This window comes from Chanos chanos, chromosome 10 (assembly GCF_902362185.1).
Source record: "Chanos chanos chromosome 10, fChaCha1.1, whole genome shotgun sequence".
Lineage (NCBI taxonomy): Eukaryota > Metazoa > Chordata > Actinopteri > Gonorynchiformes > Chanidae > Chanos > Chanos chanos.
In genome coordinates, this window is record NC_044504.1 from 18,757,847 (window position 1) to 18,827,836 (window position 69,990).

The 69,990-nt window shown below is 39.0% G+C and overlaps 8 protein-coding genes across 10 annotated transcripts in view; 3 read left to right on the forward strand and 5 right to left on the reverse strand.

Moving 5' to 3' along the window:
- Positions 1-4,014: 4,014 nt before the first annotated feature.
- egr2a (early growth response 2a) lies at positions 4,015-5,600 on the forward strand. Its single transcript, XM_030787436.1, has 2 exons — positions 4,015-4,183; positions 4,570-5,600. The coding sequence occupies exons 1-2, from the start codon at positions 4,015-4,017 to the stop codon at positions 5,598-5,600; spliced, it is 1,200 nt and encodes a 399-aa protein (XP_030643296.1).
- A 2,090-nt stretch (positions 5,601-7,690) lies between these two features.
- adob (2-aminoethanethiol (cysteamine) dioxygenase b) lies at positions 7,691-9,174 on the reverse strand. The gene has a single exon (XM_030786397.1). It carries the CDS (start codon positions 8,964-8,966, stop codon positions 8,202-8,204), a length of 765 nt encoding a protein of 254 aa, XP_030642257.1. The 5' UTR covers positions 8,967-9,174; the 3' UTR covers positions 7,691-8,201.
- Positions 9,175-22,818: 13,644 nt separating this feature from the next.
- znf365 (zinc finger protein 365) lies at positions 22,819-24,219 on the reverse strand. The gene is made up of 3 exons (XM_030787437.1): positions 23,459-24,219; positions 23,073-23,244; positions 22,819-22,869 (listed from the first exon to the last, which is right to left on the reverse strand). The coding sequence occupies exons 1-3, from the start codon at positions 24,217-24,219 to the stop codon at positions 22,819-22,821; spliced, it is 984 nt and encodes a 327-aa protein (XP_030643297.1).
- Positions 24,220-25,813: 1,594 nt separating this feature from the next.
- rtkn2 (rhotekin 2) lies at positions 25,814-31,683 on the forward strand. The gene is made up of 12 exons (XM_030786751.1): positions 25,814-25,948; positions 27,599-27,805; positions 27,999-28,047; positions 28,223-28,276; positions 28,461-28,578; positions 28,767-28,967; positions 29,238-29,332; positions 29,641-29,747; positions 29,998-30,129; positions 30,437-30,602; positions 30,721-30,828; positions 31,088-31,683. Exons 1-12 carry the CDS (start codon positions 25,814-25,816, stop codon positions 31,681-31,683), a joined length of 1,968 nt encoding a protein of 655 aa, XP_030642611.1.
- Positions 31,684-33,111: 1,428 nt separating this feature from the next.
- On the reverse strand, positions 33,112-39,255 carry cfap99 (cilia and flagella associated protein 99). The gene is made up of 15 exons (XM_030787438.1): positions 39,145-39,255; positions 38,875-39,019; positions 38,492-38,586; positions 38,085-38,197; positions 37,543-37,720; positions 37,155-37,235; positions 36,979-37,047; positions 36,700-36,786; positions 36,232-36,320; positions 35,935-36,139; positions 35,504-35,645; positions 35,104-35,255; positions 34,632-34,837; positions 34,229-34,412; positions 33,112-33,228 (listed from the first exon to the last, which is right to left on the reverse strand). Exons 1-15 carry the CDS (start codon positions 39,253-39,255, stop codon positions 33,112-33,114), a joined length of 1,974 nt encoding a protein of 657 aa, XP_030643298.1.
- Positions 39,256-39,833: 578 nt separating this feature from the next.
- zfyve28 (zinc finger, FYVE domain containing 28) lies at positions 39,834-50,748 on the forward strand. 3 transcript variants are annotated; one of them, XM_030786748.1, is made up of 14 exons: positions 39,834-40,352; positions 43,673-43,813; positions 44,384-44,521; positions 44,989-45,191; positions 45,351-45,440; positions 45,803-45,892; positions 46,080-46,181; positions 46,349-47,818; positions 48,091-48,183; positions 48,465-48,628; positions 48,757-48,876; positions 49,094-49,195; positions 49,398-49,501; positions 49,694-50,748. In XM_030786748.1, the coding sequence occupies exons 1-14, from the start codon at positions 40,314-40,316 to the stop codon at positions 49,823-49,825; spliced, it is 2,988 nt and encodes a 995-aa protein (XP_030642608.1). In that variant the 5' UTR covers positions 39,834-40,313; the 3' UTR covers positions 49,826-50,748. The 3 variants fall into 3 exon arrangements, with proteins under 3 accessions (XP_030642608.1, XP_030642607.1, XP_030642610.1); XM_030786747.1 differs by having other exon boundaries at positions 48,757-48,873; XM_030786750.1 differs by having other exon boundaries at positions 48,474-48,628; positions 48,757-48,873.
- A 5,276-nt stretch (positions 50,749-56,024) lies between these two features.
- Positions 56,025-59,774, reverse strand: LOC115822060 (pancreatic alpha-amylase-like). The gene is made up of 10 exons (XM_030785706.1): positions 59,607-59,774; positions 59,035-59,181; positions 58,488-58,685; positions 57,706-57,936; positions 57,454-57,587; positions 57,252-57,374; positions 56,967-57,066; positions 56,630-56,751; positions 56,388-56,513; positions 56,025-56,222 (listed from the first exon to the last, which is right to left on the reverse strand). Exons 1-10 carry the CDS (start codon positions 59,772-59,774, stop codon positions 56,033-56,035), a joined length of 1,539 nt encoding a protein of 512 aa, XP_030641566.1. The 3' UTR covers positions 56,025-56,032.
- A 6,695-nt stretch (positions 59,775-66,469) lies between these two features.
- Positions 66,470-69,990, reverse strand: part of LOC115822059 (pancreatic alpha-amylase-like) — a 4,834-nt gene continuing 1,313 nt past the window's right edge. The window contains exons 2-10 of the mRNA XM_030785705.1: positions 69,382-69,528; positions 68,959-69,156; positions 68,124-68,354; positions 67,899-68,032; positions 67,657-67,779; positions 67,363-67,462; positions 67,063-67,184; positions 66,828-66,953; positions 66,470-66,678 (exon numbers count right to left, since the gene is read on the reverse strand). Of these exons, the coding sequence (XP_030641565.1) occupies positions 66,489-66,678; positions 66,828-66,953; positions 67,063-67,184; positions 67,363-67,462; positions 67,657-67,779; positions 67,899-68,032; positions 68,124-68,354; positions 68,959-69,156; positions 69,382-69,528 (1,371 nt within the window). The 3' untranslated portion in view covers positions 66,470-66,488. The remainder of the gene's footprint in view (positions 66,679-66,827; positions 66,954-67,062; positions 67,185-67,362; positions 67,463-67,656; positions 67,780-67,898; positions 68,033-68,123; positions 68,355-68,958; positions 69,157-69,381; positions 69,529-69,990) is intronic.

Genomic DNA, 69,990 nt, shown 5'->3' on the forward strand with positions numbered 1-69,990 from the left:
TTGCTACATATGCAGCAACAACACTATGTCATAAAAACTATTAAACATGTATTCTAAAGACCAGATTAGATTAGAGATTAGAGTTAACATGCACAGAAATGTTAGACAATTATTACATGTTTTCATTGCCTCATACTGTACACTCTACACATACTGTCCACCCAATAACTGGTAAAACCATTTGATCTTTAGAGACACCCTCGGATTAGTACCTTACCAGCATCTACTATAAATGCATATTGTATGCATTACATGCATTAAAAGTACAAATAATGTGTAACGTTAAATATATTTTATATTCAAAATTGTGAAAAATTTTCATGAAAAGTAAAGAGAAGAAATGCAAAGGGTGCAGATGGTGCGATATCTGCACTGAATAATGAGATGCATTCAGATAGGCATAAGACTGTGCTTAACACCAGACTGCTACATTATGAAAGGGAATAATCTATTTTAGAAAAATCGTTTCGTGGCATTTGATTAATCGTCATGTGCAGGGGTCATCGGGCTCCCGCGCGACACCAAAGCGCATGCAAACAAAACGGGCTGTGAACCCAACCCAACATGGCGCTGTGTGGGCGTGTAGGGCAAAGGGGGCATGGGAGGGGCGCAGGGGAGGAGGGACTGTTGAGAGACGAGGGGGGGTGCCAAGTACCCTTCTGAAATGAAGTGCCATCTGCTACGACATAACTTGCAGAAAAAAAAATGTTTTATTACCGTATTCCGTCTTTTTCTGTTACTCTTTCACATTTGTACAGATTCATGATGATTCTGCATCACTTTCCCATGAAGAGATATAGTTGATGTTAAACTTTTTTATAAACTATGTCATTCCTCATATCTAATGTTTCAAAAAACACAATTTTTTTTTTTTGCTTAAGTGAAAAATCAAAGGTTTTTGAATTTGGAGAGACAGAGACAAAAAGATAGACATGCCGTTATAACGAGCAAACATTTTTGAGGCTGTAGGCGTTAGACAAAGGACGGGCACATTTAGAGCAGGCTAGAAACAATGTCCTTCAACTATTTAAAGACAGAGTGGCTGTTTTGCTCGGTGTTCACAATGTAATAGGAATAGTGAGGCACCCGGAAATCATCATATGAGGGGGAAATTAAGGTAAATAATTCATGCCCATTTATTATAAAACTCGTAATTGCTGATTTAAAAAAAAAATCTGAATGGCAGAGCTACGATTTCCAAACAAGCTCCCTCGAGTTCTCATGTGTGATTGGTTAGATGTCATAAGGTATGTTTAAATCACTCACAGAGGACTCTTATTAGCATATGAACTCATTAAAACCAAAGGCTTGAAGATATTACTGAGCTGATCTCTGATGACTTTTTAAGATCACACACATTATCAGAGCTGCAGTATCTCTTGTGACTGAAAGGGAATTAATACAGTGTGTGCATAAAGGGGAGGAGATTCTAACCTTCATTAGAGAAATGTCATTACTGCCGCTCAGTCTCACACACAGTGTATACAGGACTTCTTTTTTTTATCAGTGAGTGACACAGTCTTATAATTACCAGTGCTGCAAACTTGTCTTGCCCCACCTCCACCCCCATCACCAGCACAACACACACGTCATCATTCTGAATTTTCTTAGCCTCAGGTGAGGATACCTGAATAAGGTTTTTTTTCTGAAAAACATCCAAGATGCACACATCCAAGTGTGAAAAGAAATATCCTAAACTATGTATCAAAATTCTAGCCGTTGGAAGTGATAAGAGGCTTAATTTAATATGCGTGAGAGTGAGACAAAGGGAGACAGAGGTAAAGAGTTGAATAGAGGTAGTGTGATTGTAGATAAAGTGTATGATTAATCAGTCACTGCTTTGGCAGAGAGTCTGGTGAATCTGGGCTTCTCTCTGGTGTGGGTGGAATCACAGGCACAGCAAATGCTCCATGGCTCATACTGCCACTGATGAAAATAGATCACAGTGTTAGAAAAACACAGCATGACGTATGGTTTCATGCAATGCTGGAGATGGTCATATACTTTATCAAAATTGTCATCGACCATGGAGGAAATGTGCGACAGCATAGTGAACTATCTGGGATTGAATGGTTGTATAAGTATAAATTCAGCCGTTGGGGTGTAGACAGAGCGGACTCAGAAGTTTTCCATACACTTGCTATAGCAACCACTGAGGTATAACAACAAAACTGTAATGAGTTCTAGCAAATTCTAGCAAATATCACCAAATTAAGTAACATTTCACATCACAATATAGTCAGTTCTACTCTACTTAAATGAACAAGTCACAACGCGACATATATTGAAATGCTGAATCAAAATGTATGGTTAAAAGGGGTGTTCAAAGATTTTCATGACATGATGGCTATAAGTAGTATTGTTGAGCGTATGTTTATCTCTACACATTACATCATAAAACACAAAAGCGTTGACAAATGAACTGAAAGATACCCTGCAAAACCAAACAGCAAAAGAACAGATGGCCTATATATTCATAATAATTTAACAGCATCAGAGGGAGGAACTTGTGTCATTAATGTTACCATTTTGATAAAATCATTTTCTGCTTATGAGATACGAAGTTAGGTATTTATTTCAGAGACACAATCAATTTTAAAATATTGTATGACATACTTAGGACGAATTAGTCTTCAGAATATATGATGGACATGTCCAGTCGAGGCTTATCTTCAGTGATCCCTCCCTTGTGACCTCACTCTGTTGACCAGAAATCTCAAACTAGCAGGATTAAGTAAAACTAGAACCATAAAGTTTCTGTATGGCATGGATACTTGGAATCACTTTTTTTTTTTTTTACATATTCAGTCTGATTACAACTTCAGCAACAAAAGAGGGCACAAGAGAGGGAGCCTTGAAAAAATATTAAGACTTAACCAGTTATTCAGGTATTTCAAAATACATATTTGACCTGGATGTCATTTTGGACCTTTCTCATTGATCCAGTGTATGGATATCAAAGATTTCTCTCGGTCGGTTTGTTTTGTCTTATCTATTCTACAATCGGTCTGGAACCGCCAAAACAAACATTTTATTAAAAAAAAAAAATTCTTGACTCAGTATTAAAGCTTGACTCAATCTTTGACTCAGACTATTAAACTGACAAAATATTCATGTGGAGGTTCTGGTATTGTAGATCCATCTGAAAAATGTTATCAGAATTCCCACTCTCCAAAATCTCTCCAAAATATTCTGAATAATTAAAGACTTACAGCAGACACACGGGGGTAAGTGTGATGAGAGGAACGTTATTTTCCGTTTTAGCTCCTCAACTATAATGCATTTTCCGATCCTATTCAAATAACACTTTCCGACTTACTCAGGGAAGTTGCGATCGCTATGTATTGTGGTTTCTTCACAGCCCATACCCACTCGGAACGACACGATTTTTTCCGAATAGAGTTTCCCGGATGCCTTCCATATAAGCATAAAGAGGCGTGACTTAGGGTACCGGATAATATCCATTTAAGGAGGGTGACCCGACCGGAATTCGTGACATCGTAGACTTTCCGATACAGAAGTGTGCAGTATATCGATCACTACTGACAAAGTCATCAAAAACTTTATATTGCAAAGTTGTACTATACGCTTTCATAAAAAGTAGCTTACACTGACACGGTGGCCCATATTGTGATTTTTCTGTCTTTACACGTGTTAGAGAGAAGAGAGGGACTCTTTGACGTCATCGAAGGCCTGCAACCCATTCTTCAGCCCAACCTCTTTTTCGTACCAATACAGTCCTTCTATGGTCAGTGACGTAACGGGGCATTCAAAGACTCTCATTAAATGCCTACTACCACATGTCAAGCCTCAACTGTCATTCGTTGATAGAGCAGCGGTCGGAGTTACAGGTGCATTCATCGTCAAATACCGCGCAACAGTCAAAAGTAATGATGGCAAATGTTGGCCATTAATGCGAAACAAATTGGTGAGTGAAGTTCACCAGGAGCACCTGAAGAATAGACCTGAAAATATTATTCCAAGAGTGTTAAGAGAAGATCATCATTGCCGAAAATGACAGCCAAAATTGCGGATAAACTGCCAGGGTCGCTGAGTGATTTCGTGCGCTCCATTCCTGAGAATATTTACTCTATAGATGAAATCTCTACATCAATACCATCCGTGTTTCCGAATGTAGAAGCTGGAAGACTTTCCGATCAGTTCAGTGCTGGTGTTACAGGAGGTAAGTTAAGTTCGTATCATCATCGCGACATTAATCAATCAGCGACACTTCCTGCTTTAAATTCGTTACGAGGACTTTTCTCTGGACAATATTCAAGGTCTCCGTACAAAATCTGGTGGAATTAAAGGTGTCTGTTGGACTGTTGTAAAAGTTCAGTTCTGAAGTTTTGAGGGATGTACATTAAGTTGTTGAACGAAAACGGTATCTAGAGATAATGAAGATGATTTCGGATGGAATATAAAGCTACTTCTGATGAGATTTATTCAAGAATCCTTGGAGAATACTGCAGCTTGAATGTTACTGCAACAGAATGTGCAATCTTTTAAACCACATTTAAAAGTGTAATACAATGCGTAAATTACTGACTTGTCACTTTTTCTTCACAGATGGATTCATTAGCGGCACATTAAACGTGGAAAAACGGGATCTCGACTTGTCATACCCAAGCAGCTTCACGCAACGCAATCCACCTTTCGCCTACACTGGAAAATTTTCAATCGACTCGCAGTGCGCAGGGGGGACCTGGAACCCAGAGGGCGTCATAAACGTGGTTAGTGCTGGCGTACTGGGCACAAAGCCTCCATCCCCGGGATCAGTATCCCCGGACTCCCCAGGTCCAGCAAACCTCTCTGGAGTTCCAATCTGTCCCACACCGCAAGTTCAAGGCGAAATGGAGCACATGTACAACGCACCTCCACCATACACCTGCAGCGCAGAGGTTTACCAGGACCCGTCTGCTTTCCTGTCAACTACTACCTGCCCAATAACGTATCCTCCACCATCCTATTCATCTCCAAAGCCTACCATAGATAGTGCGCTTTTCTCTATTATACCAGAATACGGAGGTTTTTACCAGACCAATAGCCAGAGGGACATGCAGGGTTTCCCTGACAGAAAGCCGTTCCCGTGCTCATTAGAATCAATACGAGTCCCGCCACCTTTGACTCCTTTGAACACTATACGAAATTTTACACTAGCAGCTCCAGTTACAGAAGGGCCGCGACCACCTACAGATTTCAGCCCCCAAAATTTGCCACTAAGACCGATACTTCGACCAAGAAAGTACCCAAACCGACCGACCAAGACGCCTGTCCATGAAAGGCCATATCCTTGCCCCGCAGAAGGATGTGATCGCAGATTCTCCCGATCGGACGAGCTTACGCGACACATTCGCATCCACACAGGGCACAAACCGTTTCAGTGTCGTATCTGCATGCGTAATTTCAGCCGAAGTGACCATCTAACCACACACATCCGTACGCACACAGGAGAAAAGCCTTTTTCGTGCGATTACTGCGGCAGAAAGTTTGCAAGGAGCGACGAGCGAAGGAGGCACACTAAAATTCACCTTAGACAAAAGGAGAAAAAGGCTTCTGTCATGGACGCGAGTGCGGCTGCAGCAGCATCGGCAATGTAAGCCTTAGTGTGACCACTGTCCATTTCTCTGGAACTTGAGACACGGGCAGGGGCTGGACTTTAAAATCGGTCTGAAACATTTGATGAAACGATACATGTAGGGGTGGACTGAATGTGAGAACATGAGAACGGTTCAAATAAGCGCTGTCTAGTAAACTGTTCATGTTTACACTTGCCACTGATGGGAAACTCTCTTTCAAACAGACATCCAATTTGTTTCAGATGGTTTGCCTCAACACAAAAACTGTTACTTCAACTGTCGTTTTTAAAACACGTTTTATTGTGGGAAATAGTTATTAATTAGCAAGATTTTGGATTAAAATGTTACTTAGAACCACAGGGTTGTCAGGAGAGCGCTACGTATCTTGTCTGTATTTTACAAAAATGTTCCATCTACATTTTCAGCTCTTGGACTTACTTTGTGTAGTAGCTACTGTATGTGTTTAATGGCTTTGTTTTTAAAAGATTGATGGTGATTTTATTACGCGCCTTGTTTACAATTTATTTTATTTTGTTCCGACATGGTTCAAAAGTGTTCAACGCTTACGCTGCCCCGACTTCTGTGAATGTCTTAAAAGACGGGAGCAAATGTACAATTGAAATAAATACACCGGAATTACAACTATCATGTGTTCATTATGCGCCTCGCCTCATTCATAACACATTTTAAACTCAAGCTGGTGCGCTTTTCAAAGGCAAAGATAAAACACACTCTCAAGCACAACGAGTTTGCGTCAGACATTACCGGGCCGTGCCACTAGAGGCTACAGTTTGTCAAGTAATTTCAGTATTGTATGACTAGAGGTGCTTTCAAGACGTTGTAATGTGTTAAGATGGATCAGACGTCACGCAGTTGAGGGCGAATAGAGCTAAATAGCCAAATGAATTTCAGTGGAATTTCTTACGATATTAGCTTAGTAATATCGTGTGACGCCATTAGGTGTAGACTGAGAACCGTCAGGAAAGGTAGGCCTACAGAAAATGCAATGCAACACTGAGGCACGTGGCCTCTGTTAACGTGCTATATAACATGGACAGTGTTAGGAAGCAAAACAAAACTGGTCATTTTGGAAAAATACCTGACAAATGCTTAAAATGGCACAGGCCAGAACCAAACTCTGCAGCTGTGATTAGACAAGGACCAGTATGTACATGCGTTCTGGTAGCTATGTAGAAAACATTTTTATTAAACAGGTCTATGCTGACCACAGCACCTCTGAGACCCTGTCAAGCTACAAAAAGAGTGACACCTCAGCTTAAACTTCCATAAAAATCCACAAAAAAGCATGGAGTCCTATTCTTAGAAGAATGATGAGCCTGTATGTTCTTAACTGTAAACAGTGTTGCCCAGTTTCTGCTCTGAAGACCCATGACACTTCATATTTGCACTCCAGCCCAGTATTAACAAATCTGGATCAATTAATTAAGGGCTTTATAAGTCAGTGAACTCATTTTGGTCAATTACAACTACTTCCTTAGGACTGGACTTTGAAAAGATTGAGTTAATCTTTCAGAGGGGTACCTACCTGAGCCAGTGAATTTGTCAATCAAAGCATGCATATGCCTTCTGGTCATTCACAAACCACATTCCTGGCTGATTAAGTTTCACTCAGTTTTCGTGCTAACAATGAGTTACCACTACTGTTTCCATATATTTTTAGAAGCCTTGAATTACACATGTCTGAGTTGGTCTGGCAAAGTCTTTCAGTTGCTCCATTTCTCCTGTTTTTATTTCACATTAATTTGAAAGATGAACAAGTCATAGTGTAACCCTCCCAAACTCATTCAAGGTAGACCACTGTACTCAAACCTCTTCCTCAACAGTGTTTAACATATTCCCTTTCAGCTCACATCTAAAGGTTGCTGTAAATGCAGTAACTCATTGTTTGAATACATGAACTATTAACTGAGGTAAAAAAAATGAAAAACTGATTGACTTTAGATTATTTTCATCTGATTTTCCAAACCTTGACTGTTACATTACCATCCTGAAAACATGGACACAGGCTTAGAAGACCTAGCATTTCATACACCTATAATGTGGTTCAGCACTTCATATTATATTTAAAAACTGAACTGACAATACAGATGTTTATGACATGTCTTTTTGTTTATTGTCAAATGAACAGATTAATGTAACCCTCTCAAACTTGAATCCCTCATTTGAACCAATTTCTAGATTCATATTTTGCTGAGTCGAACAAAATCATAAAAGCACTGAGATACTTTACTTCAAAAGAAGATACAATCCTGCAGATTATGAATCAGTCAAGCTATTTCAAAGGATCTGTTAGCGGTAAGTGCTTGTGGAGATTATCAACATTTGTATAACTCTTCAAATCAAGCAAAATGCATCGTCACACTGACACAATCAACATTTGGGGAGTCACATTTTGATGGACAAAGTGCATGAAGCCTTCCGTAAGATGCTACGGTCTTAGAAACCACCGTCCCATGCGGTATCATTTTAACATATTCATCTCACTGCCTACAACACATAAGGCAGTCTTTTCAAAGAATGTCCTGAGGGTGGTTCTTTCAGTCCAAGGTGCGTGCTCCAGGTTTATATGCGTCAAATAAGTTGCTCTTGGAAAATAAATCTTTAGATGGATACCTCTGGTCCAGGGTAAGCTTCGCCGCCACACCAAAAATCAGTCGGCTGCGGTATTTCCATTAGCCATACCTCTGTCGGACCCTGGGCCTCAGTTTTTTTATCCGCGGCCTCCAAATCAGACTGCACAACTTTATAATAATGGCAGTCCCTACCATCATCTGGGTCGTATGGCGGGGCCAAAATGTCGAGGAAAGCGGTGGGTCCGTCAACAGCGTCGATTTGGTGGATGTTGTCCCTCTGAGGTGTTAACACACATGGACTACTTTCCTCTGTGTATTCACCCACCGACCTCAACACCGAGCGCCTAATCGAACTCCTCTGGAAAGGTAGCAGTGGAGGGTTGAACTGCACACCACTGGCAACGTCAGGTGGCTTCTCCAGTCTATCAAAACAACTAATTCTGACCTTACCATATAATACTTTCAGCATGCCGTGCATTCCCGGGTGGTCATGAAGAGGGATGCAAGTCCCAGTCTTTAACAAAAATACTCCCATACTGAAGGCGTCAGTTTCGCATATTGGCATGTATGTAACAGGGGGACTATGAGGTACATGGAGAGTAGGGCTGTCAACTTTTCGGGGTACAATCTTCAAATCCGCTGCTTTGATTTCGGCGAGGAGGCTTTTCAATTTAGCTTGGTTTTCCACAAAAACTTTGTTGTTCTCACCAACCAAAGACGAATTTTTGAACGTTGTGAGGGCTTGTCTGGCGATTTTCTGAATGAGGGAGGTCATATTGTCTCGAGGCATCATAGCTTTAAGGTATATAGCCACAAGCCCACTTGTCGCTGACGGTCGTTAACCCGCTTAACTGTTAGCTCTCGGCACGTCCAAATTACGCCGATAAGTAACTTTACAAGACAACGAAACACCAGCTGACTTTAGACACTGTCATTTAACACCAAGAAACCAAAACAACGTGCCTTTGAGCAGTATCGAAAACTATGAACACCACATCGTCTTCCACCAACACCCCATACAGATACAAGTGATTTACACGTCCGCAGCGAAAACGCTGCCACACAAACCGTGTTGCATTTGGGAATTGTAGTTTTTTCGAGGGCGGTGCTCTGTGAAACGGTTTTCAGTCACAGTGCACGAGATTTAATACTATGTAATATTTTCACAGCCAATGTATCGCAAAGGTTTTAAAGAGAGAGATACAGACATTTAAAACAATAAACTTGAACAATACAACTAAACGCCGTTGTGATCACAGTTATACTACAATACCCATATTGCCCACGATTCTCCACCTCCTCCAGAGCAAAGACATCCAGGCTTCTGACCTTCCGTTAGTTGTATATGGTTCATAGGCAAACGAGTGGTGTTGGAGTTTCAATTACACATTGTCATTTCACTATTGCCATTACCATTCATTTTCCCTAAAAAGGGATTTTTTTTAACCTAAAGGAAATATCCAGTTAGATATAACGAAAGGTCACTCTGTCCACACATCTAACTGTGAGAATAAGGTATTTTCACATAGTAGTATTACAAGAAAAGGAATACGGAGTCATGTCCTGTTATATAATAAGCTGACCAACTGGCAACCAATAACCAGGCCAGACTTCAATACATGTATAACCCCTCAGAAATTGTTCTAGTAATTCCAAGGCGAACCTTTGAGCCTGTTTCCCCTAGTAGTATACGTAAACTACGTAAACCACGCCAGCTCTAACGAATCATATTAATATTAAACCGTCCAAAGAAAGCAAGTGTAATCCATTATTCATGAGTAATTAACATCGATTTGAACCCTTCAGGATTATTGAAAAGAAAACAGAGAATTCGATTTATAGTCTGACCGAGCAACAAAAACGCCTGACTGACACCAGGATTATTTCAGACACTTACCTAGGAGTAATCTCTTGCGTGTTTTGTTTCAATGTAATCCCGGAGAGGGTTTTTTCCCCCGTTATTTAACAGCTGTTCATGTTTTAAAAGCCCACATACAGAACTTTATTTTCTGATGATTCACAATTGTAAAGTAATTTATGTGGAGTACACACTAGAAGGTGACAGTGGTATGCAGGAATTTTACGTTTCTGGCACAAATTTTCTTTGGGATTTAAGTCAGGATGTAGACTGGGTCACTAAAGGAGTTTCACCTTATTCCAAGTCATTCAAGAATAGCTAATGTTTATGGCCCATGGTCGTGTTGAGATACAAGGCGCTGTCCTGGTCGCAGATCATTTGCAAACTGTACAAAGTTTTGAAGTTCTGCTCAATCCATTTTATACTCTATTTTGACAAGCCTCCCAATGCTGCCTGCTTATGAAACACAACCCCAAAACATACTGCTGCCACTAACATATTCATTGTGGGGATGGTGTTTTCTGAGCGATGAGCTATGCTCTTTTTATTCACCACACATAGTGCTTGGCATTAATGACAAATAACTCAGTTTTGGTCTCATCAGAACTCAGGACTCTTTTCCACATTTGCTTATAGGCTGCTTCCTTTTTTTTCAATTTCAAGACAGATTTAAATGACAGCTTTTTTCAGTTGCTCAGGAGTACCTGAGCAACTGTTGACTGACTCACAATTTCTCCCATCTAAGTTGTGTCACACTGAAAATTAAGACTTATTTTTGGCCTCTCGACTGCTGCTCTGACCAATCTTCTTGTGCTGAGTTTTGGGGGGGGGGGGGGGGGGGGGTACCTGGTCTTTGAAGAGTATTGGTAGGTATGTGGATCCTCCATTTCCTCATAACTGATTTAACGGTGCTCCTTGGGATCTCTTTATATCCCTCTCCTCAATTCAAATGGTTAAGCACACATTGGTGGATTCTCATCAACAGATTGTTCAAATTCTAATAAGACTTGATAACTGTTGCAAAAGATACGGCAATCAAATATTAAACGCCTGAGAACTGAAGGAGAAAATACTTTTCAATGATGTAGTTTTAAATTTATTTTTCCTTTAAAATAAAAGTGGTTACAGCACATCAAAATATTAAGTATATTATGTTATGGTATGTTATTATGTTATTATTATATTGAGAACATTATAGTGACCGTAATTTAAAGTCAATACAAATGTCTTTTAATTTAAATTAAGTTGTTGGGCTGTAACACATCATATTGGAGCTGGGGCGTTAAATACTTTCTACACCCACTGTAGATGTAGATGTGGATGTGGAGGTACTGCGTTGTGCAGGACATTCTCTTGTTTCCTCCCTCCTTGTTGTGTTAAGTAACTCAAGCTCACAGACCATAAGCTGTTCCCTGAAGAGTAATTGCATCATTATCAAATGCATTTTCACTCCCACTTCATACTGAGATGCATATTCATATCACCTAAAATTCAAATTCTCAATCAATATTCATATTATTCATCCCTGTGAAGAGCATGAACTTTGTCACATGACAAGCACTGAAATAGCTCCTATCAAAATTACCCTGTGGTCATAACAGAGACATAACTATAAATAGTGTGTTTTGGATATTAATTCACTCATCTCATGATTACAGGAACAGAAAAATAGTGTCATTTGCTAATGTAGGATGATTCACGGGCATGTTTTCCTGGGTTTTGGCTTTATTTCACATGTTTATGGCAAGGGAGACATGTGGGCAGTTTAGTCATATCAGCTCATGAGGATAGTCCTGCGTCTTTAGTTCTAAACAGCCGTCATCTGTTTACACATGCACACACACACACGCACACACACACACACAAACACAGAGAGAGAGAGAGAGAGAGAGAGAGAGAGAGAGAGAGAGAGAGAGAGAGAGAGAGAAAGAGAGGAATCTTTATCTATAAAAAGGCAAAGCCATGCAACAGGAAACAACACCAACACCCCCATCCAGCCCCCTCTTCCTCTGTGCTTGTGAGACTTCACACACAAACAATGAGACACAACTGTGAAAATACACACAATTGAGAAAATGAATGTGCTTTAATGTGGTTATGAAACATAAACTGTGTTAAGTCTAATAGAACAGAAATGCACTGGTCTAAATTACAACATGTATGAGTAAAAGTCTTAGAGCAAGATAAGAATATCCAGACTTATGAAATGCATTGCTTATGATTCAATTGCTTATTTGGTGCTGCAATTGATAAATGAGTTTGAAGCAGAACTTTATTTCATATCTCTCAACCAAACATCTGAGATCTCTTCCCTACAGTTCTTTTTGTTTTGAGGAGAAGAGTACTTTGATAATCACTGAACAATGTATTAGGCTCCGATGAAAGGCCTTGTTCAAAATCTTTCTCCATCTCTTGCACTCTATCTCTTTTTTCCTTTCCATGAAAATTTTCCATAGTATTGTGTTCATGTTCAGTTTAAACAAAGAGAGGCCTTTAAGTGAGAGTCTGTTTTTTTGGGGGCTTGATCACACTTCCCTGATTCTGAAATTCTTCGAGAGCAACTGCTGTACAGGCTCCTCAAAAACAATGTTGCTTTGTTGCAATGTGATGAAAATTTTGTTACCTGAAATTTTGTTACGTGAATTTGATTGCACTGGTTTTGGACCTGTTTCTCACATATAATTATTGCACAGGGCCTTTCAAAATTGGGACCTTAAGAGCATAAGTTGTAGAAACACACAACAGACTTTATATATGGAGCATTACTGACATTGAGTCAATCTAAATGTAAGAGACTCACCACATTATTACAGCATGTGGAGTGGATTACAATGAAATTATGTAAGCTTCTCTTCTCAGAGTACCATCATGAATAAAACAGTTTACAAAGTGATGGTAATCTTAAGAATGGGAATGTGAAATGTGATGGTTAGAGGTTATGGACTGTGAATCCCTGATGCATTGTATGATGTTGGCCAAAGCATTAAAGTATGCTTCCAGCACATGTTAACAGAAATAACAACAAAAACTCTAAAATCATGTAGAAGAATGTGAATCTTTCCAAATCCCACACATTGCTTTTTTGATTATAGGATTGTAACAACTTACTGCTAGTTAGCAAAGCTAAAAAGTTAGTTAATTAGTTGGCCATTTGAAACAGGTGAAGTGATGGAGCTAGCTAGCATGCCAATCTATTAATATGCTCAATGTACCAGAACATGTTAAATGACAACTGACACACATAAAATTGTAAACAACATCTCATCTTTATCCTTTTATGATGAAAAGGGGAAAAGCAATGAGCAAAACACCATACAGTGGATGAACTAACTCATCTATAAGATGACTTTGCTGCTCACCACATTGTATCCATCAATCATCTTGAGTGAAAATTTTCAAGAAAATTTGCTGTTACATTGTATTGTGACATTTTTGTGTGAGGATACAAATATGTTCCTTAAAATTTAAAATTTCATCTTCAAAAAATCTGAGTCAACCCTCATGTTGTGGACACATTTGATCACTCAGATTGCTGCCTATGTAGACAGCTTACCAGGTACAAATACATACCCATTAGTGCTTCTTGTATCAGCTTCTTCATCCTCTTCCACATCATAGCCCCTTTCTCTCTTCCTCTCAGTTTCTCTCTTCCTCTGTCTACACTTCAGTACTTGTTTACTGTGATGAAAGGGCTATGCTCTCTGACCAAAGCTCTGCTCTTTACTCAGTGCGTGTTTCTCCCTCTGGAAGTTTGTTATCTCTGGCATGGTGCCTCATCTCTGAACAGCCGCCTGGCTTGCGATCCTCCGGCAGCCTTGGGGCTGGCCCAATATTCTCTCTCCCTTTGCTTCTTCCTCCCCTGTTCATGTCCTAACACAGATAGCAGTCCTATGAATATGACATTTCTTAGCCCACTTTGCTTGGTCAGGTCTATTCTGTTATGTTGATTTCTCAGGTTGCCAGACTACAAAGACACCATTTTGTGTATGTGCTCACTCAGAATTTTGATAGGTACATCATGTACGAAGATTTCATATTTATACTTGAAGCAGTGCAAAAAATTAGGATGGTCCAATTGGAGACCAAATATCCAAATTGTCCGGTTGAACAATGTTGATTTTTGAATAAATATTGATTTAAATCTGGTTCACTGAGAGAGTTTCCCTTATGAATCACTTTCCTAGTGAAAAAATGTCACTGATTTCCTGAAAATATAACAGATTTTCATTCTGTTTGTGCGTTATTAAAACAGCAGTAAATACTGTATGAATTATGGTTGCAATAAAAGACACACACACACACAGACACACACAGACACACTCACACACACACACAAAAAGACATCATCTGCCTTGCAAAGTTGGTAGCAACACATGTTTACTCCATCTAAGAAATTATGAACAACACCATATCATATCATCACACACTTTGTTTAATAACTAGAGCCTACTGAGCTGAAGTCAAAATCAAATGTGGATGTTGTAAATTGAGGCTCATAGCTTCCAGATGCAATGCATTAAGATTCCCGGTGGAGGAAGTCAGATATACAACAGTAATGCCCAATGGATTTCAGCATAGAGAGAGAGAGACAGAGAGAGAGAGACAGAGAGAGATGTGCATACATGATTTACTGCTTGAACAAGGATCTAGAAGAGTCCACAAATGGACAATTGACAATTTACTTTCATTCTGTGCCGTGAGTCACAATAGTATATAGTTGTTATTTAATTTTTAAGTGCACAAGACGATAGTATAGTCATTCTTTAAATGAAACATAAAATGGGGACAAAGGATTTCATCACTCCTTATCTTTCTTTGCCTCTCTCTCTGTCTCCAATGTAGCATGTTTTTAAATACCATGCTATGCAAGTGCAAAAAAACAATTTCAAATTTCAGCCAGTTCTCACCCCAATAATGTCCGTAACCCGCTTGTAGACAGCATTCATTGTATAAAAAAGCTTTAAAACCAAATCTCTCTGTTCTCCTAAATCACTTGAGATATATAATGGCCCCTTTGGCTTTTATTGTACAAAATCCACATGGACCAGTCGCCCACTACATTTGGTCCACTTCTAACTCACCAAAGCCTGCTCTACATTTTTTCTCAAATTTATGGGAACAAATACATTTATATGATTTTGCTCATTGTGGGTCAGCATAAAAGGTGTCCTGAAAGATCTCCTATAAAGATGAAATTCAGATCATAATTGGTCTTTACTGGGGACATTCAGTGGCAATAACCCAGAATAGCAGTCATTCTAAAACATCTCCATCATAAATGCAGAATCTTAGTACTCAGTGCCTGAGCTCCTGCTTCTTCTCTCCTCAGCCTAATTGCTTTGCCTCATTAATGAAGCCACTTAAAATGCTGGGCCCGTGCTTCTTTTGTTTATACACTGAATGAACACAAACAACTGCACTGCAGCAGTTTCCATCACTGGAAACTGATCAAAGAATGAGGTCAGTACATGGAAATCCTTATGAAAAGGGACATTTTACTGAAGTGGTGACAGCGAGATTAGGCATTGGAGTTTCTAGTCCATCTGCTTATCCTTGTTGATGGTCCTCTCCACCCAATACAATATTAGAACAGAGCCCAACAGTGAATTGAAATTCTTGTGTCACTGCTGGAGCAGCATTTAGTGCATAAAGATGTTTTTCGTCTTGAGTTTTAAACTCTTCACTCTTCACTCAGCACCAGCACTTTCTTGTTGTCGATAATAAAATGTCAAAATAGGATACATATTCTGTCCTGAGTAGTAATTGTCAAGTATAGTCACCGATCTACAAAACTGTTTTTAGTCAGTAAAACACTTACCTATGAAAGAAAGTTCAGTCTCAGTCAGTACCACACCTCTCATAAATGGTTACACTCACTACGACAGGAATGGGATGTAAAATAATCCACCATTTAACCAGCTGAAGCGATACGATTTCACTCAGCAGTCAGCATGGCCAATGTGGATTTTTCTTTGTTCATCTAGCAGCTGAACTCTAAATCGAGAGAGGAGATAACTTCACCAAGGGCAAGCAAAGGGACAGCTATGGTCCCCTGGGGCGAGATTTTCAAACTTTAAAACAGACTTTAAAAACAGTGTTTCAATGCTATTTCAAAAAAGAATCTAAACTTTTTGATCCCAATTTTCACCCAATTTTTTAATTGCCATTCTGCAGCTATGCATCTTTCCAATGAAAGATGCATGAAAGATCTCCTATGATTTCCTATGGAAGATGCACGAGACAATGGAGAAGGGGCAGGCTGCATTGCAGGGGTGAGAGCAAAGGTTTTTCCCTGTCAAACATGAGTCCTGGACGTTGCTGAACAGGTGTGAGGAGGAGAACGAGTCGTGCATTGTTGACTGTGGTTTGGTTCTCTGAACGTTGGTTGCAGTTCTGGAGATGACTGTCAAGTTGCCCATCCTCCAGTTCAGCGGTAGCTTCCTAGACTGCTGCTTCTGTGGATGCAGGCACTCTCTGTAGCTTCACAGACTGGCTGACAGGTCTGCTTTGTGTCAAGCTGTTTCAGCTTGATATTCTCGGTTACTGTTCCCCAATCTCAGATTTGTCCCATAGCAGCTTCTCTCTCTGAGACGCTTACCTTGAGTGTCTCTATTTAAACCCTGACCAATTTGCAGCATCAGTAGCTGATGGTCTGCTTGACTTCACCGTGGCCTTAACTGAAACAGTCTCGAGAGTTTGCTGCCTTTGCTCTTCATTTGTTTGAGGTTCCATGATGTATGTTGCTGTAAGACTTAAGAGCTTAACATGCCATGTGCTGGTACAGTATCTTTTCACTTATCTTCACCTGCTGTATAAATGCCCTTTTGCTGTTCTGCGCTTGCAATTCCATTCTAAGCATGGGTAGACAGATAAGATGAACAAAATCAGGTGAGGGGCGGAGACAGAGACAGAGACACAAGGAACAGGAGCACAAGACATGTCAAAACAAGAGTCCAAAGCAAGGTGCAGACTGTGACATGTATACTGCTCTTTTTCCAGGTTCAAACAGTATGTATATAGCTATTCACAGGTTAGTGAGAAATAACATAGGTTTTAGATAAACGTAAATATCATGAATAGACAAATTAGCTTGGATAGGTGAACTCAGTCTAGCTAGTAACATTGATAGCACATGAATTTCTCCATATAACATATAACTTAATAACTTCTTTACAACAGGTTTCCTTTCAGTGTTAATCACATTACGTTACATATTCACATTCATATCTACTCCAAGGTTGAAAATAACAGAAAAAGATTGTCCAAAGCACACAATTTACTGTTTCAAGATAAATATCAATAAATAACAAAACAAAACAACCAAACATAAACAAAATGGTGGCTAAAGAAAAAACAAACAAACAAAAAAAAACTAACTGCAAACATAGTACCAATGCCAACCAATAGGTGTCAGTAATGTGATACTCAACAGATCAGGACAATACACTATCATCCAATAACTTGTTATCAAATCCATTTCTAATGTTCTAGTCTCTCTGGTTGAAACTGGTTATAAATCAAAAAGTGAGCATTTAAATTCAATTCAGGAGAAAACACTGCACTTTTCAAATATTCAACTTTACCCGTGGAAAATGACTTGACTGGACAATTGCTTACTGTTTCTTACATCTTTGGGTCCATTTACTAAAGATTAATTCATCCCAGCATAGTGAACCTCTCAACCTTTCACTGGGGAACAGATGAGAATGGAGGGCTTAGGGAGGGAATGATTCACAAGATGCTCTACACGAAGGCTTGGTAACTTTTCTCTAGAACTGTAATCTCATTCATGGTGGATAAATGACAGTATTTGTTCCGTGGGGTGGTGAGGTGGTGTCAGTTGGTTTCAGTAGATGTTCCCTGCCAAAAAAGACTCTCTGAGGGGACTCAACACGAGGGTCCTTGATTGTCCTCAGACACTGTTCACAGAATAGCTTTAAAGTTTGACTTACGATAATTAAGGGAGAGAGTAAGAATTAAAAAGCTGATCCCAGGTCAGCCTGCATTCACCACTTTAATTAATTACAAGCAAAACTATTCCCAATTTATCCAATCTCCCTAATAAATCTCTTACTGTAAATCTCTCTTGTGAAGAAACAGAGCAATCCATAATGTTATGTGTTTGGCCACAATGCGAGTAGCTAATATTAGCAACCAAGAAAACAATGATGTCATAAAGGAATTCCTGGAACTTTATGTGAGGGCCAGAGAAATGTTCATTTCCACTGAAATAAAGTTCATGCTTTGCACTGCAGTTCAGTGGATGTGAAAAATTTCCAAGGGAACGATGTAATATCCTCTTCTTTGGTGATTTTGGCATTAGCACTGCACCATCACAATGAATATGCAGTCAAGTAATTGTGCAGTCTAATAATTAATCACTTTATGTATTTTCCTAATACCATCACAAACATCACTTGTTGTTAGGTTACATTTGGTCACTCCTGAGCAAAGCAACGGCAACTCCCCTGAATAGGACATAACGGTAAATATTAGCTGTATCTAATAATATATCTACAAATCTAAAAATATAACCAGAATAAAACTTGTTTAAAATGCTGTCTGATATCCAATAAAGTAAAAAAAAAAAAAAAAAATCAAGTTCTGGTAATAACAATCATTTTTCCATCTGGTATTACATACCAATGAATTTTATTGCAACGCGTAACACTAACTCCACCGTGTGGACAGAGTGAGAATGCAAACACATTTACGCAGGGAAGAGCCTGTGGAGGTTACAAAGCGGTTAAAGAGCAAAGGGTCTTCTATATGAACTGGTGTGAAGGCCTCATCCAGAATAATGGAAGATCCACAAGGAGGTGAATAAAACAGAAAACACATTTGGCGTGGATCATGAATCACTCTCATGCCAGAAAATCATGAATCAGAAGTGTCTATAGATAAATAATAGACCATATACCAACAAAGAATGTTATGTTGGAACAGGCAGGGCACCAGTTCCACTAATGATAATACATTATTTGTTATGTGCACACGAGGTTTTAACAGGACAATTGTATTCTACTGTTTTTACCCATAATGAAGTTTGAAAATACCAAATAGATTTAGAAACCCAGTCAGGTCAAACATTAAGTTGTTTGAGGAATAGAGAACAATTCCCTCACAGTATACCTGGATAAGAACTTAGTAAATTAGGGAAGCTCAGCTGTTCAGTGCTGAAAACATACAAGTAGTTGTGTGATGTACTGCATAGAGCAGAGAGTCTCATGACATAAGTAGGCACAGAATGTAGTGCAGAATAGTCTCATTCTTTATTCTTTAGGACATCACAAGGAGCAGCACAGACTTGGTAAGATTACTCAGAAATTTCCGGAGTCCCTCTAGCACAGTGTAATACAGACTATAGTTTCAATAGAGAAAGGCACACATATGAGATAATTCTCACAAAACAAAACTCTGCATTTTAAGCAAAATTCAACATGTCACAACAGTAATATTATTAAACTATGTCAATATGCAAAACAGTACAAACAAGAGAACATCAAAAAAGGATCCATAAATTAAATATTAACGTTCTTCCTCTAACTTTCATTTCATGATTGTCCAGTATCCCTAACAAATCTAGTATCTTCATTTGGCCTACTTTTAATTTAAGATTGCACAGTCTCTTTGTACTCCCTCACTTCACCTTATTAACACATACCTTGTGTCACTGAAATATTCCATTATTCCTTCGGTCAGAAAGTATTTATACAGTGCATTGTGTACTAGCTACACTAGGAGCATGCCCACTCACAGTGTACATTAGCTACACTTCATGCGTACACAAAACTATCACCGTCTTTACAAATATATCACAGAAACTGATGTGTATTTGACCTGTTATACAAAAACATGAAGGAAGCAGAAAGAACAAAACAGGTGCCAGATTCTAGACCTCACATGGAGCAGGGACATCACAATATTTACCATCACAAAACATGGTTGACTAGCTGTACACGATGTCAGCCAGACAATATTTGTAACATAACATGTTTACTGGCACATAATATTGTAGATTTGCATTTACAAACCAAAAATACTGTATTTCTCTCTCTAGATGTGGCACTGAAAATATTCTTACATTTCTCGAAAGGTGTTTTTGAAAGGGACTTGGTGACACACAGTGTTGGCATTATGCGTTAAGCTTTCAAAGAATTCAGTGGGAAGCTCAATAACCCATGATCCACATATATCTGCAAATTACGACAAGAAAAGTTCTTTTGATTCGATCTCTCTCCTCCTCAGCAGAACCCTCACCCCACACCCCTCGCACCTATGACACAAAATTTGTTTGCAAGTTGAAAACAAAGTTTGAAGAAGATGGCCGATCCAGTAATAACCAACTGCTTTATTACATTTTAACAGACGTAGTTCTGAACTTGGCCTGTAGTTGGATTGTTAAATTAATTACCAGCCTCCACATCCAATACATTCAAAGGGAACGCATCCAACACATGGTGGATTCCACAGTGTAATGTAACAGTATCTCTCTTGTAACTTATGACAGATAGTCCATGTTTTTAGGCTACATAGGTATAAACAGAGTCTGTGCATTTGACAATAATAACAGTCAGTGCACTAGACAGCAACTCGTATAGTACTAATTAGCATTGATTTGTGTATTTATCTAGTCATAAGATCTACTGGAAACATCTGCTCACAAGAATCTAATTTGTTCTTATACTGTTAGGCAATACAATTAGATATGACAATTTAGATAAATATAGCATAATGTAAAAGTTATCAAGTGAGCTCACTGTTTTTTTTTTTTTTGTAGTTGGTTTCAAACTGGGTGAATGCCAAATGAAGACCAGCGCTGCACACATTTTGAGGGTCCTATGTGATTACCCTCCATCAACAAGAGCACCACTTAAATACATATGCTACCATGATATACATCAATATAGAATTACAGTCACGGAGCAGGTTATTGCTCAATAATCAAGCTGACAGACTGACGATGTAGCTACAGGAGCCCCATAAGAGCGCTCTATGACCAGAGAGCTCATTTAAAGCTGACATTCAGAGTAGATTCAGTTCATTGCTACAGTATGTATTTTCTTCACAAAACAGCACAGCTCTATAGACACACAGTTCACCTACAAACTGTATGATACCAAAATACAAAATAATGCTAAAATTAGCTCTGACCTTGATTTTCATCCAGATAGAGTACATTCATATTATTAAGTTCAATATTTTAAAATCACAAATGACCTCATGATGAAAATGTAATTCTGATTAAGAGTATATCGTAGATTTTAAAGATTATTGCTAATGTGGGTAGTAATGTATGAGAATCGACCTCAAAAACAATTTTTCACATTCATCTAGTTTTCATTTAGCTTATTTATTTGACTCACTCAAATTAATTTTCCACAAATCATATGTGTACCTGCAGCTAGTCAGCAATGTAGGTTTGAAATAAGTCATTTGTCAATACAAGTACCTTGTGTTTTTTCTCTGTTGTTTCATTTCAGTTGCTAAGAATAATATGATCACAACAGACATCTAGTCAATCTGATAAGAGTACAACTCAAAATGAAGGGCTATTTTACCGAAACAACACACATCCTCTGTCAGGTGGTTTACATTCAAAATTATTTACACTCACATTCAAACTGACAAAGAGCGGTGATTACTGTGCTTTCAATATTCAGTCATGGCTAAGCAAATAACATATCGTACTAGAAATATCTTGCTTTTTACTGGTCTCAAACAGTATACCATTTCTATAAGGACCTAACCAGACAATACTGAAGCAACTGTAAATCTAAACAAACCTATAATTCAACATAAGTCAAAGCGGAAACCCAAACTCTGGCAGAAGTAATACAGTGTTCATTTCAGCGGTTTGATGTTAAACCAAAACTGAGTCGAATAATGTAATGTTGAAAATATGGAGGTCTGGAGGCTGAAAAGGAGCGTAAGCATTCCTGCTTACAGACGGAACTGCATATCCAAAATGATCTATCTTATCATGTTGGCCTACAGTTCCCAGTATAGCCTCTGTTCAGGACCACCGACATTTCTAGATGTTAAACATAATACATAATGTATATCCACGTTATTCGCATGCACATATACAGACACATGGGTTCTGTTCCTAAACTTCATACCCATCTGACCTCCGTCGCTGGCTCCACCCTTCACGAGCAGAGGGATAACCTGATCTCTCTCGAGGTTGCCTTGGTAACACCCATCTATGGTGAGAGGTGTGTTGCTGCCCCTCTTGGGATGACAGAGCATCGCCAGAGGACCTGACATCAAATAATAGAGCTTGTCAAGAACACAGCCCTCCTGGTATTCAGTGTCAATATATACGCTCCAAAACACACACGCGTGCTCACGCACACATGCAAAGACACACAAGCACAACAGAGCACACAATAACACCAATGTTATATAAAACCACACAGACCCAGTTTGGTTTATTTAGCTGACACTCTTACTGACCATAAATTACAATTACAACGGTCAGTGTGAGAGATTTATACACCTAGAGCAACCTTGTGATTAAATGCCTTGCTCAAGGGCATTGAACTGTCAGTTCACAACCCTCCAGTTACTGGGCCAGTTCCTTTACAACTACTGCTCCTTTTAGTTATTATATTACCATTGGCCTCTAGGGATGCTTATGAATAAAGAGGGTGTGTAAATATACATTCCGCCCGACACATAGGACAAGTGAGACCATGGCTTAAAATGAGGCTAAATTCATTTTGATAACATCATAATTTTAAGTTAATAGTTTTCTTGCACACTGAAAACAAAATACAATGAATTACCTGCTTTTGGTTATTCTATGGGAGCCATGGTCAGCTGGAGGTGAGACCTGGAGGAATGACAGAAGTATGAATGGTAAGAGGTAAGAAACGTCAAAACTATGGCCAACATCCTTGTCCTTAAAAGTATGACTAAAAACTAGAAAATGAAAACGGTTGGTGAAAAATAATAATTGATTTTGCTTGCTAGTAGCTTTACTGGTGTCTGTCACTTGATTAAATTACATGTTAAATGTTGAATGTGGTTACATACAGGATGTGCTGGACAATGTTGCCTATGGGGAGCAGTACGATAATATTCCAGGAGCCTCTCAGCCAAGGCGATGCGCCTAAGGAGGTTCTCTATAAAGTGCCGTAAACGAACCTTCCCGCACATCTCATGCTGGGCTGCAACTTCCAGAAAATTCTGGATGGAAATAACCTCCCTGGAAGCAATCAAAATTAACAACTAAACACTGAAATCAGATGAATCACAGAAGAAAATAACCATTAAATTTTCCAAGAAAAATGGAATTCTCATTGCAAAAATATTTGGAATTAAGATTAGTATGTCTCAAGGAGATCTGTCATTCCAAAACAGGTAGTATATGATTTAAGATCAGAAGCAGGATTAAGATTAGGTTTCTGCCCATTACTCACTGTTCCTTCCTCTCGAGCTCATGTTCTGACATGCTGAGCTGTTGTCGCAGCGTGGCAATCACCATAACAGCCGAGTCCACCTGCTTGCTCAGGGCTTGTTCACGCTCCAACATCTCCTGCTTCTCCCGAGCCAGGTGGTGGGAGTGAGCACGTTCACACAGGAGCGCTGTGTCCGTCTGGGCAAGCTCAGAGCTCAGCCTAAGCAGACGCCGCTCCATGCTGCTATCTGCTACTCGAAGCATCCCCTCCAGCCTCTGCCCTACCATAGTCACTGGAGCACAGCATGGCCCTACACCTGCCCTGACCTCCACACCACGACAGTTACTCTGTGGAGACAGACCACTCTGGCCTGGGCTTGGATCTGGTGGTTGGGCTGGACAGGGGTCAGGGTCAGCACTGATACTTGATTTAAGCTTGCCTTCACCTTTCTCTGTAGTGTTTGTGTCTGTGCCTGCATCTCTTGTTGTTTGATTCTTACCATCAGCACTTTTGTCCAACCCTGTGTCATGAGCACTTTGTTCTCCTGGCAGAGTGATATCAATGTGAGAGTGCCCTCTTGTGTTTGGGAGGCTGAGGTCAAGTCTAGTGTGGTAGGTGTGGCTGTACTCCAGGTGTGCTCTCAGTGAGGCCAAGCTGTTGAAGCGTTTTTGTTCCCCACACCGGGGGCATCGGAAGGGGAGCTGGAGGGGTGCCCCTGCACCACATGCCTTACCATTTTCCACAAACAGGGAAGTACTGCGTGTGCATAACTTCTGTTGCATCTCTCTGCAAACCTGACAATAAAGAGATAAAAGGACACTGAAATGCAATTACACCAATTAAACTACTAACAAAACATTAGATATGGATACTTTTACTAAATCATCAGCCAGGATTTAAAAAGAGCTCCTGTGAAAAAAATCCCATTTACTCTCAACAAACATTTCTTTAACACTAAAAAAAAAAAATACGAATCAAAATTTATTCTCTCTGTATTTGCTTTATATCATGGAATGGTCCTGTTACGTGACAGCCTGATGAAAAAAGAAAAAAACAAACGTAACACTTCATATATGAGCGACGTAGAAAGTCAGACTGATTTCGAATATTAGATTCTGTTATTTGTGCTAAAGCTACCTAATTCACTTCATGGTTGCTGACATAGCCGTCTGTAATATGAACGGGTCCAGATACAGTAACGTTACGATCAAAGCGACCAGAATGTAACAGGTTTATCTGTTAACTGGGCCATTGAACGACTAATACTGATGTGACGTACGTCACCTGATGGCTAAAGCTGTGTTATGATAAATGGTACTTTTAGAACGGATCAGTCCTGAAACAAAATACGACTACATATTCATACATATCATGGTTGCGATATCTGGATTAAGATTTTTCAGGGCTAATTCTCTACACGTTACGGCTGTCAAGCTAATTTAACTGTCTCGTGAAATCGTAATGACCCATTTTGGTAATGCAATATTTAAGTGGCAAAATTTTACCTAGTTGTCAACGATAACACTAATTTACCTGAATTCAAGAAGACCAGGATGTACCAGAAGCAGTTCTGTGTGACGTACCTATCCACGTTATGGAATCCCGGCAATGACAAGTCGTAATGCAGTGCAGCTTTTATTCTGATATGCCGTTTTCCCTTAAGTTAATTTTGTAACTAGAGTGCTATACCTCGAATCTGCGACGTTTCTGGCTGGTGTTTGAGTGTACTATGGGTTCAGCCCGCAGCCATTCAAAACTGCTCATCCGTTAACGTCATTTTATCAAAAATGCGTCTAATACTAGATAATCTAATAAGATCTACTTAATACATAAGTGAATGAACTGTAAGGTCGTCTGTGACATATGCCAGCCAGTGATTTCCACCAAAACTTAAAATAACGTTGAGAGGTTATAATAATGTGTATTTTTTTAATTCATGGCTGTACCATTGTCGTATAAAAACAGGTATTCCACAAATACTCCAGAGGCTGTCAAAGCGCAAAAATCACAGATTTGAAGATGTGATTAGCATACGTACAACAAATACCAGGGAAAACCAATTTAGACAGACGGGGGTTACTTTAGGAATCGAGATATTCAGCTCAAAAATTTCAAGGTCGCGAATCACATCGAAGTGTTTCAAAATGTGAAAAAATATCCCCAAAATATCCACCTTCTGGTGCTGCGTTTTGTAGAATGTAGCGTGGTATATGAAGGGCCAGCGAAACATTTTAAATTTGAAAGTGGTAGAATCCATCTGTTGTCTAGACAACGCAAAGCTTCGAAAGGCGGTGATTGGACAACACCGGTTGTTCACAGTTTTCTAATCCGTTGGGTTGGCTATCCAGCGGGGTTGGTCTGAGTGAACCTGCGAATATGGATTTACCGCGGGATATTCGAACTTTTACAAGAAACCTTAGTACAAGGTCAACTGTGTCGTCCTGTTCCTCTCTCGCCATGGAGATTAAGAGAAAGAAAATACGACAGAGTACGGTGTTTTTGCCAAATGAAGTGAGTATGTGACTAGATCCCTTCGATATCTACACTGGTAACGCTAGCTGTTTAGCTACAGTAGCCGACGTTATGTCATCATGGTACTGATCTAATAGCTTCCAGTTACTGAAATTCCATTTATTCGAAGCCTGAAAATCTTTTGTAGCATTTTATAGCAATTCTAGTCTCGTCGAATGATAGGCATTTATAGTTCATGAAAACTTGAGAAATTCCAGAGAATATTGAAGCAGTCTTTTCCATAGCAGAGAACTCAAGGAAAATCGAAGATATCGGAAAAGACTGGAAAAAGTCATGAAAAATGTTGATGTTTTGTGTGTTACATAGCCTCCTCACTGAAACCGAAAGTAAACCAACCAGCCACAGTTTGGGCGGCAGCAAATTGCACGTAATCTGAAGAAAAGGCCTACAATTCACTTATTCGTAGAATGTGTCTGCATTTATCCCAAATTTTTTAACTTGAACAATTCTGCCTACAGCTAGATGGTCTCATATCCTTGTCTCTTACTCTCCTGCTCATATGTGTAATGGTATAATGTTATGGGAAACTTTTAGAGAATTTTTGATAACTCATTAAATATTAAAGACACCCGTCTCCGGTGCGCATGTTTGCGAATGAATGACACTTAAACAACTGTAAACGTAGATTATCATTAACCCAAAAGGCTACCTTTGCTCTTTTAGTTGGACACGGATGAGTGCTGTTATACGAACTGTAAACATTGTTTTGGTATAAATGAATAATTCTGCTTATCAGTAACCAAATGACGTAATATTCTTCCAGGCGAAAAACATGAAACGATGCACAAGTCTGAATGATACGCAGCAGATAATAGAGGACATGAATTTGTTGTACATACGACAGATTTCTAAGAAACTACAGGTAGTGAAAACACGTGTTAAAGGTGTATGATGATGTTTACTTGCCGTTCTGAGCACACCTCTGACTTAATTTGACTGTACAATTTATAATTTGAATAGTTATCTGTCATGGGCAAATGTATATATACCCGAAGATCATCATACCCCTCTAAGCACGGATTTTCTTAGTAGCCTCCATGTTTAGACTGAGCATGTACCTTAGTTCATCACCCTTATCTACAGAAAAATAACTGTGATAACTTATCTGTGCAACTTGTCACAAATTCTTATCACTCAGAAGAAACTGGTTGGATAAGTGTCCCTGTCTTACTGTGTATTTAGTATTGCCACAATATCCCTTTCCCTTTAGTTTAGTGAAGAGCAGCATGTGTTCACATTGCATTTTCCCTGTCTTTCCATCACCTCATTTTCAAAACAGTTACGTTTCCCATCTACACTGTTCTTGCATATTCCATCACTGGTTAGTTATACCTCATTGGACATTGTGTCTGTTTGCTTATTGAATTCCCAGTAGCTTAGTAAATCAAACCAGCAGATTGTGTTCTTGGAAACCCCAGTCTCACTGCGTGCTTGATTTCATTCTAAAAAGCTTGTGTAGTTATTTAGTAAAAACAGTAGCAGCTCTTATTCATAATTATTCTGTGAAGTCAGCTGGTCTGAATGTGCTTTAGAGAATGAGGACAAGCATGCAGAGTGAGTAGGCCTGCTGGGGCCCAGCTTTAGAGGACTTCACTAAAATTGGTGCCTGTTTGGCTGCATCTTTCTAAGGACAGCGATATCCAGGAGAAGCTGGACTTTGAGATGAAAATGAGGGCAGGAGCCTACAAGCTTCTGGTAGCAAGCACTAACAAGGAACAGATACTTAATGCTGCCAAGAGCCTTCTGACATGCAACACACGCATTAGAGCCTATATGAGTGAGGCACAGAGGAAGAAGGAACAACAGGACCTGACTGCAACCTTGAGGAGAAGGTGTGTGTGTGTGTGGAATAACTGCATAATTTTTAGTAAAAAAAAAAAAAAAAAAGTCAGTATGGAGAAGAGTATTCCTTTGTATTGCTATCTATAAACCGCAAAAACATTGCAAAATGCTGAATACACCATTTTGTGATGTTCACCTCCACAACATAATACCTAACAGCAGAATTTTACTCTCCAGATCTGCTGAGTGTGATCCTAAGAGTCGAGTGCCGTGTAAAGGGAAAGTGGCTGTGTCTGGTAAGAAGTTTCAAGCCATAGTAAAACAATCAGACAGTCAAACTCCATCTGAGCCAAACACTCTTTCACTGCATCAGCTGCATTGCTGGGTGTCTCTAGTTGATTACGTTCAGTAACAATAAGGTTTACCCATATTTCAGTTTTTCCCTTTCCATCATCTTTCTATCCTGTGTAGGTCTTCGAATTCCATTGCTGTGGAAAGACTCAGACCACTTCAACAACAAAGGGAGTGAGTAGTTTTTATTCTTCTCTTTCAGGTTTTGCGTGCAAACTGACGTTTAAAATTTTGGACAGAGTTTGTTACATGTGAAAATCATTCTGTATAATTAAATATTAGATCTAAATTTGCCCTGACTCAGACTCAGCCTCACATCGCCTTTGTGTAACGAGTGTCTTTGAACTTCCATCCACAGACTCACGGCGTGTGGCAGTCTTTTGTCTAATGAAGACTGGCTCTGAGATTTTTGATACAGAGATGGTGGTTGTGGACAAATCAGTTACTGATATCTGCTTTGAGGGTGTGACTATTTTGTGAGTAAACTAAATAAAGTAAAAAGGTTGAGCACTGAAATTTTTCTGTATAATGAATGAATATACATTGATAACTGTAGAACAATATGCTGGTTTGTTTTAATTCCCAATACAGACATGGATTTTGGACTGTAGTGCTGTAATGCAGTTTTAAACCTTTTGCTGCCTTGTGTGTGTTCTGTCTGCAGCAGTGATGCCAGTCCACAGTTTGAGCTGAATCTGGAAATTTATAGCTGTGCCATAGAGGAAGAGAGCACCATGGTCAACACACCAAAGAAACTGGCCCGAAAGCTGCGGTCTTCCTTTGGTAAGGCATCAGGAAAGAAGCTCTGCCCCCTGCTGGATGGAGGAGATCCAGATACATTTCTTCAGGCTAACCCCATACCACCGTAAGAGCTATTTCACAACCCTATTATCAAACCTTCCACAGAATGACATTGCCACAAAATGTTGATTAGAAGACGCCACTCTTAGATATGATCTCTGTTAACCATAAGACTGATCTAAGACTGAAATATTCCCTTAAAAGGCGGACTCCTCTATGAAGAGTTATAATAACCAGCTATACATTCATGTTATGCCTCTGTCAACAAAGTGGTGAAAAAAAAAATGATGGTGATGTAACTTGGTTTTTCTTTGGCGTCTCTGCTATGTTCCAGTGGGGCTCGGTATTCATTACTGGCTTACACAACACTGGGTTTGGAGCAAGCAGAAGACTCTTTCCAGTCTCACTCGCTCATAGTCCTGCAGAACGGTGAGGGGAAATTGTGGTCTATAGATTATCTCCTTTTCACAAATATTTCAAGCAAAGTGCACTTTGAACTGCAAATGTTATAAAAGATCACAAGGAAATACTGCACAGTAAACATCAGTGATAAGCATTTGTACCCGGAGTGACTTGTTTTGAATTGTTTGTAACACAGTTTCCTTCACATCAAAGTAGATTTGGTTTCAACTAGCATGACATCAAATAGCTAAGATGTATATTATTTTCTTTTATGGTGAGTTCATTAATGACCCCAATCATCTTCAGCTAATGCTTCCTGTCTTTTCTGTACTTAGTTGAGGCATCGTCATGGCTGCCTCTCTATGGAAACCTGTGCTGTCAACTGGTGGCTCAGCCTGACTGTATGACACAGGATATGATGAGCGGCTACCTCAGCCAACAAGTGAGCAGCACACTCCAACTGCAGTCTGAAAGCATGTTGTTCCACAGATACAAGCTGTTAAGTTATGAATGTGATGTCGGTCCAAGAGATATAATTACTATCACTGAACTCTGCTAATTTATGCTAGAGTTATTTTTGACAGCAGTGAAAGTGACATTGAAAAATGTACATGCTTCTTTGACTTTGGAAATATCTGTTTTATTGTGATTAATGTGGTTAGATGAATACTCTTTGCTGTGTTCACGTCTAGCAAAACGTAGAGGGACTGCAGCGCATCTGCAGGCTGTACTGTGTACTGAAGGCTGGGCTTCTGTCTTGTTATTACACTCTTGAGGAGATCGAAGCCAAAATGGAGCCAGGCCTCATCATCCCAATCAACAAGGTACAGCAATCCAAAGTGTGAGACGATGCATGCAGACTTTGATTTATGTTTTTTGTAAATATGACAGTAACTGTGATAACTGGTAAGAAATGGATGTGGTGTCTGTCTAAAGATCCTTCTATGAACGCTACAGCAGGAAGTGATGCAGGTTGTATGAGACTTCTTGTTTGATTGTAGTCATGCTGTATGCAGGTTGAATGTGATATGGCATTGTATGATTTTGTTGAAAGTCTGATCATTGTGTCTAGTGTGAGGGATGGGTGCGAATCTTTGTTTTATTTCCTCGTCTTTTCTGTTGTGTGGTCAGGACACCCGTATTCGTTTGGTAGACAAGGAATCCCAAAGAAGCAGCACCAAACTGAGTCTCACGAACCCAATGAGTGGGAATTCAGCCAGCTATGTGTTTTCTGCTGATAGCCCCGATGCCCTGCAGGACTGGCTGGAAGCCCTGTGGCAACACCTCTATGATCAGGGTAAAGATGAAGAATTAAACATATGAATAGATTCAGTGTTGTTGATTTTGTGGTGGGAGATTTGAGAGAGCTTTTGTGTGTGTGTTTCTAACTATGTGCTCCCATATCCATTCTTTAGATCAGTGGAAGCACTGCTGTACTAAACTGATGAAGATTGAGGTCTTATCGCCACAGAAACCACCTCTCTTCCTCACTAAGCAGGCTGACTCTGTCTACAATGATCTGAGTAAGCCCATGTGTTTACATAACGTGAATGGTTCTACCCTATCTACATGACTCTGTGTCTTAATACCTAAAACACAAGATGAAACCTGACTTCAATTTACCATATTTGTTTTAATGGTTAATTTTTGGTCGTTTAGAACTTGATTAAAGTCAATATTTTAATTTTTTCACAAAAGTACTCATTCCCCTGCAAGAAAACATTTGACTTCCTGAGTACTACTTGAGTTTGATTTTAATTTGGGATGTTATTAATTTTGCAGGCATTGGCTCTCCTGGAAAGTTTGAGAGTTTGACTGACATAATCCATAACAAAATAGAGGAAACTAGTGGGCAGTATCTTATTGGACAGGAGAAAAGTGAGCCTCCTCATTGGGCAGCACTGTTTGAGGGATCCCACCCAATAGTAGTGCAAAAAACTGTCCTGTCCCCAGGTAAAGAAAGCATTCAGTGTGATTCCAGTCCTACAACAAGCAGCCATAAGAAGAGACGAGCCCCTCCCCCTCCCACTGATAAATTACCATTTGTCCAAACCACCGGTCCCTTATCCTATCAGGAGAAAGAAAACACCTTTAAAGGGCTGAAGTCTCGTTCTGGTCGGCCTTCACTGGATGCTAAATTCTCTTCAATCATTCAGCAGCTGCAGAAGTCCCATGGTACCTCTCACAGAAATGCACCTCTTGGACAACTAGAGCCTTCTCAGCACCCTCATACTCCCAAAAAGGTTCCCTGGAGGGAGCCTGAACCCGATTGTCTTCAAGACCCTGAGGTTGCCCAAGATCACCAGCAACCTGTTCCTGCACCACGACACAAACTTAGGAAATCCTTTCGAGAAAAGATGAACCCTAAAGCCTGGTGAGCTGATCAGGCAAAGCTCAACAGCACATTCTTGTTCTGTCAGGTGGTTCTTTTTTGTCACTTCCAAGCTTGTAGTGTTTTCAGTGCATAGCACTCTCTCATCTAGCACATCAGATAATTTCTAATGTTTGGAAAGAGACAACACTGTGCTGAAAAAGAAAAACACTCACTTGTTTACAGAATAAAGGAAGGTCTACTCACTTTAAATGGGGAGTACACTCATTTTAAATGAGGGTAGTTTTAAAGGTAAAGTAGGTTTGATCTTGAATATCCTTGTATATAAACACTTTCACAAAGCTGCACTAAAGAAATTCCACTGTGAGTTGTGATTAATCACAAAGAGATTCATTTCAAGGAAAAACTAAATTACTTTTAGACTGAATGTTGGACCAGATATTTCTTAGAATGAGTGAGATGATAAACTATGAATAGATTATGAACAAGTTATGGATGTGGGTTCTCTTATGTTTAACCACTACTACCAAGCACTTTTTATTAAGTCCTCGGGTTTAAGCTGGATTTTTCTTCATGGAGTCTGTCTCCAAGAAGTCACCTCTTCATGTGATGGCTAAAATATCATTGTTTTCTTCTGTATTACATTTCCTCTTTTGTACTCTGCCTTATAGCATTTTCACTAAAGTTACATAATGACAGAAGGTGACAAATACAAATATGTTGAAAAAGCAGTGGACATTTTTATTGTTTCATTTGTAGATGAGGATTTTTTTTTTTTACATTATCAGTGTGACTAGAAACTAATGCTAACGTATGCCACTCTATGGGCCTTATTCATTGAGCCAAATTGTTTTTATATCATTTAAGGCTGAACATGAATCTTCTTGGCACATTTCAATGTCCTTTTTTCCCCCCATTCCTTAGTTCTTTAAGTTAAAGTCAAGCATTTTACTAACAACTAAACTGTGAACCAATAAGAGACAGTAGTTTACTTTTCTGTATAGAATGTTAAAATATGAAGCATTAGGTCCTTGTAGTTCATGTGCAATCTTGTAGCCTCTAAGACCAATTTGACTGTAATTCTTCACTTACTTTTTTGTCATGTAATGTTCTCCCCTGTGTACCTGTCTGGAATAAACTGTACTCTTATATACCACGATGAACTAGTGCTGTTGTTACTTGAACTTTTATTTCATCTTAACATTTTTTCACATCTTTACAAATGCTTACAGCAATGGGTAAAAACCTTTGAACAGATGGATATGAAAGGTGTCTAAGAAGGAATTTTGTGTTAGAAACCTTGCAAAGTGCAGTGTAGTCAACATGCGTAATCTATGCTTCAGTCAAGCTTGAGGATGTGATCTTTGATATGTTCATTTATTCAAAAGAAACGTTACATTGAGCTCTAAAGTATATAAGTATCCCATAAAAATGATAAACTGGATTAAGGATGTGCCAGTATCTTTAACAGATGTCATCTGTAAGTGTTTCTTTGAACAGCTAAGCATTCTTTCTCAACATAACACCTCAAATTCTCTTCCAGTTCCTGCCACTCATGCTCTTCCAGTTTCAGATGCTCCCCCAGTTCCTGCTGGATAGGGAAAATACATTTTAGAGAGCACCACTTTAAACATGTCATAAAAGGCATTTTTCCCCTCTGATTTGTAATAGATCTTTACATGCCTGGTTTATTTTATTGCCATCTACATGCTGCCCAGGCAATGGTCCAATTCATTTGTTTTTTGGACCTGTTCTTTTTTGCATATGAGGACTCTTGTTTAAAGGGGAAATTCACCTTTTTGACAATTGAGACCATTATAACATTTATCACTTTGTAATAAATCTCATTCATTTTGATGAAAACTCAAAATGCAGGTGATTGATGAGATGACAGATAAGCATCTGAGGTAGTGACAAATGATGTGAGTGTCGTAATGGGCTCTATAAAAAGCGTGACCCCCCCGCCCCTTTAAATGACTAAAAAATATATTTTGATGGTGTCTAATCAAACAACACCAATGCCAGAAATTATGATAACAGAATTCAATTTTTCATTGTGCTGTCCAGAGTTCGACAGCTTATTAAAAGTGCCATGAAAGAGTGTTTGTCACAATCTGACCTCTTTTTATTAGAGGCCTCAGAAATTTCTCTGGAGCATAGCATGGTGTGCCTCTATGTTTCACCAAGTCAGTGGTAAGGATTTACATTGGTGAAATTTATAGTGGATGGCAGGCCCAAATCAGGTCTGGTTATTCAAACAGCTGACTCTAATTACCCTCTTAATTAAGCTATATTAACTTATTCAAACAGCTGACTCTAATTACCCTCTTAATTAAGCTATATTAACTTCTGGGGGCAATTACATTTTCATCAAATTCAATGTCAAAAAGATGCAAGAACAGACAAAATCATAAAGGGGTAAATTCTTTTCACAGCACTGTTTTTTGATCCTCAAGATATTCTTGCTGATAAATAATTGTCATATATATGTGTATGAGTCATAAAACCTTGCATTAACTTGCACTTCTTCAGTGTCAAAGACATCAAGATCAATTATGTGATATGATATATGTAATAGGTAATTTTTTTACCCTTCTGGCCAACTGGCTTTCCTTGGCTTTTGTTCTCTCATTCTGCTTTTTCTCTTCTCTTTCTCTCTTCTTCTTCTCTCTCTCCTGCCGCTTCATTTCCAGGGTCCTCTGAAGGGCCAGCACTCTCTCATCCTCACTGACTACCTTCTTTATCCGGATCACAGCGGCCGCCTTCTCTGCCCGCCTGGGTCAAAAGGAACAGCACATTGTGAAACGCTTTTACACAGAGATTAGTATAAAACAGAGAGAAAAGTTTCCCAACATTTTCATAAGGGTTTTTTTTTTTTTAATTCAGACTTTGATTTACCTGCTATCATCATAGAAGAATCAACTTACAACACTCATATGCTTGAACATTTGAATATTAGTTTTGGAGGTGGAAACTGCTATATGGTCAAGTTACCTTTGCTCTGAGGCTTGTTTCAAAGCTTTTCTGTATAGATCAAATTCATCCATTTGGTCCAGAAGCAGTCGCTCTTTCACATGTTTGTCTTCAATGATCTTCTGTCTCTGTTCTTTCTGCCTCCTCTGCTCAGAATCCTTCAGCCTGGCCAAACGCTCCCTCAGCTCCACCAGAGACATTTCACACAGCAGACCGTGACCTGCTGTCTGAAGACAGAGACAGTTTGGACCAAGCGAAAACCAAAATATGTAACAAAACATGAACTTTTCTGTAATTGTTTATGATACGGTGTTCCAGTGGGATGTTTAGCGTTACACATTACAGACAAATACATTACGACAAAAAACAAAATATATCATCGCTTTTTATAAAATGGGGTAATACCCTGATAACGAGTTACCTATATTCTGAACTGAGTTAAGGACATTGCACACACTCTGAGTTAAGATCAGGGTGAGAAGACTGTGCCTACCTCTGTGTCATCCAAAAACTTGTATCTGGAGATGGGAACAGATTCAATGGCCCGAATTTGATGAATGAGCTCAATCTTTTTGTTGAGTTCTGCCTGCGCTTCCTCCAGTGCTTGCTGAAGGAGCTCCCTGCTCTGCTCCGAGACTTCTCTCACTGAGTAAGACACGCGTACACACGCAAACAGAAATAATCATCACATTCTTTTCAGTTTTGAAAGGCCTTTCCAATGTAAGACATTTCCTCAGCCAGTGAGATCAGTCAATTTGAACGGGTATGCTAGGTAGCAGAATACCTCAAGTTTTTCCTGGAAATATTGGTGATTATCTCAAGGAATCTGAGCTTCTTTCTGTGCTTCTGTAGCTTTTGAAACAGAGCAAGACTGAAATTAAGAAGAAACCAACCTATCTGTTGCTTGATCTCTTGTAGTTTTGCTTTAGTAGCTTTGGAGTTTTTGTGTCCATTGGTCACTTGTTGGACCAGCTCTTTCATTTCAACCTCCTCCTGAAGACGCTTCTTTGCATATCTCCTCATCAGTTCTGCAGTCTGTGCAAAACCGTTAAAAACATATACCAGACACACATTTCAGATATATTTCAGATTGAGAGAACTCTGGCCTAATGTCCATGCCAATGGATCAGAATAATAAAAACCCTTTTGTGATTCGTCTTTAAAAGCTTAACCTTTAAACTAAAGGTTCATATGCAAAACTGAGAAATTTTAGTGGACACATTAAGGAACCGATAAGGAACAAAGAGGAGGTCAATACACATGCTGATGTTTAAATAATTCTTTAAAACTTTGTTTGGTTAAATGAAAGAGGAGGACTCTCCACCTCTTCCTTTTTCCTTTGGGCTTTCTGCTGATTGAGCTCTAGGATGCGATTCTGAGCCTGCACTGTCTCCTCATGGCTAATCTGTCCCTCTAGTTTCCTACGCTCCAGCTGTGCAAGTTGTTCCTGCAGGTCCTTCTCTTGCATCTCCCTCTGCCACTGCAGGAATGACGTTGGATCCTTAGCACCTTCAGCCAAACGATTTAACCTGTTCAAATAGACATAGATATGACACTGTTGTAAAGTGAGTCTATAGCCATTCCATAGCTGTGTCATTGACAAATCTATCTACATGTTTACCGAAGTAGCTCTTCCTCCATTTGTCGATTATATAGGGTACGGCCTCGCAGGATAGCTGTTCTGTTCAGCTTCAGGTCTTTGGTCTGCATCTTGTGCATGAAGGTATCACACACACAAATATAGGTGTGAACAGGAAGAAACATTTTCAGTCTACAAAATCAAATATGCAGTAGCCAATGTCATGCACAACCGGTGCAACAGAAAGCTAGAATAAATAAATAAATACCGAAAATTCAAGCCAAAGAGATTCCATGTTTCACTTTCAATGCAGTCAGTGCTCAAACCAACTACATTAATATAGAGTAAGTCATTTTAAGTCAAAGATGAATATTGTTGCACATTTTGATCTGATTAACAGACTGTCATGCATACCTAAGTAAGTTTTTTTCTTCCTGTTTAGGAATTGCACTCTTAGGACCATCGTAGTTAAGACAAAACCAGTACAAATGAGCTTTCTCTCACCATGACTTTATGGGTGGCTGGGGCTCCAGAGGTGAACCGTGCATCAAATTTGAGTTCTGCATCGCGACTTTCCAAAATCTGGGAAATCACTTTCTGATGAAATGACACAGTAACACAAACACCTCAAACTAGGGGAGTGGTCAAGGATAAACACGTAAGATTGAAAACGGTTTTGTGAACCACCCAATAGCAGAACCACCCAATTTTCATGTAACAAAGTTACATAGTAGGATGAATCTATGAACATCCAAGAAGCCCATTAAGCGATCAGTCATATGATTTTACCTTAGTTTTCTGTGACATCTGTGGGTTAGCACATGTGAATTGTAAACTGTTTGCCTCATAAAGAGTTTGCTGTAATTGGGAGGAAATTCAAACGTTTCAGCTCATGGATAACAAAAATATCGGTTTTATTTCATGTCTGGTACTTAAAATACTTCAAAAAGTAATATAAAATTCACCAGAGATTTTTGATGGTTCTTCTGTTTAACCTCTTCCAGAATCTGCATTTCCTTTGGGGCTCTGTATGTACTGGCTGGCACCTGGAGTGAAATCAGCAGGTATGAGAATAAATGTAACAAGGCTCAGAAAATCACTGCTTTTGAAAATCATTTTGGTCTGTTTCAAGCAGTCATAAAACATTGTAGATCATAATCCACAGGCAAATTATTACCTGCGACACAACACAATCCTACTGATAAATCCTATTATTAGTTGATGTTATTGTTAATTTGCATATCTACTAATTCTATAAACAAAATTACTTCAGAAACTACTTCATCAATGCCTACATACTTGGCATGGTATAATGTAAACACTGAAAAAAACCCTGATACATTGATTACTAACAGGCTGGGTTTTCTCCTGGTGTGGAATGGGCTCGGGAGCAGGAAGGGGACGAGGCTTGGGCTTAGTTAAGGCAAACTCTTGTGGTTCTGTGTGCTTCTTGGGAGATATCTTTGGCAAATTCCCTTTTTTCATTTGGCTGGCGAGTTGCTCCAGCAGAGGTTCAATCTCACAATGCCACCTAGTGAGAGGAACATCGGAGTCTTAAGAAAACAAAAACCCTGTTTTGTACCTGTACTTTCCAACCTACAGTAAACAGTTGAAGAATTTGAACAAACTTAAATTAAACCTGAAACATAATCTGACAAAACAAAGCTTTTAAAGGATTGAAGATCACAAAAGATTTGAGGACAACGACAAAGATGACACAACAGTACTTCAACATGTGTCAGATGTGTACAGCTCTACTACTTCACTAATAGTGATCTCTTTAACCATGCTTCTTGTAGAAGAACACAAACAATGGAAAAGAGATGCAGTCTAAGACTGAGGTGACAGGCTCTGGTAAGTAGGAATTATTGCCACATCTGAGGGTGTCACGTTACCTCAGCAGTGGGACTATCCAGTTGCTCTCTACATATGAAGCATCATAGATCTGATTCCACTCGCTTTGGATCCAGGTAGTTAGGTTGGTGACGTTAAAGAAGAAGCTCAGGAACTGAAGATGCCACAATCCAGAATGCACCCAAATGTTGATTTGTTGCATTAGAAAGAACATGAAGAGTACACGTTTAAAGCAAACTTAAAGCAAACCGCCAAATGAACCTCCAGTCCCTTTCAACCCATCTTGAAATGCTTTGGAGCACAGGTGACCAGGGTTCTCAGTTGCTCTTACTGGGTGGTTTCAAGGCGGAGTATTATTGCTTAGGAACATTCTGTTGAAAACATTTTTCTTACTGTTAAACCACTTAAAGGAATGATAATATAACAGTACTATTTCAAGGGCACTTACTTTGTGCATCTTTGAAGTGTCTAGGGACTTGACTATTCTACTAAAACACTGTAATCCATGATCCTCAAGGTGAAACATGGCAAGACAACACACAACTGAGAAATAAACACAAGGATAAATGTATTGTCAAAATTCAAGGTCAAGACTTCCCTATTATCAAAAAAATTCGTTGTAAGTGATGTACATTAACCATCAGAGTAAACTATGCTTTTAAAAGCAGTATAATGGTAATATGACACAATACTTACATAATTATTAATATGTTATTTGTATATAAAATGCTAATCATGTCAATATGCAGTATTAGGTATAATATCCAATACTTGATGTATTTTACTGCCACATATAGCAATATTTAGGGCCTACTGCAATGCAAAATGTACCTGCAAACTGATTTCGATCAGCTCTGAGCAAGCATCTCTCATTCTGATCATAGAAGATGTTGACAGCAACATCTATTAGTCTTTTGTTCAAAATGCATCCATGAACAACATCAAGAACAAACTTCTTGTCTGAGGCATGGAGATTCTGCAATCAAGAATAAATGATGAACACATTTACAATGTCTGGGAGATGTAACACAGTATATTTCAATATGAGATATATAGATAGCATTAATAGAAAACAGCATGTCTGAAATAAGTTAAAGATACCTTGAGATTCTTTCCAGCATCCTCTATAAATGTGTCCACACAATGTTTGTTTGCCTGAAACTTGTCAAGAAGTTGCGTGGCTTCTCTAATAAGCTCCTTGTAGTTGGTCATCTATTCAGAAACTGGCACATGAAGTATGCGGTGGCGTTCTAGGTAACTTACTTAAAAAGTCAACACAAAGGCAAACTAGGAAAACTGTTTTTGGAGTTCTTTGACACAAATTTTTGGTGAGTTCCCTGCAAAATATTTCAAAGATTTGTGAAATGCTCATTTGAGATCATAACAACAAATGGATGTCAGCACGAGTGCAGATTGGACGTTTCTTGGGAAAATACTCAATAAATGAGCTTGACAAAAAGCCTCTTTAGATCTCCGTTTGCTTCCAAGTACGAAAGCGTAGTCACTTACCTCCAAATGCAGATGTTCACTCTCGAGTGGCAGATGTCTGTTTTAGATGTGGGGTTACATGACCATTCGTTTAGATTTTAAAAGTACAATTTTCAATGTGCTCCTTGACTTTCACCTATAAAGATATCACAACTGCGGTGAAATGTTTGATCGTTGCCCAGCAACTACGACCCGGAACAAAGACGGCCCCCAAACGGCTTCAACGTCAAAACATATGACCCACGCTATAGAGCTACTGTATACTGGAGACTCAGGTTATGAACACCTTGTCCTTAGCCATGTTGCCTGTGGACGCTTCATAAGTTTGTCAATTGTAACGATTCGACCTGACTAAAGTAGTGTGGAAAAGCTTTAGAAACACACAGAGATCTCAGCAAAACGGAACGCCGAAAAAACCATCTGGCAACCCAATTTTACGTTAGATAGTCTCCCTGCAGTGCAATATCGGTCTCGCGCTGCCAGGGTATTCAGTTTTCTGTGGCATTAGCAAGCAAGCTAAATGCCGAAATGATAACGCAACGTCATTTGAAGAAAATTACTTTCATCACATTTGAGGATTAAGCCTTAAATACTGTCTTTCAACTGGGTATAAGCGTAGAATACGAAGACGTTTAAAAATTGAGTCGTTTTGAAGTTAGTTAGCGTTAAAGCTAGCGCGTTAGCTAGCAAACCTATTTTCTTAGAGCTGGATTTTTTTCAGGTAACGTTGGCTACGGAAGTGTTGATGACAAAGCAAGGAGCCTAAGGTGGCGAGAGAGCTCATGATGAATCGGTTCCGAAAGTGGCTGTACAAGCCCAAGGTAAGTTATTGACTTTGATTTAATGTGTTCTGTGTCGTTATTGTATATTCCATTGTATACTGGCTGATACAGTAGTCATTTAGCTGGGGTTATGTTGTTTCCAGTGATTGGCCTAGTATGAATGCCTATAGCCTTGTGGTTAGACACCTACAGTAAAAAAATTATATAAAAAAAATTACGTTTATTTGCTAGTGTCTGTTTTGGACGTATGCATGACACCTTGGATGTATGAATCTATTTAATTCGAATTTTAAAACTCTAAAATGTAACAGTATTTGCTCTTCAGTTCAGAGTACAATCAATGCAATAAAGACAACGCCGACTTTTTAGATGATAAATTATCTTGAATATTGTGAGGTTGGTTCAGTTGTTTTCTATTATCTTTACACAACTTATTTCTCTATAGTTTTATTTTTTTCATGGTTTATTTCTTTACACTTTAATTGTAATTATTACCGGTGTCAAACTACTGTAGTTATTTCCTGCACCCTGTCGATACGAAATGCTGACTCTTTTCAGCTACATCGACCGCCTAGCAAATCAAAAGTCAGGTCAGCTCTCATTAAAATGACATCTTTCATCCTTGAATAACTTTTACTATAACGAACAATGAGGAGAATGACGTGAAGATAATACCGCGTATGCAAGTGTGTTATGAACACCTCCCTCACTAGTGTTCAGGTAAACGCTGCGTGTCAAAGTTTCTTCTTGCGTTACATGAGTTAGTGTGACGCAGGTCAAACTGCACTGTCTGATAAATATTAATCAACATAGTGCAAAAACAATGGCGCTTCTAAAATGTTGCGCCATTTTAGTAGCACCTTGCAAAATCTTATCGAAAACATTAAGTAATCACTCCGAACGTGCCAAACCACATATCTTGGCACATTCCAACAATTTTCCCCTCCGAATAGCCTAGATATAATTTGCTCACATATACGTTGTTTACACTACTCCAGTGTGAAGTGGCTGCATGGGTGTCTCCTGATTGTCTCATGCTTTACTTGAAATAATAGCAAAGACATCAGTAACCCATGTTAAAATGATCCATATGTAGGCTACCCTTTTCCAAAAGAACATGGTGAAATGTCGGCTAGGTCCCATAATGAACTGGACGTTAATTTATTGCTACCCAGGCACAAGCTAAACTGTGAAATGTTGCAAGAAATATGTTTGCTTAGATTGTGTTTACACTACAGCAGTTAAAAGGCATTTAATCATGCAACATCACAAGAAGAGTTCTGTCAGTGAGATCAATGCAGGATGACCTTATTTTTTGTAATCCATGTGGTACATGTTATAATTTATGTGATACATGTTTCATTACATCCAGGTTTTCCTGCCCTGTATGGGCATATTTATTGTTATCTGTCCTCCGTACTGGGACACAAAGGAGAGAGAGGTTGTTGCCCCCCCCCACCCACCCCCCAAAAAAAAGAAAAGTAGAAAAGTCAACCTTGCATTCACCAGTTTCAGTGTCTCTGCTTAGTTGTAGTTGTAAACATTCGTAAAGAAATGCCCCCTCCATATGATGCCATTGTCTTCCGATCAGTTCTCAGTACACATTCAGCTGAAATAATTGTATCATAAGTAATTCCTGGACATCACACGGCTCCAGGGGCAGGTGAACTACATTCAGCATTACCACACCGGAGCTCAGGATTCAACCAGGCAAAATCCTCTTAGTTCCAGTCCTGGTCCATGTGCGGGCCACGTGTCTTGCTCTTTCATGCAGATTATAGCTGAGTATGTATAAATCCAAAAACTCTGACACACAGACAGACACAATGTCAAGAATCTCAAGTTAAAATACATAGCATAAAGCATGAACCGTTCACTGTTATGGAATTTCATTTAAAAAGATGTGTTAGTTGTAATATTGCTAAGTTTTCAGTGATTAGCTTTTACATGATCTTACATGAACGTTTCATCATTGTGATTTGCTTTGAGGGGAGATGACAGGTTTTGCAGTGTTCATACAGCAGTGTGTCTCTTAGTTGATTAGTATTGAAATATTTCCAAAACACCTGCTGTCTTATCACCAAAAGCCATACAAGGGAGGTGTGTCCTTATGGTCCTGGGCTGTTTAATGTAAACTCTTAAGCATTACGAAGAAATCATGCAGTTTGTTGTGTATATTATTCACATAAGTGATGGTATTGCAACGCCTTGAAAAAATGTCTGTCTGCTAAAAAAGGCAACGAAGTAAGTTTCCCTCTGGGTTATCAGCCTGTATTTACACCTTTACTAATGACTCTCATCTGCATCTAACTGAAAACCAAAACCTTTGTTTTTGTTATTTGATTTGCTGTTGATAACCATAGTTTTATTTTGCTCATTTAAGCTAGTCGTCATTTGCAATGAAGTATATTAATGATTTAATAAAAAACAGTGTCTAGACTCTCAGTTGCCAGGGGCAGGGATAAACTTGTGACAGGGATCTTGGAATACCATCCCCTCCTACATCCCATGATGCAGTTCTCAGAGAATGTTCCCTGTTCAGTGTGGAATGCAGCTGAAAGAGGCCAAAGGTCTGCTTGGAGATCAATGGCTTTTTATTCTAGCTGTGGCATCTTTTGCCTCCAGATCACACATCCTTCCAGTCACACATTGTACTGAAAATGTACTCACAGTTTTTGCCCTACAAGTTTAGAATCTTTATGGAATAACTACAAAAATACACCAGGTTGCCAGTGTAACAACACTGTCCTGTATCGTGAGCTACTGTTGACATAGTAGTAGACTACTGGAGGTATAGTAATTTCTCTACCTAAACAAGTCATTTCAACAACTGTGATGGACAAACAGCAGTTTGAAGGAGACAAAATTCACCAGGGGTATGGCTGGTTGTCTGTCTTTTATGCTGGCTGTCTTTTGTAGTCTAGGTGGAGGCAAAATGAAATGTAATAGTACGTCTGTGGAGTCCGGGCGGTCTGAGTAAAAGTGTGACATGTTGAGTGTAATGATGGAATCCAAAAGCTTTCATTGTTATATACACTCTGTGCACCATACTCTACTCGGGGTAAAAACTTTCTCTTCCCTGTTCCCCAAACATTTATTGCAGTCATGGCTCACCTCCCTTCTGTTTCCATAAGCAAACTAAACAGATTGAAGAGATACTGCCCTTGAATCTATTATACTTACATTTTTATGTTAATTCAGTGAAATTTCATGTTGTGTTTTTCTAAAAAATAATGTTATGGGACACCTCAGACCAAGAACTGTGTAATGTTGCATAGTTCACTTTTTTATTCATTTGATATGTTGCCTTTGGCTAGTTTTTTGTGACTTCTGCTCTTTTCGTCTCCTTTGCCTTGAAGAGGTCCGACCCACAGCTCTTGGCTCAGTTTTATTATGCTGATGAGGAGCTGAACCAGGTGGCCTCAGAGCTAGACAGTTTGGATGGCAGGAAGGATCCACAGAGATGCACCCTACTAGTCAACCAGTTCCGCTCCTGCCAGGTAACTGCATCCTGAGTTAGACTCATGTGAGCTCTCGTGTATGTGTGTGTATAATGTGTTTTGATCAAGTAGAGAAGCCAAGCTGACAAACAAAATAAGAGGCACCTGATACATTTACCTTTAATGTTTTTGCAAATGATCAGTGATGACCACCTGAAATGAGTTTTGTGACATAATTGACATTGTGTATGATTTCATAGCTGTTAATTTGTTTGTGTGCAAAGCAGTAATCCTTTACTTTTTTGCAGTAAAGTTTTTTACTCCAAATTTATCCCAGATAAACTTGTGCATAAGTGGTAAACTTGAGTACATGAAATCAGCTCATGGTCAGGTCAGCTAGGGAGAGCGTTCTCTCATGTTGTTTATTATATTGTGAGGATGATGAATTTTACTGTGGGTGGACAAAAGTTGCAAGATTCAGATCCCATGCAGTTTCCTGAAAATGCAGATAAACTGAAATATTGTCAAAAACAGCCTATTTGTAATATTCATTTCATATACACGGTATGCATATGTATAAAAAATTGGATATCTTCTAACTATACTTTCTTTTGAACATCTACTTTTCAGGACAATGTATTGAATATTATAAACCAGATCATGGATGAATGTATCCCCGGTGACAGAGCAAACAGGGACTTCTGTGTGAAATTCCCAGAGGAGATACGTCATGACAACCTAGCAGGGCAACTCTGGTTTGGGGCAGAGGTAGAACATCTTTCTTAGTTTGCAAAGGGCCTTACAATTAAACAGTCCAGTGCCAAAAACCAATGTGAGAAACCCAGAGTAATAATATGTTAACATAATACAGCTCCGTGGATCAAAAGCATTCAATCAAGGGGGTTTGAATTAGGTTTCCATAGTTTATGAGTGCCATACGTCACCTGAGCAAAACTTAGTGACTGACTAAACAAATGCTTGGTTTAGCTGGCTTACAGTTCAAAGATTTGAGGTTTAGTTACAATCAGCTGGTAAAAAAATTGGGGAACAGAGACTTTCAGCCCTCTTGATTTTGGGCTTTGCATAGTTTTATTTTCCCTCTTGTGTGGATATCTCATTAATAATCACATATGTAAAAAGTCTTGAGTCCTTTTTTTTTTTTTTTTTTTTTTTAACCTTTGCTGCCTTGGAGCACCCATAACAATAACATTGTCTGTTACCTCGTGGCTTTTCAGTGTTTAGCAGCAGGATCCATCATCATGAACCGTGAGATTGAAAGCATGGCAATGAGACCCCTGGCCAAAGACCTGACACGGAGTCTGGAAGAGGTGCGCAACATCACACGTGACCAAGCTCTACGAGACCTCAACTTTTACACAGACCGCATGAAGGAGGCATTGCGCCAGTTTGACAGCCTTTTTGCAGAGTTTGAGCTTTGGTATGTTCACACTTATTTGCAAAAGCAAAATTCTTTAGCCACAGTGTTGTAAAACAACTGTAGACTCTGTGATACCTAAGTGTAGATCTCTGCACTTGTACATACTTAACTAAATGTGAGGTCTTACTGAAACAGATGTATTTGTGTTCTTTTTTCCAGTTACGTATCAGCCATGGTGCCTGTGAAATCCCCAAAAGAGTATTATGTACAGCAGGAAGTGATTGTACTGTTCTGTGAGACAGTAGAGAGGTAAGAGCTAGAGACAGGTGGGGGGAAAAACTACTGACTAATATAGTATTTATTATAGTATTTTTATAGTAGTTATTATTATAATATTTTTAGCAGATATGTGTAAATTTTAGCCTTTCTGTTCATTCCAGCAGTGTCTTGTGTGTTTAAATTAAAAAATAAAGTTGAGTGCCTGCATGCCTAAAGCTGAAAATTGGGCTTCATCCTTCATCCTGCAAAATGTAATGGTAATGCAGCACTACTTTAATGGCCCTTTCATCTCATGGTAGAACTTGGATACAAACAAACGAAGTGTTATGTTGATGTGATAGACTGAAAAAAACCCCTGTAATTTGAAATGTGATTGTTTTTTACTTTGGCAGAGCTCTCAAACTTGGCTATCTCACACAAGATATGATTGATGACTATGAACCTGCTCTCATGTTTACAATACCCAGGCTAGCCATTGTATGGTAAGAGATGTGTCTCTTTGATCCTCTCACACCTCATAATCGAGTTTTTTTTCTGTTTTTACTTTCCTTCTCAATGTCTCTGTCATCTGCCCTCTACCTGTCTGCCCACTGTCCCTAACCTAAACTTCGTCTTAAATAGAATGAGAAAAATATGAACATTTATCTTACTGTCCCTTGTTTTTATCAGTGGTCTGGTTGTCTATTCTGAAGGCCCTCTTGACCTGGACCGCAAACCAGAGGACATGTCTGAGCTTTTTCGACCCTTTCGCACTTTACTGAGGAAGATCAGGTAGTCTTGTAATAGCCTTTCACCAGGTTAAGATATGTTAGTTTGACAGTTGACATTTTCACTGGTAAACTTTTCCTTCAAGTGGTCTAACTAATTATTTTGTAAGTATCAACTGGGGATTCTCTTTGTTTGATCTGTTTATGTACACATTTGTATTTGGATTTTAGAGACCTGCTGCAGACTCTCACTGAAGAAGAGCTGATGACCCTGGAACGAAGTCTCTGCATTTCTCAAGATGGAGAGTTTCCTGTGGGGCACAGTCTGCCTACAGCTCCTGACCCATCCACTTCCGACACTGCAGAAAGTAAACCAGAAGAGTCATGTGACGTGATGGAGAGTGGGGAGGAAGAGGAGGCAGTGGTGGACTTGACTGTATGTGCTGCTCAGCCTGAGGACCAAGGAAAGCGGAACGAGGAGAAGGAGTTGGAGCCTGTTCAGGAACCTCAGCATGAGGCAGAGGAGGGTACTGAGACAGATTTGGCCTGCTCTATGCAATACGATGAAGAGGAGATCGAGCAGCTGAATATGATGGTGCATCGTGTGGGTGACCAGATGTCTACACTGCTCTCCCCTCCCAGTCAGAGACAGTCTCCAGCTCACCAATCTCAGCCCTACTATGAGGGATCTAGTGGGAGCTCCAGCACTGAGGCCTCTCCTCGCCGAGCACCTCACCGGTACCAGGAGGAAGAAGACAGAGTGTTCTTCATGGAAGACCTAGAAGCAGGAGTAGTTGTAGGAGAATTACTAAGCAGTGCGCAGAACATCTGTCAAGGCACCTCCTCCCAACAGCAAAACCCTCCCCTCATAGACCCTGTACACACAGAACCTTCCCATTCAGCTGTAACGTCTTGTAATGGTTGGCTAAGTGCCTGCCAGTCAGAAGAGCTAGCTAATCAGGACTGCCACACACATTCTTCCTCCTCTAAGCCCACAGGAGCCCCTGAGCCATTATCACATGTCAATGGGTGGGGTACCACGCGTGAGGAAGTAGGAGCAGAGACTGCAGAAGTCATCGCGCATCGTATGGGAGGGATGAAACTCTCAGCAACAGTAATATTCAACCCGCGGTCTCCCAGCCTATCAGAGCTTTCAGTGGTCTTGCCTCGCTCTTCAGATGGTTCAGAGGGCAGGGCAGAGGACGGAGCCTTGGTAGCAACACGCTGCCTGCTTAACTCATGTGTTTGCTGTGCTGGGGGTTGTGATGACAACCACGATGATGCGGCTTCTATGGAGACCACCGGTATTGCAGGCCGAGGTTTGCCACTGGGATTCGACCAACCCAAAACTCACCTTACGGTCACTAGCTCTGTCATCCAAAGTGCAGTAGGGAACAGCAATGCAGGAAAGGGAGATGCACCCTTGCCCCTGCCCCTACCCCCTCCCAAGGCCCACCTCACACCCTTGTCTCAAGACTGTGCAAATGAGGGCATGGTGAAGGAGGAGAGAGAGATGGAGTTTCTCTCCCAGGCTCCTTGCCTAGCGAGCAACTCAGGGCTCCTGTCATCCCAGGATGGGGATTCCAGAAGAGGGGCTCTAGAATCCTGTTGTAATCCTCAGACCAAGGCTGGCAGGAAGTCACAGGAGAGACAAGGAGGGGTGGAAAAGCACACCAAGGAAGAGAGTAAAAAGAGCTCCAGGTGTGTGTATATGTTTCTGTAAAATGTATCTGCTTTCCTCAGTTTGCTTCTCTCAAAGCACTTTATTTTACTTTATTGTCATCAGTATTAGTTGCCTTTTTTCTTTTTGCAGTGTGGCTTCTTCCATCAGTATCACTTCCAAATGGCTTTTAATTATTAAACTTCACATGATTTACCATTTTTTTAAGTTGCTCATCAAATTATTTTTTATTTCTTCCTCAATTTTCTCTATTTTGTTTCCCTGACTTTCTTTCCTGAATGATGTACAACAGTTCTCAGGAGTCACCTCTCAGTTCAGTCACAAGCAGTGACTGTGAGTGTGTGTCTGTGACATCATGCAGTCTTTCAAGTACATATACAACCAGGTAAAAATTATGCTTGTAGTTTCATTTATTAATTTGAGCCAGTTAGTAAAGTTTATACAGTTGTAATGCATTATGAATTGCTAAAAAAAAATTAAGACTATTCAGTAGTACTGCATTATGATTTGTCAAATTATTTATTTGTAACATTGTAAATCTACAACGGTATGTATTAACTTGAGCAGTCAGTCTCTCTCCACCTTCTCTTGTTTGTATGGCTTTCCATCACTATACTTTTACTTGTTACCATACTTTTATTAACTGTTTCTCTTACTGTCTCTCAGCCCTGTTAGTAGTCTGACCACCAGCTCAGACACATCTGAAGATCTGGACCATCAGGAGATTCAGCTGGCCCTGCAGGCTGCCAAGATGGCTGCTCACAAGAAAATCCGCTCGCGTTTCCACAGTAGCAGTGACCTCATCCACCGCCTTTTTGTTTGCATATCAGGTAGGTTACATGCACTTCTGTCTCAATGGTTTTCCTCAGGTGTAGATTTTCATCAGCTGTAGGAGAAACTGAGCCTGGGTTGAAGCACAGATATCCTGTTCATCCATTCATTAATAATGTATTTCCAGGTGTGGCTGATCAACTACAAACAAACTACGCAAGTGACTTAAGGAGCATCCTCAAGACACTTTTTGAAGTCATGGCAACAAAATCTGAGCAGGGAGACAATGAAAAACAGAAAAAAGGTAGCTCATTATTTAGAACAATTCAGCTTTCATGAAGCAGCCGATTTCAAATAATGTGATTGTTTAGTCCAATTAAACGAGCAGCATCTGTCTAATCAAAAAGACCATACAGCAGAAAACTGGCCCACACTATTTCAGTAGCTCCTAAGAGGTGTGCGTATATTTCCCCCCCTTTAAAACCAGGACTATTCCAACATGATTTCTCGTCTCTTTCCTGCAGCTCCAGGGCTGGGTAGTGCTGTGTTGGAGGACTGTGCTCTCTGTCAGGAGACGATCTCTTCATCTGAGCTAGCAGCTAAAGCACGTGAGGGACAGTTTGAAGGTCAGTAAAAGATGCATCCACTCTCAGAACTTTTTACGGATTGTGGGTTGTTCGCTCTGAAGCGCTCCAAGCCCAGTAGTAAAGCTGTCAGAGCTGTTTAAATCAGAGTGTTGTGTAGAAACATTGCTTGGTGTGACTAGTCACTTGGAGTGTATGGGAGGCACATCACTGTCATACTGATTCTTTGCTCTGCTCCACTCAGATCCACCAGAGTGGGTGCCAGACGAAGCCTGTAATTCCTGCATAGCCTGTAAGGCACCATTCACTGTCATCCGTAGAAAACACCACTGTCGGAGTTGTGGAAAGGTAAAGTAGAACAGATGACCTCTACTATAAGTACGTGTACCAGTTCTGTGGATTGCTATATATATTTCTTTTAGTGTGGGTGCTTTTCTGGTCCTTGAGATGTCTTTCTTCCTTTGACTGCTTGTGTTTAAGTAGCTTATGTGTGTGTGTTTATATATATATATATACATATATATGCTCAAATCTTTTCAGATTTTTTGTTCTCGCTGTTCGTCGCACTCTGCTCCGCTGCCAAGATACGGTCAGGTGAAGCCCGTGAGAGTGTGCACACACTGCTACATGTTTCATGTCACACCTTTCTACAGTGACAGGACTGGTATCTGACCACTGCTAAAAACTCCCAATCTTTAACCAACCCAAGGGCTGGTATGTCACATGCACAAACTCAACAAAATTTTTTTCATTCACACATACTCACATATTTCACACTATCAAATCCTCACACAATCATACAAAACCCCTGTTCAGTAAGACACTGAAGAATATCAGACTTAGTAGCAAGTCAGATAATTATCAAATTAAGCACAATAATTAAACCCTTTTATTGTGATGGTTGTATATATGGAACCAAAGTATTGTAGTAATCTCTGGTTTACTCTCTAAATCAGGATAACAGGTCTGGGCCTTGTTTCCCGATAAAAGTCACTCTATTTAAGTCTGTTCAAGAAGTGATGATGAGTTTGATGAATAGGAATAGGTAAGTTAAACACCAAGTTGTGATTACAATACAATATGCAAGCTACTTTACTCACAGTTATTCAACAACCAAAAAACATTCAATTGTAAGTGTCTATATCACAGGGAGGTAAGCTACCCACCATAAAATAGGTCTACCTTACATATTACCTTCTTGGTTGGTTGGTTTCAGCAAATCAAGAATTTGCATGTGACAAAGCAATTACAGCATTGTGTGGAACAGATGAATAGATGAACTGATAGACCACTTGTAAAAACATGACAAATAATTAATTGTGTAAATTCCCAAATGTAATTTAGCATACATTTTGTAAACAAGAGATGCAATATTGGAAAAGCTGCTTATGATAATGTCTTTTTTTTTGGGATGTTCAAGGCAGATGTTGCTTTTAAATGCAAATGAATAACTTACCTCACAGCACCATAGGCTGCTTTGTCAGTGTAAGCACAGACCTTGACTCAAATTTGTGACTCTGCTGTTTCAGCTAGAAATTGAACATACAGAATGCACGCTTCTATGTGCTTGACTGATAAAACCCATTTCATGTACCCTGTTTCTGAGCAAAATGTTTTTTCAGACATGGATTTGGCAAGTGTTTTAACTCTCCCATCAAAACCACTTTTTTAGGATCTCCATTAAGGCCCACTTCTGTGAGAAAAATGGAAAGATAAAGGTTTAAGATAGTTTTCAGCAAACAACTTGCATGTAAAAGACGCTTCATAAGATGACTTTTACAAATGTCTAAGATACTTTTGGGAAACGAGGCCCTGATTAAAACAGACATGGAACAAATAGGCAATAACAACTAATGTGTTTGTAGTTCTAGTGCCTCCTGAGTCTATTTTTACAACGGATGCTTTCCCTGTTTTTAAACACTGACTTGGCAATGGAAACAACCTAAACAAAGCTACTGAAGTCCTCTGATTATATTACCTGTTAACTGGGGAGTGCCTCATAAGATCAAACAGGTTTTACAGGGCTCCACTGTCCTGCTTGAATGTAAATCATGATCTATGTGTGGTATATGAGTAATCATAAAAGGAATAATGACAGTGATATTGACAATATCTACACCACTGATGATTTTTGTGTACTCTCGGTAGCACACTTTTGTTTTGTTTGTTTTGGGAAATGATTTTGATTACAAAAGGATGCGGCTTCCTGTTACGTAGTTGTGAGGCTTTTGGATGGCAATGATGAAAAAAAGAGAAAAAAAAAATATGTGGTGATATCCAGGAAATAATTTTGTCTGTGTGACACAGGGGAAGATTCCCCTATGCTCTTAATGGCCATGAATGTTTAATACCATGTATCTATATATGGATGTTTGTTCCAATGATTTAATGAACTGGAAAAAATGCCTTTTACAGCAGCATACACTGCTGAACGAACTGTAAAACATTTAGTATGTGTACAAACACTCTCAACCCCCTACCTCACCCATTCCTGAATGCACCATCCTCCCATTAACTTATTATATTTCTTTGGAACATTTCAATCACCCTACCCACTCACAAGTAACCATACTGCAACTGAAGTGACAGATTCACTTTTACACATTTAATTGTTTTGTAATTTGCTTTCATTACACCATAGCTGATAAGTTGATCTATCAAATAATATAAATTCAGTGAATGGATTACATGCTTGGATGCATTCGTAACAGAAAATAAACAATGACCTGTAACCTTATGTTCATGTAATTATGGAGTCATGAAAACGTCAGAAATATTACATGAGCTCAAATCTTTGGGCCTTTTTTGCTCTCATACAGGTTGCTACCTCTTCCATCATTTTCCATTTGCTTCATATATGTTCTGTAGCTAACCATTAGTTAGCGCTAATCATTTTAACAGTGATAAGCAAGTTCCAGGTGCTTAGTGTGTATTCAACATATTTCTTTAACAGCTGAGATAGTAATATGTAAAGAGTTTTGAAAGACAAATATTAGAGATTTACCCCACTGTTCTATGAAATCAGACATTGCAAAAGTTTTTGCTAGCATAGCAGAGCTATCACCACAAATGGTGATAGTGAATTTGTTTTGAGTTTAGATTTTCTGATACTTTTCTGGACTTGGTAATGATTATATAATATATTTAATTATTGAGACTGTAACTTTACTACAATATATTAGAATTTATGACAGTTTATATCATAATTAGGGTATGTCACTCCATCAAACGAAAATAGCCAAACTGAAAATATTGTCTTTTACAATGCCTTAAAATGTCTCTGTTAGCTTGACTCTTATGAAACCTACAGAAGGCAGAGCATCATGCTCCCATTTAAAAATCATTAAACTTCTAGTGAGGCTGTGTGTAGTATAAATAACTGTGAACAGTACCAGGGGATGTCTAACTTAATAGCATATGTCCAGTGGAATTCTTTTACAAGGCATATTGAATAGTTTTTGCATTCCAACAGTTTACCCTATTCCTTCCATGGTCAAGGCGCTTGGGCTGCTACGTACGTCTTTTCCTTACTGAATGCCATACCTGTTTTATTCAAACTATATTATTGCTGATCTGTACAATTTTAGCATGCCTTTTGTGACCATTTTGGGAGTTGCAATAACAGGATCCAGACCATAATGGATTACAACCCTCTTAAGAAAGTAATGAAGGCTCTGCATGGATGTTAGAGGGAAGCAAAGACCTCAGATAGTTCTTGTTTACAAATAGGTTTTTCACCCACCCAAAAGGTTGTTACTTGGTTGTGCAGTAACGTAACCATATAATTCTTATAATTGAATAATTATTTCACATATTTGATGCTTTATTGACAGTCAGCCAAGATAAACAGGCAAATCTTATTGTCTCTTCTCTTTGGCTGCTGAAAGAGAAAACCTGCTGCCTCTCTGGCTTATAATCTTGGTTTAGGGACAAATATAACTCTGTAAAGTATGTATAGGGTCAAACAGGAATTGTGGGACATGAAATTAAACATTTCAACTTTGTTTCTTTCCTGATTCATCATTCACCACAACTCACCTGCTTTCTTTTTGACTCTCAGGAATGCAATGGAACACACTGTTTGGCATGTCAGTTAGGTATTTCATGAAGCAGGTTAAAGTTCAGCATGGTAAAACCTTCTCAAGTGAATCACCCTCAGGATTCAGCTGAAGATATGTTCACTTCACATTGGTGCATTTCAGTTGCATTGCTATTTTTTTCATAAGGAGGCATTAAACAAAATGACAAAGTTTGAATATTTAAATCGATTGGCTAATCAGCCCTCTGACTGCAAGAATCTGCTTCAGTGTTGGTTTAGAAGGTTAAATCTGTAAAACTGTCAGCAACTGACAAAAGTTCGCCTGCTAAATCTACGGTCTCGCTTTATGAAATACCTCATGTCTATCAGAGTGAGGTCTCTTAACAACAGTGCTCAGTACTATTGAATGCAGTTATGCCTACCAGAGACAGCAGTGTGGTACCTGAGCATTTATTCCATTAACAGAATCAGTGCTCTTTTATTAGACTCAAGCATTCAGAACTGCTTGGAGAAATTTCTTGTAACACTAATCAACTCAAGTTGTGTAGATTTCAGAAGGCTGTATACAGGATTTCAACATCAAAGTCTAAACTATGATCATCAAAACATTTTCATGATCAGTCTATCTTGCGCTCTCTCTTGTGTTGTTACTAACATTTATCCAGGCTGCCTGTTCCTGGGACAGTCTAAGAAGTGCTCTGTCTTGACACTGCTGAAGGGAATTTCCTATATAGCTGCAGAGAAACTTTTTTTTTTTTTTTGAGTTCAGTGTTACAAGCCAAGGAATCAATCAATAGTCTGTAACTTCCTCGGGGTGGATATCTTGATGACAACGCTACTTTGGGCAATTCATTGATTATTTTTACCTTTGTCTATTCCTCAGGCCTCATGTCATTCATGTATTTTTTTTTTTTTTTTTTTTTGTTTTTTTTGTACTTAACAATAAGAAGAGTCTTTAACCGATATGCACATTTTATTTTACAAAGAGAAAAAATTATGAATTATATAAGTGTATAGAGTTATTTCCACTTGTTTCTGTATAAAGAGAAATCACATAGTGAAAAGAAAATTGTACACGCTATTTATTCAAAGCTTACTCTTATTTTGTAAAGCCTGTTTCAACCCCATGAGACATAAAAACAAAACTTTGAAGTTAAAAATGATTATGTATTTATGTCATGTAAATGAAAATAAATTACTTTTTTCTTCCAACAATGCTTGATTAAAGTGTTTTTATACTAACATATTTGTAGGCTACTCAGTGGTTTTTAAGTAATGGGCCACAGCCCCTACAATGAACTCCTCAATGCTTACATTACAACTGCTCTCACCTAAAAGGTAAACAGTGTATACTGTATTAACACACCCTTTCTTCACACACTAATTTTATTCAGGCTGTGGTGTTAAAGTAGCAAACTGTTCCTCAAACATCATTCATACCACTGTGCTGGCTGGTGAGGAGCTTATTTATTATGGCAAGAGAATGAATTTGAATTTGACAGAATTCATGTTTTTACCATGAAGGTGTTTTTAACAATTCTACTCCCATGGACTTGTTTTAATTATTCTCCAGATATAGCCACAACATGCTACAAGTAATTTTGTTATTTGTCTTTTACGGCTGTGGGCTTTCAAAGTGTGATCTGCAGTGCTCTCTAAAGGGCAACAGAGTGATATCTCACAGGACAACAACAACAATGACAACAACAACAGTAATAATAATAACATTTTGGTGTACAGATAAATAATGCTCTTTTCAGTTTTCTTTTTGTTCTTTGCAGTTCTATTTTTTAACGGGTAGTTCATAAATCCCTTTACAGTGCACTTTGGTGGTACTGTTGGATAGCAGTCGTCATGGTAACATTTTCAGGTTCTGCGTGTTGCATTTACTAGAAAATACCTAAAAAGTATCCCTTCTTCTCAAGCATTGATGTGTCACTACAATCTAGAGTTAAAGAACACCAACACCTGCATGTGGCATCACTTGGCAGGGGTTATGAATTTCCTGCAATTTTAATTCTGCACAGTCTCTCTTATCAGAACCAGGCAGATGTAAAAGATGTGACTACAAGAGATAGTCTCATCATTGAACCAAAGGGTTAAACACAGCTACAGTCACATGAAGTGGGTGTGAGTGAGGGTAAGAAAGAGAGAGGGTGGCAGGTGTTGCTGAGACAGTTTCATGTAAATCTAGAGAGACCACTAGTCTCTCAGGAATCATCTATCTTTCCACCCTTCTCACTCCTGATTCTCAGTTTCATACACCAAGTAAATGGACTCCACTCTAGGCAGAAAGCTTTTACAGGACGTTTCAAGATCTAGAAAGGAGGACAGCTAGGACCAAATGCCACGATGAGTCTAAATAATCATCGTTGTAACAGTGCATCCAACAAGTGTTAGTTGGTAGAAGGCCAAACTCAGCTCCCACAAAGAAATTTCTCTCATCCAACAAATTTCTCTCATCCAACAATCATTAAAGACTGTAGGCTTCAAATATGCACTGTTTATAACTGTTTATATTATATTGTTTTATCACACAAATACAAAGCAAAACTATGTCATGAATCAGACAAGACTCATTTTTTGAATTTATTTATTAAGTTTATTAAATCTTATTCTCTAAACCAGTGGTTCTCAGTTGCAGTCCTGGGAACCAACATTATAGCACATTTTTGCACTTCCATTCCTGAGTCAACTATCTATTGATTACTGAATCCCTTGTCTCTTGAACTAGATGCACTGATGCTAAGGATTAGCCCAAATCTCAGCAGAATAAAGAGTGGTGAGAGAATATTATGTTTTGAGTGATGCTGTTTTATTGGAGTGAGGTGATAAACATTTCATAGTTTAGAGTCAGCATGGATGGCAATAAATGGGTCTTCATCCATGTTGCTAATCCTGATAGAGGCACGTCCATCACCGCCAACTGTCACCTGTTTACCTGTGCACGTGGACCCAGACTTGTCTCCAGAGATGACATCACAGTAAGTGCCCGCAGGAAGGCCAGTGTTCAGAGTCGTATTCAGCTCCCTAGGAAACAAGGATTTGCATATTTTCATTAGCATCTGATACAAAGGAATATTTCCTTATTGATGTAGACTTAATTTATTTCACCTATTCTTTAACTAGCATCCTATTTTTTTATCACGACTAAATATTTCACATATTCCTCAAATTCATTTTTATTTTCCTTACCAGTCATCATTGTTGATTACAATGAAACCACGGTTTCCACGGCTGAAAGCAATCTGATTATTGCCATTGTCCCACCAGTTGGAAAATGGCTGACCATTGACCACGTTACGGAAAATAACCATGTTCCTATTCAAAATAAATTCAACCATGTTTAATGAAAACATTTGTACTACAGGGATTACAGAATGATGTAAAGCATGTGTGCTTCATAAAGTTCTGACTGGTAGAACTGAAAGGTTCACCTGATTTGGCGCCATCTATGTTCACAAACCCAGTTGTCTCCACAAGTGGTATCTGGGTTGATGGGCACAGGTTTGGTGGTACCATCAGAGTAGGCTGGAGGACCCATCCAGTCATTTTGGTCCTGCATTATAAAAGAGCAAAAGCAGACAAACATTAGAATCAACTGACCAACTGGTCAAAAGCAGGTTTCAAAACATTGTGAATTTTTGATCTTGTCTATATGGATTAGTTTTAGTTTTTTCCTAATATGTAGATCTTTATTGGATTTGTTCAGTGATTAATTACTTCCACAGTTAATTCTCAACTTTCATATCAGTGTAGAATGCAAATCCTTACCTTGCCATTCACAAAGTAGCGGTCCCAGCGGTAGCTGGACATCACTCTGGTTACACCATAAGGATGAGCCAGCATAAAGCCTGTAGCCATCTTATACATCCTAAAAGGGGCAGCAAGGTTTTAGAATTTATTGGTGTATTAAGGACAGATTTGACAAGACAAGCAGAAATTTCAGCTGTGTGGATTTATGGCAAGCAAATTTGAAAGCCTGTAAGGTTCTTTCTTTTTCAGATCCTCGCTTTAGAAATGACAAATAAAGTGTAATTCACTGTCTCGTATTGATACCTGGAGTCCCAGAATGTGAGAACAGAAGCTCCACCAGCCCCATGTCCTCTCTGGTTGTCATGGTTGTCGATAAAGACCAGGGATTTATCTGAAGGCAGGAAACTCCAGCCCTCTCCCCAGTTCCTAAGGAAAGCAAAGTCTTGTAGATTCCAGTTGCTGGATAATATTATCATATTGAATAGGACGACACATCATGGCATACCTCAAATAAGCCATTTTCTGGCCATTCCATTTGCGGACAACCTCGCCCAGTTTGGCACTAAATTTGAACTCAGTAACTCTTCCCAGTCCCGTGTACTCAGATGCCGTGATGGGCTCCCCACCAAGGTCAATAACCTAAGCCACACAACGCACACATGTATAACGTGCAGACAAAGGCATTTTTCTACATCAGACTCCACATTATCAATAAAAAAAATGAACGAAACTAAATCTGAGAGGAGTACTAAAGTACCTCTTGGTAGATGAAAGGTCTGGAACCGGAGGAGAACCACTTGGTGTTGAGGTTCTTCAGTCTGCCATACACATTGCTCAGGTCTCCAGGCCACATATGTTTGCAAGCATCCACTCTGAATCCTGCCACACCGATGTCGATCAGTTTGTTCATGTACTCAGCCACTTTCCCCCTGACGTAGTCCTTCTCCAGAGCCAGATCCAGAAGTCCAACAAGACGGCAATCTCTCACCTGTCCACAGTGCAAATGGGCCACAGTGATATAATCGTAACCACTTCCAAATGATTTTCACTTTAGTTGTTTCTAATTAACATTAACACTGATTCATTTTACATTAGCATAAAGTAATGGTTGTTTACAATGTAATCTCCATATCTATGAAAAAAAATCTAATTAATTGCAATGTAATTCACCTTTCCCTTAGTTCCACCCCAGAGAAACAGCTTACCATGTTTATATATTTTGCAGTCATTTATAACAGTAACTTGGTATGGTACGAAGATGTCTCATGAAACAAGAATCTTGAAAATAATGAATCATGTTATTCTTGATAAACAAGGTCACCTAGTCAAACCATACTACTTTAAACTTCCAGCTGAGAAGTACAGGTAACTAGAGGCTACTTTAGCCTTGTTCTTCTAAGAGCAATGTAATAAAAGGGGCTCCTTATAATTATGATTTAATCACTGCTTGTAATAGAACCTTTCACCTAGTAAGAAAAGCTTGACTAGTGTTGCAAAAATAGCTACTAACATAAAACAGACATAAAAAGTATATGTCACCTGATAGATATCATGATAGTTCTGAATTTCTCCATTGCTAGTTTTACATTTGCCATCATTGAAGTCCCAGCCTGAGTAGGGTACAGAGGGGAAGTCCTTTCTGTTGGCACTGAACCATGTACCACAGGAGGAGTGTGTTCCTTCACCACCACCTGATCCACACATGTGGTTGATGACTGCGTCCACATAAATGTTCACCTACAATAGCATGTAAGAGAAGATCTGAAGTTATGTATGTCCGACACAGCACACTCTATATTTATATGCTGAACATGTTTTTGAAACAATTTACACAGAAAATGTAATAAAAAATGAAAAGAAGAAAAGAGGTTTGAAAAAACATTCTTTTCTTTTGTCTGCCATTTTCTACACTGTTCCCAAAGATGTCCACCGATCACATAACACAAATGACGACAACCTCAATTATTTTGTGTCAAAAACTACACAAAAGCCTGAGACTTCTTTTTCCACCAATAATACATGTCTCCACAGGCCTGAAATCAGGCACCCGTTTCACTAATCCTAACATAATGATGACGTTCTTTACCCCAACATTGTTGCATCGAGTAACCATATCCGTCAACTCTGCTTCATTTCCTGATCTGGAGCAAAGTTTGTAGCCGATTGGCTGATACCTCTGCCACCAAGGTCTAAAGGGGTTGTTGAGGACGATGTGCTCACTTGGAGGAGAGATCTGTGAGTTCAATCAACACCATTAACACAGACAAAAAGTGAAAACATGTCAGGGTTTCTCAGAATTTCACGCTCAGTGAGCAGACATTGTGTACATCAGCTAGACATGGGAATTTTAGAGAGGTTAAATAATAAATACTCAGCCTTTTTCTATACAACTTTTATAAACTCTGTTTAGGCGTAGATCGTTAGAAGCATTTTCAGTGTAGTACATTTTTTTTTCTCTTGACACTCATTGATCCAAGCACTTATCCCCACATCCTATAATACACCAATTTTGTATGGACTTACCTCTCCTAAAGAAAACTATTATTGGACGTGAAAAGCTCTATTTATCATTGCATAAGTCTATGTATGCCTAAAATCAGTCCCCAGTCATCTGGAACATTCATTTTGCCTCAGTCAGTGATTCTCTCTCATACAGACCTGAACTCCTCCGTAGCCGTTTGGTGCTAGGTAGCGCTCACACTCTGCAGCGATGTCTTTCCAGCGCCATTCGAACAGATGCACAATGGATGTTCTGCCATACTTAGTGTTTGGGTTGAACTGGGCAAAGCTCAGCCCAAGAAAAGCGGCCAAAATCAGGAGTTTCATTTTTCCTTACACAGGCAAAGTAATGTGGGATCACCTGCTGTATTTATACTGTGAACCACAGATCTGTCTTATCAAAAATTCAGAGTGATAAATTAAAAATAAATTGTTATCTCCTCAACTGGTAGCCAAAGAAAGCAAATGTAAACAGTTGGTGATTTCTCAGCAGCAATGACTTTGCAAGACTCCTGACAGTATTACAACAACATTTCAATATTTCAAATTCAAGCAAAAATAAGTCTGTTTAAAGAAGAGCAATGACAACAAAATCAATTATTATCAGTTATAGTACATATGTATATTACAAATAAAAACCTTTTTAGCCCATGCTATCTCACACAAAAGAGCTTCTCTAAATGTTCATTTGATAGTATGTCTTTTTTTACATTTGAAGGTGGTGTCCATCTTTTCCTTTAAGAAAATAACTGCAGTACAACACAGTACGGTACACATGTTAGCCCTTCCTTTGAATTGCCTCCATAGCGTTTCCTAGTTTCTTGAAGTGGACCAGTGCTCTCATTGTCAGTTCACAGAAAAGTATAAATGTTGTAAAATGATTAGAATTATTACTATTGTTTTAAAGACAAATCCCACTTATGTCAGTTCTCCTCAAGATTCAGGCTCTTATACAGTTTTGGGTCTAGCTGTGTAACACACATAACCAGCAGGGGTTACATCAGATCTGTTGGGCTGTTGGTCTTCTGTAGGATTGTGTAGTTTTAGACTAAACTGCAAACAGTCATGTACTAAGTAAAGAACAGTGAAACTAAGATAAGAATGAGTAAAGAATATGTGTGGCCAAGGCACACCAAATGCGATGTACAAGCTAGTGCTGCTGTACATATCAGAATAGCCCATTACAAAAAAAGGCAGCCATTGACTACTGTAAGAGACATACACATAGAACATGAAATGCATAAATTTGACTGGCAAAGACTTACAGTGATAATATGAACTAATAAAGTCAGGCGTGCATTAAAGGGAACAAAAAAACCCTATATACTAAAATAATATTAACCCATAGTGTATACTGATCTCTAATAATCACAGATGATGTTTTTAAAGACATCAACAAACAGGATGAAATCAGGGCTTGAGGCAAAAAAAAATAAAAAAATATCTAGGAGCCATTGGCTCCTTAAACCCAAAATATTTAGGAGCCAAATCAAATTTTCAGGAGCCAAAGTGTAGTGATGCCATATGCTACATTGTTAAAGGGCTGCCTCTCACTGCCTCCTCTTTCCACTCTTTTCCTCACAGGTTTACAGAGCAGTGAGCACAGCATGTAGTACTTTAGTATAAGATTCACAAATAACGAAATACTTAATCCTTTGGCACATCAGCACCACATTATCATAAGTATAAGGACTTTGAAATGATTGTACAAGAAACTGTGTCTATTCTGCAGAAAGAACCACATGGACTTGCAGGAAATTGCAACGAGAATAAAGTCGTAATTTTACAAGGAAAAAGTCATAATATTACAAGAATAAAGTCATAATTTTATGAGAAAAAGCCATAATATTATGAGAATAAAGTTGTAATTTGAGGCTACGTGTTATTTTAGAGGGGAAGTATCTGAAGGCTTTTGTGTCACTAGATCCCGCACTTGACTCGGTAGGGGTGACTACAGAATATCCATCACTTTTCAATAATGTGTCATAATTGAAATGACTAGTTAGTGAACTCAAAGTGCTATGTTGTAAACAGAATGAGCATTTTTATCTTGTGGCTATCCACAATGAATCGATTGACGCACAGACATGTCAATCATGTTTTGTTTTCCTGAATAATAATGAGCAACTTCGGGTAAGAAATATCTAGTTCCATTGCATTATTTGTGCTTTCCTGTTACAATTACGTATTCGGATTCGGGTACATCCCTAGTATGCAGGTATTACTGCTCTCCACAAGTTTCACCCTTGCCATCAGTTGTTTTACTGGAATTTAGAAGTGAACAGCATGCCCTTTCTCTGAATGAGTGATATCACGGGGATAACTTTGAGCCTGTATCCCCTAAAACTGGAGAAAAAAGGCATTTTGAAATAATCTCAGAACATCATGGGAGAATTTGGCCCCTGCTCAAATCAGCATAATATCCTGTGTCCTGTGTGCCACTCTGATCCCAGTTGCACTGCCTTGAATTCATTCACACCCTGGTCTCTTTCATCTTTTAAAGAAACTCAAGCTTGTTTTGGACTCCAATGACATTGCTTCCACATTGTTGAGCACGAAGCATCAGGGCCACAATACAGGGGAAGGTGTTCATAGATTCAATGACCTTGATATGAATTTCAAAAGTCTAAAAAGATTTTAAAAAGATGCAATCATAATAAGGCTTTCCTCTTATACATTTGTCCCATATCCATTCCTTATTCATAGTTTCAATTTGTTGCAAGGCATTTTCATTTCTACAAAATCTATATAAAAGAATGTGGATATAAAGACTTTATGGATCTTAACTGTACAATGTAATGCGTAAGATGCTTTAGAGAATAAGATATATGTTCCATATCCCCATTCTAAGAGGGACTTCAACACAAGCAAAGATATCACAAGAATAAAGAGGTTCTCTATTTAGGCCAGGCTTACAATTTCCAACAGTAATTTCAAATGATATGAACATCAATAATAGGAACTTCTTCAATGTTGCTAATCCTTAGGAAACTACTTCAGAAAAATCAATGCCAATTGTTACCTGTTTACCTGTGCATTTGGTTCCAGCCGTGTCTCCAGAGATGCAAGTGCCTCCGAGAAATGTAGTGTTCAGAGTAATAGTCATCTCTCCATGAAACAAGGAGGTCACACACATTATCACTGAAACTCTGAGTGAGGCACCAATCCTGATATCACAAAATGTGTACATGGAAGTTTATACCGATTTTACCCTGTGCTTTTATTAAACCCAATATTGCATTCACTGCCCAGAAGCATTGATTTTCCTAACAGCTTTTCTGGGATTTCATGCCTAATGTGAAGCATGTGACATGTGGATCTGACTTATGGATCTAAATAGTTCTGCTGACCAAATCTAGGTTGATGGGCACAGGTTTGGTAGTACCATCAAAATAGCTGTAAAAAACTTTATAAATAATCGGTGCATATACCTTGCTACGAAAACCTACACTTTTTGTTTTACTTTCTTATTCAAAAAGATTTTTTCCTCCCACAGCTGACCAGTATCAGTTAATATGATTAAAAATACATTTCACATTTTTTTTAACATCAATTCCATCCACAAAGTTACAGGTCAAGTGGTGGCTGGATACTACTCTTTTGAGATCATAAGGACGAGCCAGCATAAAGTCTGCCACCATTTTATGAATTCTGCACAAGTAGGAAACTGTTAAATTTTTAACCTTCCCATTGAAGCTGAGACTGTATTTATAATTTCAGTGACATTATCAATGGTGACATTTATTTCTTTGTGGTAAACCCACTATGATAATCATAGTTTACCATCTCTATTCCACTGATGTATCTCCCTCTGTGCCTCACTGTGGAAAATATGGTGATGTTTACTGAATAAACGGAGTATCTGAGATCCAAAATTATGAGAATAGCAACTACACCACCTCCATGTGCCCTTTTGTTTTCACATATAAAAATAATATTTTAAAGTATATATCCGGGTGCTTTCTCCTGCATATAAGATATATGTCTTAATGCAATCACTGTTAATCTGCAATCAGTGCAATGCACATCTATATGTACATATAATTTATTTCATTTTATTTTAGAAACTTACCTCAACTGCTTTGGTGAGATGGGGACTAAGATCAGCCTGTACACAAGCACTACCTTCAAAGAAAATCAGTAAAACAATTGTCCATACATACCTGAACTCCCCCATAGCAATTTGGTGCTAGGTCACGCTCACACTCTTCAGTGATATCTTTCCAGTGTCACTCGAAAAGATGGACAATGGAAGTCCTCCCATTCTTAGTGTTTGGGTTGAACTGGACAAGGCTCAACCCAAGAAGTACGGCCAAAATGAGGAGCTTCAGTTTTCCTTGGTCAGGATAGAACAGGTAATGAAGTGTGAGGCCATCTTTTGTAAATATGCCGTGCCTCTCGTGACTGACGTATCAAAGATGCAGTGCAATACAGGATAGGCAGTTTGTTATCTGCTACTTCAGGGTGAACCATATGAAAATATTTTTGGATTTCCCTGCCGCAATGAGATTACAGCATTTGCTTTTCCAAAGGATATATACAACGTTTCACAACAACTGCAAGGGGAAAGGAACATTTTTAAGCATTTGTTCCATTCATAACTGACATGTCATTTGATTGCATGTACACCTGGTCCCACCCTTATCTTCAATTATGACATCATGGTAAGTACTCCCAGGAAGCACAGTTTTCTGGATCAAAGTGAGCTGCTTTGCTAACAGTCAACACATTGTGAAGGAATACCTGCACTCAGATCATCTCCATGTTCCAAGAGTTATAACAGCCAAGAAAGTCACCAAAACTGATGCTCACCCTTTTCTTACATCTCATTTCAGCAGGCCATTAAATAATATTAAAACCACTTTCAGTGGCTTTTTAACTACACCAAATGTTGTCAGTTACATATTTTAACGTGTCTCTCTACACATAAAATTAGACACTGGTTTAATACGTCATAGCATCAGCTGGACCCCTGATGATAATGTCTTTCTTTATCCCAACACAGTTTTCCTGAGTGACCATATTCTTCACTTCCAGTCAATTCCAACTTGATCTGAAGCACAATTTGAAGTTGACTGGTGAACTTTTCTCATGCTACAGTCTGATAAGGTTAGTGACCTTGATGCTCCCAGCAGGACAGGCGATTTGCAGGATCAGCCAATGCCATTATCAAAAACAAGCCATGAACTCATGTCAGGGTGTCATGGGGCCAACAATCATATCATAAATTCTGATTCAAGTGCAGTGAACCTGTATGGGATCTTTAAAGACAGTGAATGTTGGCTGAGACTGAAATTTTTAGACAGGATTAATTTTGAATAAACACTCATCTCTCTTCTATAAATGTTGTTTTTATGTAGAATGTAATAGACTGTGTGAAGGACTATAATGACTATAATATGTTGCTTCCTTTGAAAAAAACAAAACAAAAGCGTTTTAGAGTTTTATTACTATATTCCTCAGAACATTCTGTGTTTATATGAAAAATATTTAAATCTGTCAAAAAAGTTAATATATGTCTATGAAATATTTTTGTCTCATGTCACACAGCTGGATTGTTTTTAGTCAGCATGCAAACACATGGACTGTAGTTAGAGACATGCAGCTCCAAACATTCATGAAACCCTTATTGGAACGTAGCACGATGGTGGATACATAATTATCCAGTCAATAGTCAGTAGGATGAACTGAAAAAGAAATAAATACATTAATTAATTATACAACAACAATAACAACAACAACAACAATAATAATAATAATAATAATAATAATATTACTGATGAGAGCAAAAATAATAAATGACTTTCAATCCTAGAATCCAGTAATATGGACAAAATGCTTTTGGAACTGTCATTAGTTTTTAGTTTAAGTATGCCTATGATATCTTCAAAAACTACGAGAATCAATTACTTGTGAATGGTGCTTTGGCCCATCTTTGGCCTCTATGGGCATTTATGGGCCAAACTCATGTGTGACAGGGCACAACTCATGTGTGAATCTGGGATGGTGAACACTAGCACATGCACCCTCCACTAGATTCAAGGTCAGTCACTTCATTTAACCTATCAGTTTTCTCCATGGAAACGTGGCATATGTAGACATCTGTGCTATTCCTTATATTTGACTGCAACTCTGCTTGCAGATCATTGCTGCTAGTGGTCACTGATACTCAGCAAAGTAATTATCTGATCCTGTCAGATCAAGGTCAATTGTGTTTTGACTTGCATCTTTCTAAGTGGAGCAGTTGTTTTATTTAGTGTAATGGGACTGGACAGAATGGATCCAAATGCAGAAACTTTATTAACCAGAATCCAAGGTGCAATCCTTAATACACAGTCAAAACAAAGTCCGAAGTTAAAAACCGAGAGATCTGTCCAACACAAAAACTGGATTTGAGAATAGGAAAGAGCAGAGTGAGAAGAGGAAGGAGCAGACTGGAATTTGGAACTGGAGTCCATGACATTTGGTCACTGATATTAACAGTGAATTAAGAACTTGATAAGTCGAAATGGCTTAAAATATCTCTATGATATAATGCTAGTGATGAATCCTAGTAATAGTTGCTGTTGTGCAACCGCTCATGTAAATTACTCGCACCTTTCTTTATGACATGCTGAGAGGTACTGTAAAACCGGTAGTTGACAGCTCCAGTCATGGGGACTCACAAGACAGAACATTTTTGCTCTACTCCATCCCTGTCACACCTGATTCAATTTATCTACTGATTATTGAGCTTTTGTTTCTTGAAGTAAATATGTTGTCGATAGGAATTAGCTGATTTCTCTTGTCTAGTTGGTCCCTAGGAATGGTGTTTAGAAACCTTGTTGAAAATAAAATCATCTTGGCCCTAGCTATGGATTTATTTTCTTTTTCACTAGGATGTGTCAAGTTGTACTTCAGACTCCTGAAACATTTGTGATCTGTCTAATCCTGCCATTCACAGAAAAACCCTCCAGGGATAAAATCAAACTGAAGTGAACTAAAGAGGCTTGGGAGAACACTTTGTTTTGTATTTATGCAGCTTTATTTATGTGACACAGTTTACAGCTTAGCATTAACATGGATGGCGATCATGGGGTCGGCCTCAGCACTGTTGATCTTGAAGTATGCACGTCCATCGCTGCCAACCGTCACTTGTTTGCCTGTGCATTTAGTTCCAGACTTGTCTCCAGAGATGACATCACAGTAGGTGCCAGCAGGAAGTCCGGTGTTCAGGGTGATAGTCATCTCCCTGAGAAACAAGAAGGTCATACATGTGTTTAATTAGACCAGGAACAAAATTATGTGTTCAAGATCTACAAGGTTTGCATGTTTGTTACTAAATATTTTAGCCTGCTATTCTGTCCCTAGGATTATATTTTGGGCAAAATGTTATCTTACCAGGTGTCGTTATTGATGATAAGGAAGCCACGGTTGCCACGACCAAAAGCAATCATGTTACTGCCATTGTCCCACCAGTTTGAGAGTGGCTGGCCATTGACCACATTACGGAAGATAACCATGTTCCTACAGAGAATAATTGAAATTGGAGATAGATGTTTTATACAGATATGAGCAAAGCGTGGTTCAGACACTGACTAAATCAAAAACTGGACAGCGGGAAAGAAGGACTCACCTGATCTGGCGCCACCTGTGCTCACAGACCCAGTTGTCTCCACAGGTGGAGTCTGCGTTAATGGGCACGGGTTTGGTGGTGCCGTCAGAATAGCTGGGAGGACCTATCCAGTCGTTCTGATCCTACAGGTTCAAACAGTGATGTTAGCCAATTCAGGGAAAAAAAAAACCAGTTAGGGAAGTCTTTGACCGAATAACATCATTTAACCTGATTTTCACATGTAATGCATAAATAGAAGTTATTATTCTCACCTTCAATGTTACAAAACAAAAAAACAAACAAACAACAACAACAACATACCTTTCCATTCACAATGTTCCGGGTCCAGCGGTAGCTGGACATCACTCTGGTAACACCGTAAGGATGAGCCAGCATGAAAGCTGTGCCAATTTTGTAGAGCCTGCACAGAGCACAAAGCTGACTTACACATTGCTGTGAGGGTAAAGCTCTCTTTTGAAGTGAATATAAGTGGAATTTGTAATTCTGTTGTTAAATGAGCTGCAGCAATCTCAGTTATCCTTCAGGCTCCTCATTCATGTCACTTTGTCTTTGGATATGTGAAATGAATTGCTTTTAGCTTTATAGGAAAGGTACCTGGAATCCCAGAATGTAAGAATGGAAGCTCCTCCAGCTCCATGTCCCCTCTGGTTGTCATGGTTGTCAACAAACACCAGGGCCTTACCTGTGGGCATGAAACCCCAGCCCTCTCCCCAGTTCCTGGGAAAAAAGAACCCAAGCTTGTAAAACTGCAGTCACTTGGATTGAAAGTATTGTTGCGTCATTTCATTTAAGCCACTGTTCATCTTATCGTGATGTAAGAGGCTGTTAAGGCTTACTTCAGATAGCTCATTTTCTGGCCGTTCCATTTGCGGACAACCTCGCCCAGTTTGGCACCATACTTAAACTCTGTAACTCTTCCCAGTCCCGTGTACTCGCTGGCCTTGATGGCCTCTCCACCAAGGTCAATGACCTAAGTCGCACAAACACACAATGCTGTTTTTCTAGATTTCTTGCAATTAAAGTTTTTGATGTAGAGAAATCTGAGAGTGGTAAACATATACCTCCTGGTAGATGAAAGGTCTGGAACCGGAGGAGAACCACTTAGTGTTGAGGTTCTTCAGTCTGCCATACACATTGCTCAGGTCTCCAGGCCACATATGTTTGCAAGCATCCACTCTGAATCCTGCCACACCGATGTCGATCAGTTTGTTCATGTACGCGGCCACTTTCCCCCTGACATAGTCCTTCTCCAGAGCCAGATCCAGAAGTCCAACAAGACGGCAATCTCTCACCTGTCCACAGTGCAAATGGGCCACAGTGACATATTCATTACCACTTCCAAATGTTCCGTCATGGAATGTAATTAATATTAATACTGGATCATTTTAAATTAACGTAAAATATTGTAAGATGTAATCTCCTCTGCATTAGCAAGAAAATGTTATTATATACAAATGAATTTGAGTACTGAGTCAACAAATATAGTCATTTGTAACTATAACTTTGTTCAACAATACTACCAGCTATATGCGGTCAACTGCAGCCTTTTAACAGCACAGTCCACTGGTTACTTTTTGCGTGGTATGAACATCTCTAACACCCAAAACAAGACTTTTTAAAAGAATGAGTTTTGCTAGCTGTCCTAGATAACCATGTTTGTCTAGCCAAACTACACTACTTTAAACTGCTTCAAACTTTTTCCAACTGAGAAGGACAGGTAACTGGAGCAAGTATAACTGTGTTCTTCTAAGAGTAATGCAATACAGGGGGTTGTTTATAACTATAATTTAACCACTACTGTTTATAATAGAACATTTCAGTTAACAGGAAAAGCTTGACCACTGTTGCAAGAAAAACTGCTTACACAAAACAGACAAAAACAAAAGCGTATGTCACCTGGTAGATATCATTATAGTTCTGAATTTCTCCATTGCTAGTTTTACATTTGCCGTCATTGAAGTCCCAGCTTGAGTAGGATACGGAGGGGAAGTCCTTTTTGGTAGCGCTGAACCATGTACCACAGGAGGAGTGTGTTCCTTCACCACCACCTGATCCACACATGTGGTTGATGACTGCGTCCACATAAATGTTCACCTACAACAGCACATTAATAAAATTATTAGCTTCTAGAGTGTCTATCCTTTTTGCAGATGTGTTTTTATGTATGAAAAGACAAAGATTGGAAATTGTGACATTTCCTTTCTTCCATACAGCAAAAAGTAATTATTCAGCGCATCATCTTCTTTCTTTATTTTTAAACAGTCAATGAAATGAAAAGACATGATAATAACAACATGAAAGGAAATCCTTTTGCTTTACCCCAACATTGTTGCATCGAGTGACCATATCCCTCAGTTCGGCCTCAGTTCCTGATCTGGAGCACAGATTGTAGCTAATTGGCTGATATCTCTCCCACCATGGTCTAAAAGGGTTACTGACCTTGATGCTCTCACTGGGAGGCGATATCTACAGTATTAACGAAGAGAGTGATCACAAGCAAAGGTATGTTTAAATATCAAGGATATATTATAATCAGAGAAAACAATAGATACACTCAGTGGTCATAGGTTAATAGGATGCACACATCTCGTGTACTGGATAGCAGTATATTCATGCTACGTAATGTCTTTTCTGTCCCCAACCAAGGATCACCCATTGAATTTAGGTCTCAAGGCTGTACCAACTTTTCAAGTAAAGTGAATTTGCTGTCATGTTACTGGGGTAATCCTGAGACAATACATGCTTTGTGACATTGGCCTGTTGGTTAGATCTGTGTGACAAAGTGTGAACTGTAACTATGAATGGGTGCACTGTGGCAGTAAAATTAGCATTCAAACATTGATCAAGTGCTGTCAGTACACCTAACATATGAATCTAGCATAATCATTTGCTTCTGTAGCCCATCTGTGACAAGGACTTAGATGCTGT

What these genes read in the sequence shown, in the direction of transcription:
- egr2a (XM_030787436.1), top strand. Translation starts at nt 4,015, where the DNA reads ATGACAGCCAAAATTGCGGATAAACTGCCAGGGTCGCTGAGTGATTTC. An exon ending in CAGTGCTGGTGTTACAGGAG is followed by an intron (nt 4,184 to 4,569) that starts GTAAGTTAAGTT and finishes TTTTCTTCACAG; the next exon opens with ATGGATTCATTAGCGGCACA.
- adob (XM_030786397.1), bottom strand. Translation starts at nt 8,966, where the DNA reads ATGATGCCTCGAGACAATATGACCTCCCTCATTCAGAAAATCGCCAGA.
- znf365 (XM_030787437.1), bottom strand. Translation starts at nt 24,219, where the DNA reads ATGCAACAGAAGTTATGCACACGCAGTACTTCCCTGTTTGTGGAAAAT. An exon ending in GAGCTCGAGAGGAAGGAACA is followed by an intron (nt 23,245 to 23,458) that starts GTGAGTAATGGG and finishes GATTGCTTCCAG; the next exon opens with GGAGGTTATTTCCATCCAGA. An exon ending in AACATTGTCCAGCACATCCT is followed by an intron (nt 22,870 to 23,072) that starts GTATGTAACCAC and finishes TCATTCCTCCAG; the next exon opens with GTCTCACCTCCAGCTGACCA.
- rtkn2 (XM_030786751.1), top strand. Translation starts at nt 25,814, where the DNA reads ATGGATTTACCGCGGGATATTCGAACTTTTACAAGAAACCTTAGTACA. An exon ending in CAACCTTGAGGAGAAGGTGT is followed by an intron (nt 27,806 to 27,998) that starts GTGTGTGTGTGG and finishes AGATCTGCTGAG; the next exon opens with TGTGATCCTAAGAGTCGAGT. An exon ending in GCGGCTACCTCAGCCAACAA is followed by an intron (nt 29,748 to 29,997) that starts GTGAGCAGCACA and finishes GTTCACGTCTAG; the next exon opens with CAAAACGTAGAGGGACTGCA.
- cfap99 (XM_030787438.1), bottom strand. Translation starts at nt 39,255, where the DNA reads ATGACCAACTACAAGGAGCTTATTAGAGAAGCCACGCAACTTCTTGAC. An exon ending in CCCAAAGGAAAAAGGAAGAG is followed by an intron (nt 35,646 to 35,934) that starts GTGGAGAGTCCT and finishes GGTTTTGCACAG; the next exon opens with ACTGCAGAACTGATGAGGAG. An exon ending in AAAGCCAGTTGGCCAGAAGG is followed by an intron (nt 33,229 to 34,228) that starts GTAAAAAAATTA and finishes TTCCCTATCCAG; the next exon opens with CAGGAACTGGGGGAGCATCT.
- zfyve28 (XM_030786748.1), top strand. Translation starts at nt 40,314, where the DNA reads ATGATGAATCGGTTCCGAAAGTGGCTGTACAAGCCCAAG. An exon ending in AACTCTGGTTTGGGGCAGAG is followed by an intron (nt 44,522 to 44,988) that starts GTAGAACATCTT and finishes GTGGCTTTTCAG; the next exon opens with TGTTTAGCAGCAGGATCCAT. An exon ending in TTCTGTGAGACAGTAGAGAG is followed by an intron (nt 45,441 to 45,802) that starts GTAAGAGCTAGA and finishes TTACTTTGGCAG; the next exon opens with AGCTCTCAAACTTGGCTATC.
- LOC115822060 (XM_030785706.1), bottom strand. Translation starts at nt 59,774, where the DNA reads ATGAAACTCCTGATTTTGGCCGCTTTTCTTGGGCTGAGCTTTGCCCAG. An exon ending in GACCTTTCATCTACCAAGAG is followed by an intron (nt 57,588 to 57,705) that starts GTACTTTAGTAC and finishes TGTGTGGCTTAG; the next exon opens with GTTATTGACCTTGGTGGGGA. An exon ending in CAGAAAATGGCTTATTTGAG is followed by an intron (nt 57,375 to 57,453) that starts GTATGCCATGAT and finishes TGCTTTCCTTAG; the next exon opens with GAACTGGGGAGAGGGCTGGA.